This window comes from Pongo abelii, chromosome 3, assembly GCF_028885655.2.
Source record: "Pongo abelii isolate AG06213 chromosome 3, NHGRI_mPonAbe1-v2.0_pri, whole genome shotgun sequence".
NCBI lineage: Eukaryota > Metazoa > Chordata > Mammalia > Primates > Hominidae > Pongo > Pongo abelii.
Genome location: NC_071988.2, coordinates 21,993,974 through 22,066,062, shown reverse-complemented (window position 1 = coordinate 22,066,062; position 72,089 = coordinate 21,993,974). Strand labels below are relative to the sequence as shown.

Sequence of the window (72,089 nt, the reverse complement as noted above, 5' to 3'; positions counted from 1 at the left end):
AGGCTTGTCTTCTATCACCCTATACATGTTCCAGTTGCACAGAGTTATATAATAAACAACATATGAATTTACGCTATTATTTTACGCCTGTGTGGATTTAATAATGATGTACATGCCCTATGCAGAATGCCTTCCCCTTTTCTCTACATGGTAAGTTTCTACCTACTTCAAGAAAAAATTAAAATTTAATATCAAAAGAAGAAAGTCCCACGTTCTTGTGTTTTTCTAGCACTTTCATACTACAGTTAGGGTCCTCATCGTATCGTACTGTGAGTCACAGGTTTATATATCTGTCTCACCAACTTAAAGCTCATAGAAGGTTTTCAGTAAAGTTGAATGAATGAATGTATCAAACACGGAGGGCAAAAAACTGCATTTTTGTCATTTAGCGTCACCAGAAGCTGGCTGAGGAGTAAACAAATTACTACTCCTAGGCCAAATATGGCCTGTGGCCTGTTTTTTTCTTTTTCTTTTTTTTTTTTTTTTTCCACCAGAAAGCTCATAATGGTCTTTACATTTTTAAAGAGTTGTTAAAAAAAAAAAAAAACTAACAGGAATGTGACATAGACCATAAGTGGCCAGCAAGGCCTAAAATATTTACTATATCTGGCTCTTTACAGAAAATAGCTAAATCAATCAATTAAGATTACCTGATTGAATTCATAAATATATCATATATAAATGATTTTTCTTCTCAACCCTAATTCTCTTGTTTTTCAACCTATTCCTCTCTCTGGCCTCAACTGTACCATTTTTCCTATTGTTCCTCTCATCAGTGTTTCTTAACTTTAGTGTTGAAGTATAACACACAAAGAGACAAAAATCGTAACTCTAGAGCTCAGTGATTCATCACTCAGTGAGCAGAACCCTGTGGCTACCACCCAGATGAAGAAAGAGTAGATTCCAACACATCAGAAGCCCCCATATCCCTTCCCAACCATTAATCTCTTCCTCTTCCTTAAAAGTAACCATATCTATAATTTCTTACCTCATAGATCAGTTTTACATTTATATAGTTTTTTAATCTTTATGCAAATGGAATAATACAGTATCATGAGCCTAATATTGAGCAAAATTTGTGTCTCAATTTTTTGCTCAATATTAGGTTTGTGATACTTTTTTACATGGTTGTCGACAGCAGTAGCCTGTTAATTTTCATTGTTATAAAGCACTTCACTGTCATTCTTTAAATTAACTTTACTGCTGACAGGCATGGCATTTTTTAAAATCTGAGCTTATTTTGAATAATGCCCTGCTTAGAACATACTTACAAATGCATTTTGAAGACATCACTGGACACTTTCCACACTCAGTTGATCTGCCATATTATCACTACCTGACCACCTTCCCACCCTCCCATCAGCCCCATCGCTATACTTACAGATCCTATGGCCATCTCAGGGAGCAGCACAGTGAGAGGCTAAGAGCATAGACTCTGAAACTAGACCCCTTGGGTGTAAGTCCTGGATTCCCCCATTACTATCTAAGTCATCTTTAACAAATTACTTATCCTTTCTTTGTTGTTTCATAACTGTAAAATTAGGATAATAGAATTTGTTAATTTTTGTAAACCTCTTAGAGCAATATTTGACATAAGTGGCATATATGTTTTCTCAATAATTAACTATGTTGAAACAATTGTTCTGCATTTAGAAAGATACCTTCAGCTTGAACTGTTCACATGACATAGGTTGATTTTTTTTTCTTTTTTCTTTTTCTTTTTTTTTTCAGATGGAATCTCGCTCTGTCACCCAGGCTGGAGTGCAATGGCGTGATCTCGGCTCACCGCAACCTCCACCTCCTGGGTTCAAGTGATTCTCCTGCCTCAGCCTCCTGAGTAGCTGGGATTATAGGTGCCCACCACTGCGCCAGGCTAATTTTTGTATTGTTAGTAAAGACAGGGTTTCGCCAGGTTGGCCAGGCTAGTTTTGAACTCCTGACCTCAGATGACCCTCCCATCTCGGCCTCCCAAAGTACTGGGGTTACAGGCGTAAGCCACTGTTCCTGGCCAGTTGATTATTTTCTTCTATTTTGGGGATATTTTTAAAAATCCAACTTCTTAGAAATTTGAAATCAGAACTACACTTTGAAAAAATTACCATGGCCTCAAGTTTTTGATTAGAGATATATTTTTATTTACTCTATCCTCAATACAGAATTTTAAAACCAGATACCTTTTAGGTGGTCAATACAAATGTATTAAATAAATGAATAAATTAAATAAATATCATGTAAAAAAGAATCAAAAATTCTCATTATTATGGTATCAAAATTAAAATCAATTCATCTCTAAGGCAATACTTCTACATATGAAATGGTCAAAGAATGTATGATGAGAGCTACTCAGATACTAAAGCTGGGCTGTTTTTGTTCCCCAACAAAAACAGAATGCCTTTTTGGACCCTCTCTCTCAGAACTGGACAAGCTGAAACACTACCCTAGAACTTCATTTTAATTAGATACATGTTCTACATGGATAAAATTTAGTGTTTAAATCAAATAATACTATAGGTTGATTTGGGGGCATGTTTATAAAATAAAACTTTTCATTTTCTTTAGATGTTTTCCCTAAGAGAATGAAAAACTCCTATTACTCTTAAGTCTGATGCAAAGCCAGCCTACTTAATGAGATTCTACAGAAAATACCAGGTGAAAAGAAGGAAATAGAGTATAGGCAGTGGTATGCTGGTAATTGTTTAACAACTAGCTCTTTGAAGAAAAGGTTCTGATTTGTACCATTTGCCTACTTCCGTGGTGTTGATACATCCAGCATGGCCACTTTCAAGCCCCTAGGGAGGTGTTAGTGAAGACAGAGTTGGAAACAAATGTTCACCATCAGCTCTCATGAACCACCGCAGGCTGGTTCCAGTGCACCCTTGAGTGCAGAGTAGTAAAGCTTCAATCTTCCTTTGAGTAAATGTCCATCTTCCGTCACATGGTGGACCTAACAATGAAGTTCTCCCACTTTTGTCTGAAAAGGAGTAATCATAAGAAATGAAGACTGACCAAATAGATTCTTTCTCCCAAGAATCTGAATCTGGAGTAAGGCACAAATAAAAAACAAATGATTGGAGGAGAAAACCCCTAACAGTTCTTGCTATCCAGACTTAATACCCACCCCATCCCTGAGCTGCAGTCTACCTCCTTAATGAAACCTGCATCTTCCATTTTTTTCCCCATGGTTATATAAACTTCCTTAAATCCTTCCAGTGAATTATTTTTTCCTTTAACATTCCTAGAATTAGTCTCTGACTTAAGGAGTAAAGCAACAGATTTGCGATTATTTAGTTTTTGACTATGTGTATTTAAATAGTTGCTCCCCAATACTCTTTTCCCAAACTCATTTTGAGTCTTATGGAGCTAGAGAGACTGCAGTAGAAGCAGTCAAATATAATTTATTTACAAAGGCACAAGGTGACACACCTTCTTTCCCTACTTTTCTCATTATGCCAACTAATTATATTTAATATTAACAGAGAGTGTTTGGGGAGGTGGAAAAGTATCATATTCATCATATTAAGGTAAAAGCTAAGTTTCTGTAACAAAGGAACTTAGAGCAATATGGAGGCTTAAAAGAAAATGGACTTTTTCTGTCACATAACAGTTCCAGTGTGTGCCATGTGGGGCCCTGAGCTGCTCTGCTCTACTTGGCCATTCCAACACTCAGGCTTCTTCCATCTTATTGCTCCACCTTTCCTTAGACACAATGTCATCTGTATGGCTGAAGTTGAGTTCATACCGTATCCAGTTGCCAGCCAACAGGAAGCAGATGGAGAACAGATAAGAGGTGTGCTCACACTCCAAGGGAAAGAACTTTGCCACATGAAAAAATATAATTCTGTTATCCTAGCACTTTGGGAGTCCGGGTGGTGGGGGGCGGATCGCCTGAGGTCAGGAGTTCGAGACCAGCCTGGCCAACATGGTGAAACCGCATCTCTACTAAAAATACAAAAATTAGCCGGGTGTGGCGGTGGGTGCCTGTAGTCCCAGCTACTCAGGAGGCTGAGGCAGGAGAATCGCTTGAACCCAGGAGGTGGAGGTTGCAGTGAGCCAAGATGGCACCACTGCACTCCAGCCTGGGTGACAGAGCGAGACTCCATCTCAAAAAAAAAAAAAAAAGAAAAAAGAAAAAAAAAGAAAAAATATAATTTACTGATCATATCCATACCCAGCTAAAATGGTATTACAATGAAAAAGACAAAGAAAGTATTGTATAGAAAACTAGCCATCTCCCCAACAAAAGCCTTTTAGAACCATTTACTATTACCATTTTTTTAAAAAGAGCAGGAGCACAGATTATAAACATGAAACATATTCCAAAAAATTAAAATAGAAATAGTTCTGCATTCTATATGTTTTCTGTATAATGCGTTTACATAGGTCAGCAGTTCTAAACCAGAGCAGAATAAAGTGCTGAAACACCCTAAACATTTGTGAAACATATCATAAAAGAATTTGCTAGTAATAATCATCAAAGTAAAAGTTGAAAATAATTTTTTTTGAAAACTTAGGGTCAATTCAAGATTATTCCTACAACAGTATTTCCTAAACTTCCACCATTCAAGTAGTACTATAAGAATATTTTATCTGTATTATCATAGCATATTATTACAGCATATTCAAGATTATTCCTACAACAGTGTTTCCTAAACTTCCACCATCAAGTAGCACTGTCAGAATATTTTCCTATCTGTATAATTATTATAGCATATCTGCATTATTATGTACTATGGGACATATCTTTACTATTATTTCCTTATTATTTTTTTTTTTTGAGATGGAGTCTCACTCTGTTGCCCAGGCTGGAGTGCAGTGGCATGATCTCGGCTCACTGCAAGCCCTGCCTCCCAGATTCACGCCATTCTCCTGCCTCAGCCTCCCGAGTAGATGGGACTACAGGCGCCCACCACCACACCTGGCTAATTTTTTGTATTTTTGGTAGAGATGGGGTTTCACCATGTTAGACAGGATGGTCTCGATCTCCTGACCTCGTGATCCGCCTGCCTCAGCCTCCCAAAGTGCCGAGATTACAAGTGTGAGCCACCGTGCCCAGCCTATTATTTCCTTAAATATTTTTATTTAAATGAACTCAATTATTGACTTAAATAAATGCATTTATTAAGGAAACTTTATATCATTACTATAAATGGAAATCCAATATCACTTGCCAAAATCGAAGATAAATTTAAAAATACGTACATTACCAGACAATGTTGTTAAATTGTAGCTAGATACTGTTGCTAGCTGAGAATTCTGAGTCAGAGCTGGCCTTTGCTCTGTTGGAGAGGGAGAGAGAGAGTTGAGATGTTTTAAGGAAATACTAGCAGCAAACTGAGTCTTTCTTCTCCATGTAATCTAAAGAATTAAAAGAGAATTTAAATAGGACAAAGTGACTATGTGTGTCAATGTGATTTGATTCCTGTATATGAACTATCTAAAACCACTCTTTATAGAGCCCTAAAGAAAATGCCCTATGGAAAATGTCCTATGCCTTATGGCCCTATGAAAAATGCCAGCCTTAGCTCATTTGCACATGGATATGCTTTTTTGAGTGAGAGAGAAAGGGGTTAGGTTGTGGTTAACACTAAAGAAATTCTAATAATCCTGTCAATGCCATTGTCTTTGAACATCTTCACTCATGTGTTTCCAGGTGGTAGAGGGCAAGGAAATGCTGTCCTAAATCTAGCAATTGCCTCAGAGTCATGAACTGGAAAAAAAGCGTCCTAAAATATTAGTCATCCATACACATGGGCATTACGTCTGAATCATCTTTCCCTCTCTGGTGCTGTTTATTTGGATGGAGTTGGCTTCCTGGCTTCAGAGAGCTGTTTTTTGGTACCAGATCTCTTTGACATGCTCTCTGGAATGTTTGTATCAGATGCTGCCTCCAATGTTTTAATCAACCAGACACTCCTCCAATGAAAAGAAGATGATTTGAATATCTGGTCTACAAACCTAACCTATAATTATGCTGAGTATCTGACTGCCTTTGATATTCCTAAACTTATATTGCACTCCAAGAAAACATTTTCCTTTCAGAAGTATACAGTCATGATGCATTAAAATAGTTGTGCCAGCCAGTCAGACCCTTTAAGTGGCATCCAGCTATGGCGAAAGTCATCATGGCAACAGAGAAGAAAGACATCGATCTCCATAGAAGTATAGCAGTGGAACTCTATGGTCAAGGACTCCAAATGCAAAGACTAGACTTTTCTTAGTATTAGAGATCCAGGTTTAACCTAAATATCTGATTATCATAGTGAAACATAAATTTAAATATGCATTTAACAATAAGAAGCATTCAGAGATATCTATGGAAATAGAGTTAATGGCTGGGATAAAGGAATGATACCATTTACTGTGTACCTACTCTGTTCTAGTCATTGTGCTATGTACATTATAAAAGTTAGCTCATTTATTTCTCCTACCTCTGAAAACTTATAGAAGATGATGAATATGTCTTATTTGACTTTTATTCCCTACTTATAAGCCAATGGCACACTCAGGGTCACCATATTCTACAGGTTTCAGGGACCATCCTAATTTCAAGCCTCTATCATTTCCCACCATGCTCTGTAGGTTTGGGGGACCATCTCAATTTGAAACATCTATCATTTTCCCCGTAAATCATTCACTCTCAACTTGGAGGTGAGGGAGGTACAGTGAGGGAGGTCACATGGGGCTATACCACACTCTCAAGTTTCTGATGTCCCCTAGTGTTTCCCTTCCCCACTTTTGAGAATCATTGTCTTAGTAGATTGCTGTTATTTAGAGTCGTTTAAAATATCCCTCAGTAAGTTTTGCAGGTATGTTGAGAACTACTTCAATACGTGAATCCATGAACTGGCCCTGAAGCTTTAATACTTCAGAGCCCTGGCTACCTATCTAAGACTGCTCCTCCCATTCAGACATGGTAGAGAAAGCTTTCAGACCATTTTTTTGATATACTCTCCACCTTTCCCTCAATAGAGCCCAAGCCTCCAAATTTTATGTGTCTCTCTAGTCCATCTAAAGTAATTTCCTTGGTGTCCCAGGAGCATGTACTAGAGGACATCTCAACATGTCTTCCACTTTTAGAATTCTATGATCCCATAATATAATCAGGATAAGAAACTGTCATTAATATCTGCCAGGTAACAGAATCCACATATTTTAAAATTTAAAAGAATCCTATCATAGCTTTTCCAGTTCTTCTCAAATGAGAATAAATAACCTTATCTGGAGAACTATTTCAGCTTCAATTTGTAGCCAATATAAACTAGGCTCAAAAACCAGAGCAGTTGTATAAAGATCCTTAATTTACATTTAGAAAAATATATTTAAATCTCCTCACACATGTGTATGTTTTTATTGTGTATAACTAAATTGCCTGATAACAGAAGGCGTGAAGAATGCTAGCAGTGGGGAAGAGTTGTAAGTGGGAAAATGTTGCATTAGTCTGGTTCTTTAATTACAAGCTGTTGGCACTGTGGGTTGCGTATCGATGTATTTTTGTTTGTGTATATACAGGTTGATCCTAGATATTTTCAAATAAACATATGAATAGGAATAATAAAGACAGTTTCATTATTCCTCCTGGAGGGAGTCTTGTGATTTGATTCTTATTCTAAAATCACAGAGACATAAAATTTCAGAGTTAGAGAGAAGGTTATGTAGTCCAATTACTCACTCAATTATTGAATCTTGCCTACAATGTGTTTGACAAATAGTCACTCAACCCCCATCTGAGTGCCTTCAGTCAAAGGGGATTTCTGGAACAGTCTGTACATTTGCAGCAGATGACAAATAGCTCTGCATATTGCATTCCCTCTTCTTCTGAAGAAGGAGCTTTGCTTTTCTTTGGGGAATTGTTCTTTCCCATTATATGCTGTCTTAATGGGACCATCAGTCGAGGTGTCCCCTTCTCCGTTAGCCAAAAAGTGCTCACATGATCCAAGCTATGACAATCCAAATGTAACTCTCAGAGCTTTAAATTCTGAGTATAAGGAGGTAAAAAGGAAAAACGCTGGGACAAATGTATCCCAATGGCAGTACCTTGAAGATTCTGGTTTCCTGAAAGACCAGATTCTTCAACTTAAATTTCAGATCTGTGAGCACCTGACACTTTCATAAATTTGAGTGTTGCCTAAAATTAAGTTAAGTCAATTAATATTAACTGCAATCAAAAGTTCTAACACCCCACATATCTTGTATTTATGCCTCTGGGGAAATTTAGACAGGCATAATTCCTGCTTAATATTATAGTCCTTTGTATGTGTAAAAATGTAGAACATCCTTCTTCAAAATCATTCCTCATTTCCTGATATGACTTTTTAAGAGGCCAGCGCATCTTTCACAATTTCTGCTGTGTGTCAAATGTTTTCTTTTCTCCCCTTATTGCCTTTTTCCTCCCTCACAGTCAGCTATTCCTAAGAATACAGTCCCATACCACGTAACAATGCTTCAGTCAACTACAGATTGCATACTACAGTGGTCCCATAAAATTATAATACCATACTTGTACTGTTCCTTGTCTATGTTTAGATATGTTTAGAGACACAAATACTTCCCACTGTGTTACAATTGCCTACAGTATTCAGTACAGTAACATGCTGTACAGGTTTTTAGCCTAGAAGCAATAGGCTGTGCCATATAGCCTACATTTGCAATAGGCCATATCATCTGGGTTTATGTACGGTCTATGATATTTACACAATGACAAAACTGTCTAATAATGCTTTTTTCAGAATGTATCCCTGTTGTTAAGCAAAGCATGACTGTATCTGAAATATAGCATAGGAAACGCTTGTTCGATTTTTATTCTAGCACTTTTATACAACGGTTTGTAAAGGTTGTGCAGAAGGAACTGTAAGAATATATATACAAGAACCAATACATTGACATATGGTAAGTAGAAGCTGGAATTCCCCATGCCACAAAATTTAACTCTTCTGCACATCCTTTCACTCCTGGTGACTGAGATATCTCAAGTCTTCTTGACCTGGCTTACACCTTAACTTCTGTTGCTTACGATATGGTGTTTCTGGCGTCCATCATCCTTGGGACCTCAGTAATTGGCATCACTTTCTGAGATCCACAGAAAATGCTTCCATTTCTGGCATAAATCCAGTCATGTGTTTGGCTGCCTGAATTCCTTTGAAAATATGTGGACACATTTTGCTAAATAAAGGGTAAGAAGAAAGAAAATTCATAAGTCCTTTCTTGGCATGACACAGTCGTTTTCTCCCTTTGCATATAACTCTCTCGTTCTTGCTTCTGGGACATGGTAGAGTCACTTCTGCCTTCCTTTGGAGTGTCTCTTTTCAGTCACTCTGCAGACCTTTCCTGTGGTTCTTCCTATGGGAGGATGAGCCCCTCCCCATCAGCTGGGAAGACACCTGCTACTAGCCAACTCGCTAACTGAAGCATGACCTGATTCCAGATGGGTTTCAATATGATTTTAGGTTCTTCCACCTTTCTACTTGATCTCAAAACAAGCTCCAGCTAGCCTGTTCTACTTAATTCCATAAATATCTACCGAGCACCTACTAGGTGCCAAGCCCTATGGGTACAAAATCTGATTGGACATGGACCCTGCCCTCCAGGGCAGATGGTTATATAAGGAATATGGCAATGCAAAGTGATGAACATAGTAGTATAATTGAGCCCAGAAGAGATGGCAATGATTAAATCTACCTGATGAATATAGGGTCAGGAAAGGTGTTAAAAGGTGAGCTTGAGCTAGCTTTGGAAAAATGACTAGAGATACACCAAGAAGACAAGGGGGCATTCCAGGCACTTAAAAGTGAATATGTAACTCCCAGTGTGCAGAGAAAGGGTAATGATCATTTTGTTCTATTCTCAATAATTGGAACCTATGATCATATTAGTCTTTTTGGCAGTCACAACACACAGCTGTCTCACAGAGAGCTAAAACTACTATCTTTCTTGCACTGTTTTGCCACATTGACCCTCATTGTTCATGCCAGGAATAAATTATTCTTTATCAGGGAAACAAAAGCAAGCTCTCAACTCCTTCATCTCTCCCTCTTTGATCACTGCTCCTTGATTCAGTGCAAGGCAGCACTCAGCCTTATCACTTTCTACACCCAGTGTGGGAACCCATTCATTCCCCGCAACTTTCCCTTCTCTGTCCCTCACACATCTCCTTCTGAGATGGTGTGTTCCAAGCTTTGCCGGAGGCAGAAAACATTTTTGATAAGTTTCACAGAGGGTTAGATGCAGTTTCCACCCAGCTGTTGTCCAGTGTTCTCTGAAATCAATCAAAAGAAAAGAAACCAAAACATGTTTGCAAAAATCAAATTAAAGCCCAGCTCTGATGAAGTTGCAGCTATCTACACCCATACAGGCTGCCCGCCAAGAATGTTTTTAATATTATAATCACTCATCCATAGACCCATAATTGATATTTGCAATTTGATAATGCTTTTTCACAATTTTTTATTTGTTTCCAATCTCCCCACTTCCCTCCTTACCTTATCCACCCAACAACGCCCTGTGTCAGCACATTCAAGACTCTTAATGACCCTCTCAGCTGCTACTGATCAAAGTCAAATTTTAATTACAATTCTAATTTTAGAAGTTTGCTTCCTTTTAATCTGAACTTTCAGAAAGGAGTCAAGTGTGTGCTTACAACAGCTCACAGGAAACATGTGAAGCTCTAGGATTATTTAATTAGATGAGTTCAACTAGTTTTGAGCTTTATGCTTCCTACAAGCTTGTACCAGGTGATTACACCTATAGAGGGTAGAAGATAAAGTATAATATATCACCAAGAGCTGTAGTCTGGCCTGAAAGATGAACAGAGTAAAAGTGAGACACAATTGTGTGATAACAAAACTTTGCTCTCAACATTTTATGATGGCTAGTTTTTCTTTAATACTCTAGTCTCTCCAGTTTGATCTGAGCCCACTTCAAGTCTTTTCTAAAGTACCTTTGTGATAATTCCATTTTCCCTGCAAGAATATCTTCAGCCTTTGGTAACCCTACCCATTCTTACAAGACTATCTCAAAAATGTTATCTTCTCTACAACCTTTCCTTATCTTTTTAGATAAAAAATAAACCACCTCCAAAAAAATATTATACCACTTGTCATCATCATTAATATTAATCATCACTCGTCATCACAATAATAACTAGCATTCATTAAATATACACCATGTTGCTGGATAAGAAACATCTTACTTTATCCTCCCCCAAATCCTATTGCATACTCTTATTTTCCCTATTTTATAAATGAGGAAACTGAGTCTCAGAAAGGTTACAATATGCTCTGAGTCAATTAGCTATTTAGGAGTAGAGTGAGAATTTGAATAACCAGTCTATCACAGCAAACCACAAGATTTATATTCCTCCTACATATACAAACATAATGGCAATTAGAATGTAAGCCTGTTGAAGAAACTATCTTATACATCTTTGAATCTCCTAGTGTTTACAAAGTTGTCATTTAATAAATATTTTTGGATTGAATAAGTCCCTCTTAGAATGCATGTAAATATATTTAGAAACTTGCTCATGAGGAGAAATAAGTAACTTTATGAAAATTATTTCCCAGCCTTTCAACAACTTCTTTAGAAACTTGGCACTTCAAAAGCTCAAGTTTTGGTATCTCTGTAGCACCACAAACTTTTAATGGAAACCAAAAAATACAGACTTATACATCAACAGTATTAGCATTATTATACATCAAAAGTATTAATAATAATGGTTATTAACCAGCATTTATTAAGTTCCTTACATGCGGGAAGTACCATGCTTGGTGCTGCAGAGCACATGAGATGAAAATAATTGTCCTTGCTATCAAAATAGCTAACAGTCCAGTTTGGGGTACAATGAGAAACAAGTATTTGCACTCACTAATCCTGACTGTCTTCTGATAAGGTTAAATAATGGTAATAGCAGAGCTTTTGTTCTAGAGAGCATTGGGTGAATAAGTCTGTACACGTTTGCAGTAATAGCCAGAGGGAGAATTCAATTGTTTTGTGTAACCTAGGAAGAAGAACTTCAGATAGACTCTGGAATTAGAAGAGAAGAAGGCAAGAAAGATAAACTGTCAGTGACATTTTAGAAGGAAAAATAATAAAACATGTGCTATGAATTTTAAATTGTTTGCTGTGGAGTACAATGTACAAATCCCTCCTCTATAATATCTTCAGTAAAGTCTACATTGCTCACTGATAATTCTATGTAAATGGACATGTCTGGGAAACAAAATCATGCTTAACTTTACATCTGTGTCCATGCAATGCAGGCCAGGGACAGCAAGAAAATCTTGTAGAGGATCCAATATATTCATCACAGGATCTATACCTAATCCCTACCCACTCCTTAATGTGGAAATGTTTACACTTGCTCTCTTCTCCTTGGCTTTGGTTTCCTGTTTTTTTGTGGCAGGTCCAGTACCCTGAACCTGGACTCCAATTGCTTTAATGGAATTCTCTTCTAGCTTCTTGGACCCTGTACTGGGTTGAAGAGTATCTTCCAAAAATTCACATCTACCCAGAACATCAGAATATGAACTTTTTTTGAAATATGTTTTTGCAGATGTAATCAAATAAAAATGAGATAATACCAGATTAGGGTAGGCCCTTATCCAATGAATACTATCCTTACAAAAAGAGGGAAACTTGGACATGCACATTCCGGGAGAACCTCCATGTGATGGTGAACACTAAGACTGGAGTGATGTGTCTACAAGCCAAGAAATGCCAGGATTTCCAGCAGGCACCAGAAGCTAGTAGAAAGGCATGGAACAGATTGTCCCTCTGAACCTCCAGAAGGAACCAAGCCTGCAGATGCCTTAATTTCAGACTTCTGATGTTCAGAACTACAAAAGAATAAATTCCTGTTGCTTTTAGCCTCCCAGTTTGTGGCAGTCTATTGCAGCAGTTGTAGGAAGCTAATACAGACCCTTATTTTTCTAACTCAGGTTCTGACATCCCCTGATCTCAATGAGATAATCTTTCTCTGCTCCAGGCCTCAGAACCCAATTCTAGCCAGACCTACAACAGGAAGTAGGAGAATTTGGTAGAGATCTCTATAGAACACATTTAGTTTTTCCTAAGACCCTGAGAAGGAAAACAATAAGGCATCGTTTTCCCATCACAACCCTCTCTATTTCTCTATATAGTAGCACAGGACTTCAGAGGTTAGGGCTTCTGGGTGATAGAACCCTACAGAAACCCAATAACCCAGTCATGTTGATCCAGTATGTACAACATGACAAACTTTTTTTATACTTGAAAACACAGATGGTAGGATTGTCCCTATCCACAAACTCTCAGTTGTGTTTACTCTATATTCTGCAGACAGAGAATAAATACACACCTGCCTAAAGTTAGGATGTGCGCTGCGTCATGGACATTTCTTTAAAATGACCTCGTCCAAAAATGGTTACATGAGATGCTCAGAATGAGTACTATGCTGCTCTGATAAATGACCCTTCATTCATTCATTCAACGAATATTTATTGAGTTTCTGTAATGGGCTACTATATTTGGGACATTATTACTTTAAAAAAGACATGGGGCTCAAGATATGGTTAAAGAGAAAAAGACACACTCACTCACTGAAGATACAGAGAGATAAACACTATGGCATGGATCCCCAGGAAGTCAGACTTAACTGAAGTTTCACGTATTTAGAAATGAGCTGAATGCCTTTCTTACACAAATCTGCATTGCTCAGTTCAATTGCTAGCTAACTGCCCAACATCAGCATCTCAACATGGGTTTGTTGTTCTCTATTCATCTTGTGTACACAGTTACTCTAGTGAGTGATAAAACCTTTGTTTCTTTGAGAGAAACGATCCTCAAGTGAGATATAAAACTTTAGTGTGAGATGAAAAAGCCAGATAACTTGCCTTGTGCTTCTAAACACAAGAAAATACCAACAGGCATGGAATTTAAGAGAAAACAAGTCATCTTTTCAAATATTGACATTGTAGAAACTATGTATATTTTAGAAGATGCCATCATGGGTCACAGATAAATGGCAAAGGCCTACATTAGTAAAAAATAGATGAAGAGAAACAGAAAACACAGACAGAGAGAGCTCTTTCCACAAGAAAGTAATGAAGGACTAATTGTTCCTTTGTTGCGGAGTGAAAAGTTTGTAAAAGGATCGGAAGGACCTCCTTCTTCCCATTTTTGTATTTCCATGGAAATAATTGGCCTCTGCCCCCCATTTTTATAGTTCCTCCGGAAGAAGGAGAGGAAAAACAGGAGATTCTAAAACCTTTCTAAAGAAACTAAGCAAGTGTGACTTAGCCCTTTCAGTCCTCTGTTTTTCAGAACCATCTCTGTTCAGAATGCATCTCTCCTTCTCTATAAGAAACCTAATCCCCATAAGGGCAGAACAGAACAGAAGAGCAGGACAGAAACAGAGACAGCAACAGCTGCCTTTGCCTTCAACCTAGAGGAGATGTTTAATTCTGTAAAAGCAAATCTTATGGAATTCAGTTGAGGAACAGACACTCATGCTGCACTTTTTTTTTTTTTTTTTTTTTTTTGAGATGAAGTTTTGCTCTTGTCACCCAGGCTGGAGTGTAACGGCACCATCTTGGCTCACTGTAACCTCCTCCTCCTGGGTTCAAGCGATTCTCCTGCCTCAGCCTCCATGGTAGCTAGGATTAAAGGTGCCTGCCATCATGCCCAGCTAATTTTTCTATTTTTAGTAGACAGGGTTTCACCATGTTGGCCAGGCTGGTCTCGAACTCCTGACCTTAGGTGATCCACCCATGTCGGCCTCCCAAAATGTTGGGATTACAGGCGTAAGCCATTGCGCCCAGCCCCACGCTGCACTTTCAATCAGCTTTATTACTAACAAAGCTGATCCTTGTTCCCCATTTACCTAACTCCTGCATCTACTTCTCAGTTGGCTCCAAGCTTAGGAAGGTAAACATCAGGTGTTATTCATTAGCCACACAGTCCTTTTTTGCAGGTTCCTTTCTGCAGCATTTATCAAGATTGTTTCACATTGCTTTATATTTGCTTAACTCTGAAACTCTCCCTGCCAGTTTCCATTATGAAATTACTTTAGGCTGTTCTAAATGCTGGGAAATTGTGTCCAACCACATGGGCTTTCTTCCTTCACTGGGTGTCCATGACATCTCATAAATGTGACTCTGTATCAGACTTCATTTCTCCTTAAATTACAGTTACTTGAGTATTTGTTTGATTTGCCATGCTAAACTCCACCCTCACATCACTGAGCCACCTGCTCCAGCTTCTTCCCCTCTTCCACAAGACTGAACTTGCAGCTCTGCAGTAACAGGACTTAATCTTGTTTGCAGATCCTGCAATGTCTGGTGCAGTGTCAGGTACACAACCTAACAAAAGGAAGTCACAGCTTCTCCTGCTTTATTTCAAGGTACAAACACCACCATAATTCCAAACAACTACTGAAATATCTCTATGCTTACATTAGCAGTAAATCTGTTGTCTCCTCTACCACTTGGTTCAGTTTAGAAGGATGTATTTATCTAAATGGATCCAGTTCTCTTTGGGGACTTGGGGAAAAGGGTGGGAAGGTGGTGAGGGATAAAAGACTACAAATTAGGTACACTGTACACTTCTCGGGTGATGGGTGCACCAAAATCTCACAAATCACCACTAAAGAACTTACTCATGTAGCCAAACACCACCTGTTCCCTAAAAACCTATGGAAATAAAAAAAATACAAGACAATACAATAAATGGGTCCAGTTCTGCTTCCAAATGTCAGCAAAAGAGAGAAATGGAGGGTCTGGCCAGTGATCACACCATGACATCTAGGCCGCAATGATTTCTGTCACTCATGTATTCTCTTTCCTTACGGGAAAGCTACTCTCTTTAGGGACTTCTGGGTTTTTCCTACCAGTCAGTTGGGACCATCTCAGTCCATCAAAGAGATTCTAGTTGCATCCTATTCTTCTAGGTGACACTTTGCCCTCTATGCAAAATTTCCTGTCCCTACAGTTATCTGATCAACTATAAGCCAAGTGGCTTTGGAGGGAGAAGGTTTGATCAAGGTTCAAAACGTTCTGCTCCACACTTATGCACATACACTTAGTGTGCCATCAGGAAATTCAGTAACTCTTCCCTGAAAATTGAATGATGCTCTAAACTTACCAGCTGGGTCCACCTAACAAAGGAACTGACAGCCTCTACAGCTAAAATGTAAAATAAAATCAATTTCACCGCACTAGGCACCTCACTAAAATACCTTATGCCCAGAAAACACGTGTGTATGTGTCTGGTTGCCAAGACACAGTTTCAAATATTTTTTAAAATATAAATGCTTTTAGGAAGGACATAGACACTCCAATTCCCCATAGCATCTACCAAAACATGGAAACTTCACATATTCTCTCTCGGCCTGGCCTCTGTAGACATTTGAGTTTGAGCATTCGGCATTACAGGTCCACATGATTAACTGCACTCCTGGGGGTGTGGGGATAAAACATACACACAAGGCCACATGAGCTGAGAGAAAGCATAACCTTGACAATATCTGTGTGTTTCTGTTATTGATCCTGGGGCTCTTTTTAGCATCTTGTCCTCTGAATAACCACAGGTAGAGAGATGGAAATTGGAGGCTCGTCTACAGAAGGAAAGACAACACCACAATCACCCACAAGACTGAAACTTTTCCCAAGTCATGCATGTTAGTTTGATGGTCAGAATGTCTGTTGAATCATTAAAACATCTATTCCATGGGATGCACTGAAATAGGTGGGTCACTGTCCTGTGGGTGGCCACAAGGGCCATCTGCAAGAGATGGGGTGAGTTGAGGGGTGATGAAGAAGTGGAGCCAGATACTCCCTCAACTATGACAACTCTGCTTTAATCTGTTTTGCATATTGCTGGTTCCACTAGGAGAAAATAAAGCAGGTGAGAAAAACCACTGGGACAGATTACAATAATTTTTAAAAAGTACTCTCTTTATAGAACACCATACTTCATTTCTTTTGCTTAAGAGTATCTGAAAAGTAGTGGTCCTCAACCTTGGATTTGCATTAGAATCATCTGGGGGAGATTTTTTAAAATACTGATGCCAGAGCTCAACTCCCAGAGATTCTGATTTACAATGTGTCTGGGACTTGACCTAAGAAATGGAAGTTCTTTAAAGCTCTTGGCTGATTCTGATGTGCAACCAGGGTTGAGAACCACTGCTGGAGAGGGTAAAGGATAGATTTTAGAGTCAGGGAGATGGGGTAGACTCCTGACTCATCTCTAACTACCCATAATGTAAGCTAATTACATAAACTCTCAGAGCTTACATTTTATGCACTTATATGTGTGAGTGGATTTGTGTGTGTGCATGTGTATGAATGTTATTTTCCACTTATCACCTTTTTCTTTTCATAATAGTTTCAGGTACCTTGAAGAAATACATGTAGGGCCAGGCGTGGTGGCTCACACCTGTAATCCCAGCACTTTGGGAGGCTAAGGTGGGCGAATCACCTAGGGTTAGGAGCTCAAGACCAGCCTAACCAACATGGCAAAACCCGTCTCTACTAAAAAGTACAAAAATTAGCAGGGCATGGTGGTACACACCTGTAATACCAGCTACTCAGGAGGCTGAGGCATGAGAATGGCTTGAACCCATGAGGCAGGGTTGCGGTGAGCCAAGAATGCATGACTGCACTCCAGCCTGGGCAACAGAACAAGACTCTGTCTCAAAAAAAAACGCATGTAGGATAGCAGGGAAACTTTGGAAAAGGAAAAGTCATAGTAGAATATTCTCTAATGGTTGTCATACACAGACCTCCTCAATTTCTGGGACTTCTTAGCAGTGGGTCTAACTAAAGACAGACACAAAACTATTTGCACCATCTACAACTTCAACAAGCTGCTGACTACTCAAGAATCACTACCAAGAGGGTTTTGTTCTGCCGGTCCTCCAAAGAAGACACTGTGATGTGATAAATCCTCAAAAGCCACAGTAAAACCAATATGTAAAACCTCTATGGGGCTGAGCCTCAGTTTCCTACATCTATAAAATGAAGAAGATGACAGAGACTACTGGTACCTACTTGATAACCAGTTTCTTCCTCCTTAATGATAGAACCATGTTTTTGTTAGGAGTAACAACATGACCAGGCAAGAAAAAGGAGGAGGAAGAGGAGAAAAGGGAGGAGGAGGAAAAAGAGAAGCCCTCTATCTTTTCCATTTGCAAATGAGTGTAGCCAACTGGATATGAGTAAAAGTTCTTTAAAAACATGGTTTTCAAGGAAACCTTCTCAAAGAGGACGGCCCCAGGTGGGAAAAGTGCTCTTCTGTTCTTTTTTCTTTCTAATTTATAACAAGAATTTGCTAGCGGGAGCTGCAGCAACCACCTTAGGACCGTAATGAAAAACAAAGAATTTCAGAGACCTTGGTTCTGAACAATGAACCATTAAACTATAGCCAGTGAAACTTAGACTCCTCATTACATTAGGTTATAAAAATAAGCTTTTTTTGTTTACATTGTTATAGTTAGGTCTCAACTCACAGCCAACCTCAGTTCTTAACTAGCACAGAGACAACTATGTCTTATAGTATTGTGAGAGTTAAGTTAATAAACATAGGCAGAATTTCTGGCATTTCCTAGTGCTAATTTTTTAAATCACCCATTCCATTAGTATTTATGAAACGCCTAATGTGTGCCCATTCTCTATTCTAGAGAACACAGTCTTGCCCTCATGGAGATTACATTTTAATAAACACTACCACTCTTTGCTGAAAGGTTTTTTTTAAATTTTCATCTCTATATATGTCTTGCAAAGCACATTGGGTTATTCAAAAACTGGATTTACATATTACTACTTTATATGACACATTTGAAGCACTAAATCCATACATCTATCTATTGGTTAATAGCATTTGCTTGTTTGTATGTGTGTGTGTTTGCTTTGTAAGTATTAAATATATCTAAAACACAGTCTTTGCTCTCAAGAATCATAAATTTCTACTAGGAGAGATAAGACTAGAATGGATAAAAAAACAAGACCAGACAGTCAATAATGTTAGTGGCTAACATCTACCAACCCAGTGTATTATGTGTCTTGCATTTTCCAAGCATGTCACAGGAAGTATCTGATTTATTCCTCACATCAATCTCTTGAGAGACTGAATAATATTATCTTTATTTGTACCCAGAGTAAATTGCCTAAAATCATACAGAGCCTAAGTGGTAATGCCAACATCCAAACCCAGTTAGTCCAATACCAGAACCTGCGTACTCCATTAGTGCTCTAAACAAACTCCGGGTTATCCAAGTACACCAAGAAGAGACAATGGCAGCCAGCAATGGGAAGTTTGTTGAAAACCTCTTCGTGGAGCTCCTCCTTCTGTATGCCAGGCATTGTTTGGCATACAAACATCTATTTAAGGGAACAAACAAAGAAGCAAATATAGAAAGGTAGCAAGGAAAACTGCCCACCAGAACGGCCAGAAAGTATATTGTCATGGTAGAAGTCATTACTTCGGCTGAAGCAAAGGTTTTATGATGGGGACAAAGGGAGACAGATGTTTTTTAGTATTTTAAACATCTGCAGACAAGGAAATTACAACATGTTCCTCAGTAATCCATACCAGTCCCTGAGACAGCTCACTGTTAGTGACTCTATCCCCCTCTCTCTTCCAAATTGCTTGTGGACTAATTAAGCCTGTGTTCTCTTTTCTTCCCTCACCAAGGGATGACTGTTATTTTTAATCTAATATTTTCTTTTCCCTTTTTCCTTCCTCCTTTCCTCTAAAAAAAAGAGGAAAGAAAGAAAAATAAAGGTATCAAAGTGAGAGTCTGTAAGAGCCTGACCAAATTTGGTGAGATGTGAAAGGTGGTGACCAGCATTACAAATTGGAAATCATTATTTCAAGGGCAGCTCTGCTAGGAGGCAGTGGTCTGCAGGAAGTGTGGTCACTAGTGAGAGAGGGGCCACAAAGTCATCCCTGTTAGAAACCCATTGTCACAAGTTATGATTATGCTTTTAATCCTGTCCCAAGGGCTCTTTGCTTTCTCAGACCACAGTGAGCCAAAGTGAAGTGTGGTCCATTTCTCTGTAAGAGTAAACAGTCTTGGCCAGGCATGGTGGCTCCACACTTTGGGAAACCGAGTCAGGTGGATCACCTGAGGTCAGGAGTTTGAGACCAGCCTGGCCAACATGGTGAAACCCTGTCTCTACTAAAAATACAAAAATTAGCAGGGCATGGTGATGCGCATCTGTAGCCCCAGCTACTTGGGAGGCTGAGGCAGAAAAATTGCTTGAACCCGGGAGGTGGAGGTTGCAGTGAGCTGTGATCACATCATTGCCCTCCTGCCTGGGTGTCAGAGTGAGATTCCGTCTCAAAAAAACAAACAACAACAACAACAACAAAAAAAGGTAGACATAACCCAGATTTCCATCAGTGGATGAATGGATAAACAAAATGTGGTATATCCTTATAATGGGATATTATTCAGCAATAAAAAGGGACGAAGTACTGACATATGCTATTATGGATGAACTTCAAAAATATTATGCTAAGCTGAAGAAGCTAGATACAAAGCATTGTATAGTGTGTGATTACATGTACGTGAACTTTCAAAATATGTGAATCCATAAAGATAGAATATAGATTAGTGTTGTCACATTCTGTTTTTATGGATTCACATTTTGAGGTACAAGGTCTCCCTTGAGGGTGATGAAAATGTCTTGGAACTAGATAGAGGTGATGGTTGCACAACATTGTAAATATATGAAATTCCTCAAAGTATGCATTTTAAAATGATTAATGATTAAATTTGGTATATAAATTTTACCTCAATTTTAAAGATAATTTTAAATTATATATTTTAAATGGCTTAGAACCATGCTGACCATGAAGTGCACTGCTTTTATTTTCCTCTAAGAGGATCTGCTACAAGTAGTTGGCTGACAGCTTCCAGCTGCTAAGCTCTCAGGTTCCCCAAATTCTCGGGGATATTTATGCCTCAAACCCATGGTTTCCCTGGTTGCTCCCAGCCAGTGACTGAGCACAGCAGGGGCCCTACAGCCCACTCCTGCCCAATGCAGGATTCATCTGAAGGTCATCTTCACTTAGAGCTGCACCACAATCTGAGGTTCCTTCTACTCAATTCTACTTCCTTCCCTCTCTTCTTTCACAAATGTCAGGCTTGCATTTGCTCCCCTGCCTCCTCCTGCTCCTTACCACTTTATTAATCAAAGGCAATTCGCTCAAATAAATCTCTAGCATACATCTAATCTCATCTTGGGGAGCCTAAACTGATATGCAGTCAAAAACATAGCCAACAGGTGGCAAAGCCAAAACTCAGTATCTATATTACTAACCATCACCAACTGAACATGGATACAAAATTGCATTTATTTGATAATGAGACCTATCTAAATAGGGTTTTTATGTATTCCCTGGTGGAGTGGTTCTGACCCTCTCACTAAACAGAGTAAACCACTTACCTTTCTGTATCTCTGTTTTTAAAATACGAAAATAAGAGATGACCCTCTTGAAGCTTGCAAACTACTCTTCTTCCTGTGTCCATGTTGATCTCATGAATCCATTTCAGCCCTTTCTCACTCTAAGACACTGATATGGTTTGTCTGTGTCCCCACCCAAATCTCAACTTGAATTGTATCTCCCAGAATTTCCACATGTTGTGGGAGGGACCCAGGGGGAGGTAATTGAATCATGGAGGCTGGTCTTTCCCATGCTATTCTTGTGATAGTGAGTAAGTCTCACAAGATCTGATGGGTTTATCAGGGGGTTCTGCTTTTGCTTCTTCTTCATTTTCTCTTGCCTACCACCATGTAAGAAGTACTTTTACCTCCCACCATGATTCTGAGGCCTCCCCAGCTATGTGGAACTGTAAATCCAATTAAACCTCTTTTTCTTCCCAAAGGTATGTCTTTATCAGCAGCATGAAAACGGACTAATACAGACACCAAGCAGCTATTCTAACTGATTGAATTGAGTGTATGTATGATGAAACTTATTTGCTTCAGATGTGCAAGAGTCCAATCCAGTCCAGCCCTGACTCATGATTAAATTATCACATTCTTTTGACCATGGCACTTAGCAGCCTGTAAATTCTTCCAGCAAGACCTCCATTCCTTCCTGCCCAGCAATCTCACTGCCATAGTCAGCCTAAACCAGGATATCAAGACTAGCCTGATCTTATTCTGCTACCATATTTATGTCAGTAAATACCAGAAGCCCTATCTCCTAGGTCATCTTTTATCACCATAACATTCTTTACATCTTCTAATCTGACCCCATCTCCCACTCCTCCTCACAAGTCTTGTAGAACTCACAGTCCATCTTCAGCAACTTCCCTCACCCGTTATCTCCATTCTCCTCCATTTCCCTGACTTAGGCTAACTGAAACCTTACTCTATGCTGAAGACATTGTTTTTCTCATAGCTTTCTTAAGCAGTGGCCCCTTTCTCTCCCATTTCTCTTATACCAATGAACCAAGAAGCAGGGTGTCATCCTTGCACTTCCTAGCCACTTCTAGACCATTACTCTTTCCTCTCACTGAAACTCACAGTTTCAAATTTAATTCTATTAGTCTATACTACTACTACTACCTTCCATTATAATCTGATCTTTAGTCACTCTTTCTCGCTTTTTGACAATTTTAATACCATGATCCTTATTAGTCTTTGGTATTACTCCTGTCATGAGTTTTGTGACTTCCACGCTTACTACTTGAGACCGTCACTATGACAGTTATTGCTGTTACTACTTGAGACCATCATTACGACAGTTACTGCTGTTACTACTTGAGACCATTATGACAGCTATTACTGTTACTACTTGAGACCGTCATTATAGCAGTTACTACTGTTACTACTTGAGACTGTCATTAGGAGAGTTACTACTGTTACTACTTGAGATCATCATTACAGGACTGAACGAATGAGGACAAATGTAGAAATGAAAACTTAAGACAAAACAAACTGTTTTAAAGGAAGGGTCCCAGGGAAGAAGAAGAGAGCTTCCTGCTTCTAGTGAGCAAAGGCAGCCCTCGAACTTCCACAGCCCTTTGTATTTATTGGGTAGAATGAGCAGGAGAGGAGGAGGTAATGATTGGTCAGCTGCTTGATTGACCACAGGTTCACATTATTGCTAACAGGCTTCAGATTTGCCTAATTACAAGAAACATTGCACTTGGGGTGTGACTGCCCTCAGTATCCCTTCTGGGTGGCAGATGCAGTTTGTCGGTCTGCCAACATTCTGCATTTATGAGAAACAATTTGCTGCTTACTCATATAGCCTCCAGTGATATACTGAGTAGATCATGACCCTCTTTCGGCATCCAACAATTTTTGGTGGCTTTCAATATCCAAATAGTTCTTTTATTGCTTTTACTGCTCTAGCTTATAGGTCAGAGATTTCTTGACCTCTTTTTTTCATGATGTTGTCCACCCAACTTTAGGCACTCAATTCTCAAGATATTTCCTAGACTTTGTCATTGCTATAATCTTCATTTTAAGTATCCTCTCCTCATCCTCCATTCCTCTTTGTATAACTCACTCCCTCTCGTGTGAGTCAAGCAAATAATAAACCCCACAGGGGACAGTCAACCACTGATCCTAGCATTCACTCTTCTCTTGTCCTTATTCCCTTTTATATCCAACTTAGATTCCACAGTTCCTTGCAAACAGGTTGAAGTCCCTTCCCCTCTCTTCCTCCTTCATGATCCCCTGGGCAAACCCCAACTCTGAATAAATTTAATTCTCCACTTTCTGTGTACCTGCACCAAGATAATTCAACTGACCTACAGAAACACACACATGCTCATTCATGTCATTCTGTAATCATTACCACAGCTCTCAAGAGGGTCTCCAAAGCTGGGCTGGCAATCCTACTACAAGTCCCAATTCTGTTTTCTCTCCCATGATTCTAGGTGACAATTTTATACCTTCCCTTTAAAACTCCAACAGCCCCTGCCTCCTCCTTACCCACTTCCATGCTGTCACTTCCAAGTGCTCTGAGAAAATAGAAGCAATCAGAAGTTCCTTCTGCTCCCTCCACCACATTTACTCCCTTCTTTCTCCCTTCTTTTTATGCTTCTGTCTTTTACTGGCACTTAGTAATCCCACATCACACCTGTTATCTATGCAATCATTTCTTTATTAATTTGCCATCTATTTTCCCCTGTAGAATCAAATTCCCAAGAGAGCAGAGATTTGTCTTTGTCTTCTACTACACTCTCAGCATCAGAACAGTGTCTGGCATGTAGTAACGTTCAGTGAATATTTGCCAATTATGTAGCCACTATGATGGAAAGGAGTAAGAAACTCAGCTGAAATAAGCAAGTGTGATGCTTTCATCCTTCTATCCTTCTATCACTAGGGTTCTCACCTGCAGTTCCTTTGACAGGGTGAATGTGTCTCTATTCCAGCTGATTTTCTTACTCCCTTCCTCAGTTTCTAGGAATCCAGTAGTACCTCCAGCTTTTCTCTACTAGGATCTGCTCGCCTCTTTTGCACAAGACTTAAGATCCCTCCATGAAAATCTGTCTTCTGTGTAGCCACGTGGATTCATAGAACATATTCACCACTCCCTTGCCCAGACAAACTCATAAGTGCCTGTTTTCTAAAGCAGGAAACTTGGCTTAGTTCTACCAGTTGAGCATCCAGGCAGCCAGCCAGCCCACCCATGCTGCATGATGACAGCAAACCTGAATCTCCAAACAATCATATCATAGTAACAAGCAATTTGATATTTAATATGTGCCAGTGGCATTTGAAGTGCTTTACATATATTAATTTATTTAATCCTCAAACAGCCATTAGAGGTAGATACTATAATCATTTCCATCTTACAAATAGGGAACTGACTTGTCTCCTTTGTGATGGGTTGTAGCTCCACACTTTGGGACAGTTTCTATTATCACAAATTAGTAATTTTACAGTAGATGCTTTCTAAGTTTCTTTCCCATATTGTAATTCAAAAATTTTAAATAATATAATTGCCCCATCCATTCATGGTAAGGAAAAGGAAAGAGTCTGATTCGTGGTTGTGGTGGTGGTGGCAGTGGTGGCCAAGGAATGGAATTGAGTTTGCCTGGCCTAGATTCATAACCCCCCAAGTGATTCTAGCTACGACTTTGTAGTTGAGCAGAAGACTAGCACAACATGGATGGTATGTACACATGGAACTGTGGAGTTATAACTCTTCCCTGGTCCTATTAACAGATGTTTAATCGTCCATTCCAATTTGCACCAAACTGCATACAGCAAATGAGAGCATAGTGCCAGAAAGACTGGACATGAAGGCCTGCTTTTTTTCTCTTTAAGTATATACCTAAAAACTAAACACCTGGGAGGCTGAGGTGGGTGGATCATGAGGTCAGGAGTTCAAGACCAGCCTAGCCAAGATGGTGAAACCCCATCTCTACTAAAAATACAAAAATTAGCCAGGCGCAGTGGCAGGCACCTGTAATCCCAGATACTGGGGAGGCTGAGGCAGGAGAATCACTTGAACCCGGGGGACAGATGAGTTGCAGTGAGCCAAGATCTTGCCACTGCACTCCAGCCTGGGCAACAGAATGAGACTTCATCTCAAAACAAACAAACAAACAAAAACCACGCAACTGTTTATGCATCTGTTTATATATCTCTGTTCCCATACAATTCCCACATCCCTCTTATTGAAAAGATCTCAGAAGAGTAGGAGGCAAAATTAACTCCACAGTAACCTGTTGGAGGTTTTCTGTTACAGAAACAAGAGGCAATACACATGAATTTCGTAAGAACATTTTGATATTCCATGCTGGGGCATCTCCTGCCTGCAAGAGAAGGAGCTGAGGGAACTGTCTATGAATTCAGAAGGATATTTGAAGCAGCTTTCTGATCTATACTCTGTGATGACCACAAAGTTTGGTACCACTTGTTAATGTCTAGCAGAAGAACATCGCCATGATGCAGGAATAAGAACAGCCAGGGAATATGAAAAGTTGGAAGGCTCCTGGGCCTTGCATTCTGGATTTTGAAGGCTCTGCAGTGAGTGCACCTGCAGAGCAAGAGTTTCCCGTCTGCCAGTCTGCAGCTGTGACTGGCGAGGCATCTGTGAACCCAGAATTAAGAGCTGAGGAGAATCCATAACAGTGAGTACATAATAACAAGGTGTGTCCAAAGAAAATGAGACCAGATCCTTACCTCCCTCTCCCCACTGCCATTGTCCAAGTTCAGTAACCCCTTACTCCATGCCATTGTGGTTATCTCTTAACTCTTTTCTCTGCTTTCAGCCTTCTGTACTCCCATCCAAACTCAACTTCACAGCCAGAGTCATATTTCTAAAATGCAAATCTCATCATGTCACTTCTCTGCTCAAAAACTGTTGCTCCCCACTGCCTACAGGCTTGAGTCCAAGCTCATTAAAATGGAAGTCAATGCCCTTGAAAAGCTGGCAGTGACCCACCTTCTGGCCTTATTTCTCAATGAAATATTTCCAAACTCATCACTCTCCCTCCTATCTCTCTGCAAGCCTTTGTACATGGAGCCCTCCTATAGAACTCTATGCCATTTGAAGGGGTTCAGTTGCGAGTAACAAAAACTCAGCTCAAATGGACTTCCACAGTGAAGCATATGTATTGGCTCATGGATTGGAAAGTTGAGGTTCACAAGATTCATATCTGGTTGAACCAGTGGCTTCTTGGCATTATCAAGGGCCCACTTTTTTGCCATCATCTCTCTCCTTTGCCTTTTGTAATTTCAGTATCTGGGGGGGCTCATCTGGAGGTAACAAGATGAATGTCAGTAGCAACCAGGTCTACGTGAGATGGAGTATACACACCTGGAGGAAAAGGTGTTTCCCCAGAGAAAAATCTGGATCCTGATAGAAATCTTTCAGTCTAAATAATCCTTAGACATGTTTCAACTCAAGTGTTCCATTGACTGTGGGGAACATTCCCCACTCCTTAGGCAAAGTTAATAATTTCTTCCTTTATTCTCACCTGACACTTTATACATAGCTATTTCATTAACATTCCTATAACTCATATAAGTTTTCAGATTGGCCTACTATGTGCAGTCTATTTCATATATATTAAATATTTAAAACTTTAAATAGATATTGGTATCTGTGTTTTATTTATAAGAAAACTGTGGTTCGGAAAGATCAAATAACTCTTCCAAAGTGACACAATTAATAAAACCGTAACTTCTGAATTCATATCCCTTGCTCTACACTATGTAAGTGAAAGCACATCACAAAATATCTACCGTATAGAGGTCACCAGCAAGAGATGTTGAATAGATCATAGCACTTATCACACTGTCTTATATTTATGGGCCTCTCTTCTATGCCAACTGTAAAACCCTTATAAAAAGGAACTCCAGAAGAGAGCCCCACAATCTTATGAGTAAAATCATGGGCTCTAGAGACAAACTGGCTGAGTTAATGCCAGAGTTCTTTCATTTCTTGTGAGATATTTTAGCAAATTTCTTAACCTCTCTGTGCCTCAGTTTCCTCATCTGTAATATGGGGATAATAATAGTACTTACATCATGGAGTTGCTGAGAGAATTTAATAAGATCTACAAAATGCAAAGAACTATGCCTGTCACATTGAAAAATCTCAATAAATATTACCTAAAAGGTATTATTTATTATATTTTATCCTCTTAGGATAGTGCCTGATACAATGCAAAAAGTCAATAAATATGATCAGAGTCATGATTAAGATCCTCAGCCTGCAGATAACGTGACATTTCCTCAAATTTTTTCCATAACATTTTAACACTACAGAAATATTTTAGAAATATTTCCAAATTTTTTTTTAATCTGCAAATAAGCTAGAACCTGATTAGCACCAATGACCTCTGGGTGTCCTGGATCGGACATGATGGGGGAGGGGAAAAAAAATCATGTTATAGTAAAATGAAAATGAAACGTGGTCTAAGAATCAGGAGATTTGGTTCCTAGTGCTGCTACTTTTTAACTGTGTGAGGCATTGATGTAAAATCAATAGAATTTGATGACTGTCTGAATGCAGGGATTGAGAAAGAGAAATTAAGGATCATTCCCAGTTACGTGACCTTGGCCAAGCCTGTGCATGCAATGGTCCTTGCTTTTTCCATCTATAAAACAGAATTGCATTGTCAGCTTTCTCACTGGGTTGTTCTTAACATCATTTCGAGAATAGCACCTGCCGGGAAGGACACAACATCACCATTTAAATTGAAGAAGCAGCAACAGATGTTGCAGTGACCAAGAAGTCAGGGCCTTTTATTTCATTTTGAGGACCTGGGACTTTATCCTAATGTGATAGGAAAGTACTCCAGGGCCAAATATAAGACAGTGGCACTCTGTTTGCATATTAGAAATATTTCTTTGATTGTAGTGTGGATAAAGTTTGTGGAAAAGCAAAAGTATTAACAGTAAAATCAGTGAGTGGTTCATTGCAGAAATCTAGGCAAGAAATAACAAGAGATTGGACTGGGGTTTTAGCCTTGGAAAGAATACATGAATATGAAGCATACTTGGGAGGTAAAATCAATAGAACTTGGTGACTGACTTAATGTGGGGATTGATGAATAAAGAGGAATTGAGGATAATTATGTTATTCTGATTTATCCAACTGGGTGAAGGCAGTAGCATGTTTAAGGTGGAAAAACTAGAAGAAAATTGAAGTTAAAAATAATTGTTCTTTTCAGAAATTGAAACGACATAGAGGAGACTCTAAGATGTTTATATACTATCATGTGGATTCACAGATTTTATTATAAGGCAGACATATGACTTTATAGAAATCATTATGGGATCTAATCTAGAAAATTAATGTGTAAAACTATAATCAATGAAATAAACAGCAAAGGAAGAATTTATCAAGTCCTTGTGGTCATTCATGTAAGATGTACTATTGCAGGCCTCTGTGCTACAACGGTGAAGAAGAGAAAAAGGTCCTTGTCCTTAGGAAGCTAATATTCTCAGGGAAAAAATATAATAAATAAACATAAGACATAAATAAACAAACAAGAAAAATGAAGATAATGATGAGAACTCTTTGGAGCATTCTGATAAATTGATATGTCAGAAAGGAAAAGGATGAGTCCTTTAGGGGCAGTAGAAAGAGAAGGCCTCTCTGATAGAGATGTGAGCTGAGACCTAAATAACAACAGGAGCTGGTGACCTTTACTGAACAAGAAAGAGAACATTCTAGGTAGAGGAAACAGCCAGTTCAAAGGCCCTGTGGCAGGAACAAGCTTATCTTATTTAGCCAACCAAAGTGACTGAGAAAAAGAGTGGGGCAAGGAAAAGCAGGAGAGGTAGACAGGGCTAGTTCATACATGGCTTGTGAAATGGGACTTGGAGCTGAATTATCTTGTTAAGTGTGAAGGGAGGCTATAGAAGGGCTTACCCCTGTTTGCATGTTTAAAAGTACCCTGGTTGCTATGGATAATGGATTTTAAGGTGCCTCGAAGAAAACGTGCTTTTAAAACCAGCCCAATTTTCCAGCAATGTAGATGCCCATAAAACTGATGCTTGAGAAACTTACATGAGATGCACCTGCTGCATGTTGACCAATTCCTCCTCTTTACCAATTCCTAATTTCCATTTTCCTGCATGTGGTTACAATGAGACCCCCTTATTCAATCACCTGCGGTCTGTTGACCAACTCCTCTTCTTTGCCCCTCCTGTTTTTCCTCCCAGCTATGCAAACCCCTGGCCTTCATCTGGAGTGGGGGATGGATTTGAGGTTTGGCTCTTGTCTCTCTGGCTGATGTCACCTGTAAAATAATAAAGCCTTCTTCCCTGACAATGCTCGTTGTTTCAGTGATTGGCTTTCTCTTAGGTGAGCAATGGGACCTAAACTCAACTCCTGCTGTTCCGTAACAGTTCAAGCAAGAAATGTTTGGGGCTTCGTGATCAAAAATCTGCATTTTTTTTTTCTGCAAAGGGCTAGAAAATATAACGCTTGATATAGCAAAGAAAGAGTTTCTTCCAGAAGAAAGTTACAAGAAAAGAAAGAATACACAGTGCAGGGGTGGGAGAGATGAAGCTCCACAGCAAAAGGACATCCACAGGCATTGAAAGAGGGCCCCTGGGGGATAAATGGAGAGAGGGCCAGGTTCTCCACTAAGCAGAAGGCAGTAACAGAGAAACAGCGATCACAGGAGGAAAGAAAAAGAGAGTTAGAAACTCTACAGAAAGTACATTTTAAGGGAAGGATATATTTATATTTGGTGTCATTTTGAAATATTTTGATTTGTTAATAAGTCTTGTTAATAAGGCTTTTATTTTAAATTATATGCACCCAGGGCTAGGTATTGGAACACCAAGATCTTAACGTTGTCAACCAGTTCTTGGAAACTGTGGCTTTAAGCAACATGACATATAATGAAAACAATTTTGCTATAGGTTAACTGACAAAAATAAGAGGTTCCTATAGCATGTTTCTGGTCACAAAAACATCACCAAATTCTAAATAAAGATCAAAACACTTCTAATATTAAGCATTAAACAAATGTGACCTATACATACATTTAAGAAACATTAATAAAAACAGGTAAGGTAATTATTTACCCTGTTATTCCAGTTTAGGGTCTCAGATGGCTGAAGCCTGTCCAGACTGATTAGGGCACAAGGCAGGAACCAGCCCGGGACAGGACACTGTCCCACTACAGGACACACTCACACACACCCCCACACTCACCCTGACTGGGACAATGTGGACATGCGAAGTCATCCAATGTGCACATCTTTGGGATGTGGGAAGAAACTCATGCAAACACGGAGAGAAGGTGCAAGCTCCACACAGCATGGCCTCAGCAGGGAAGTGATTTTTTTTTATCTTTTCTCTCATCAACATTACAATGCAAGGACATTGAACAAAATGATGTTCTTTGAAGACCTGATGTACTGTAAAGTCTCTGAAGGTCTTAATTTATCTCTGAAGAGTGAATGTGGCAAGACTTCATGTGAGATGAAGAAAGAAAGAAAAAGATGCATTACAGGCTTTGTTGGGCAATGGAGCGCAGAGGGAGGATGCTTGGAAGAAAGAGGTGAGAGATGCACAAAGGAGGAATATGCTGGCTTTTTAACAATGAAGGAGACAGAAGACACAGGCTTTGGAAAGCCAATGTTATGCAAAATGCCCAGAAAAGGAAAAGAATATATTTTTTACTCTATTTTATTAAGTTTCAAGATACATGTGCAGGACGTGCAGGTTTGTAACATACGTAAATGTGTACCATGGTGGTTTTCTGCACCTATCAACCCATCGCCTAGGTATTAAACCCAGCATGCATTAGCTATTTATCCTGATACTCTCCCTCACCTCGCCCCCACCTCCACTCTGACAGGCCCTAGTGTGTGTTGTTCCCCTCCCTGTGTCCATGTGTTCTTATTGTTCAGCTCCTTCTTATAAGTGAGGACATGTGGTGTTTGGTTTTCTGTTCCTGCGTTAGTTTGCTGAGGATAATGGCTAAGGAAAGGAAGAATTAATTAGGAGGGTCATTCTGAGAAAGGGCTAATAATATTCAGTTTAAAAAAAAAAAAAAACCTAAATGCAAAAGAAAGGATACACTCAGAGAAAAATAGCCAAAGACTCGAGATCATGGGAAAAGAAAGAGTCTGAGGAACTGAAAGCAGAGAAGTGTCACTGGATCCTGGAGTGCAAAGGCAGCTATGAATGCAGATTCTGCTTCTTTTTCACTGTGTGAGGAAAAGCTCCTTTTCCTTTTTTAAGCTTCAATTTCTTTATCTGTAGTTTGGGATGATGGGAAGAGAAAATGACAATATGTATATGAGAAGATTTTACAAACTCTAAGAAATAACAAGTAGAGAACCAAATTATTCAAAAGCAGATTTGAGTAACTGAAAGGTTTGCACACACATATACATACATACATGTACACACACAGAGACACATTTTAAAGATCACTCCAACTGCTGGGTGGAAAATGGTTTGAACAAGAAATGAGTAGAACTAGGGAGACCAGTTAAAAGGCTGCTTAAACCAGTGGAGCAGATTAGACAGCCTAGACACAGATCCATTGCGTATATGAAAATCTGATAAATGACTGAGTAGATGTTGTATATCAGTGAGAAAAAGAGAAACTATTCAATAAATGGTGCTGGGACAATTAGTTATTTCTATGGAGAAAAAATAAGTGTGTACCTCAAACCATATACAAAAATTGACGTGAGAGGCAACATTTAAAACTTCAAAAGGTATATAGAAAAGAATTCTCATTTTTCAGAAAGGCTTTTTAAATGATTCACAATGTGAGAATCTCTGGAAAAAAGAAATGATGAATTGACTGTTCAAAATATAAATGTTAGTTCATCAAAAGAACCCTCAAAGAGAGAGAAAGACAAATCACAAACTTGGATAAGATACACGTACGCACTCTTGATCTACCAGCCCTCCAAAAATGACTATCTTGTAATCTGTTAATTACTCCCTTGCTTTTCCTTATAGTTGAATCACATATTTTTGTATCTTTATGTAACGTATTATAATTTTGCTTGATTTTAAATGTGAACAAATGGAGTCCTAATATGCTCTTTCAGGCTATTAAAATCATAGTATTATGGTTCAGCTGGATTCATGTTGATTTAGGTAGCTACTTCGTTTTCACCGTTGTATTGTATTTCATTGAATAAATATACTACAATGTAGTTATATTTCTCCTGTTGATCACCATTTGAGTGGTTTCAAGGTTTATGCTCTTAAAACCAATGTTATTGTGAACATTCTTGTACATGCCTCCAAGTGTTCATGAGCAAGATTTCTTTACAGCAGGGGTTGGCAAACATTTTTTTTGAAGAGACAGATTTGACTATTTTTGGCTTTGCAGGCAATGTGGTGTTTGTTACAATTATTCAACTCTGCTATTGTAGCATGAAGGCAGCTAGAGACAATATATTACAATAAAACTTTATTTACATAAACAGACAGTGGATTTGATTTGGCTCATGTGCTGTGGTTTGCCAACCCCTGTTATACATAGGAATTATAAAAAATATTAATACAATCATGCACTGCATAACAACATTTCGGTCAATGACAGACCACGTATAAAACAGTGGTTCCATAAGATTATAATGGAGCTGAAAAATTCCTGTCATCTAGTGATTTGTGTTCTAATTGCCTACAGTATTTGATACAGGCACACGTTTTACAGGTTTGTAGCCTAGTAGCAATAGGCTATACCACCTAGCCTAGGGGTGTAGTGAGCTATACCATCCAGATTTGTGTAAGTACTGTATACTCTATGATGTTCACGTGATGAAAAAATAGCCTAATGGCACATTTCTCAGAATGTATCCCCATTATTAAATGACATGTGACTGTACTGAGGAAAAGAGCAAGCTATGACATTATGCATTACATTAACATTAAACATAATTGTGATTGCATTTTGAAATGTTTACATTTCAAAACCATGCAAAACTATAAAATAGTATAATATGATGTAGAGATACAAACATGCATGGTAGAACTGCAGAGAAAGCAAGGGAATAATTAGCAAAATGCAGTATAGTGTGGGGATTTTTCAGGGGGTGTGGCAGGGGGTAGATGAAATCAAAGATTCTTCAAATATAATGGTAATGTTCTAAACCTTAAACTTGTTGATGGATAAAGGGATGTAATTTTATTATTCTTCTTCATACAATACATCTAAGTTCTCTAGCTAGATTCTTCTATTATATATAATAGATTATGTATATGAGTGTAATTTTTATTTTATTTCACAATAATTTTGTTTTTTGTTCATCACCTGGTCCAGGTGATGGTGGCTTGGTCTAAGCTAATGGAAACTAAGACATGGGGTCATATTTGTAATTTATTTTGAGGACAGAAGTGGCAGGTCTTAGTGATTATTTGCATGTGGGTTTTGTGTGGGGTTGGAGGAGGGGTCAAGGATGACTCCCATGTATTTGGTGTCAGTACTGGGTAGACACAGCATTCTTTTTTGTGATAGAAAGATTTGGGTAAGGTGAGGTGAGATGAGAGAGTTTAATCTTGAGTAAAGTTATGGTGCCCAGGAGATAACCTGAGAGGAGATGGCTTCAGGTAGCTGAGTGATGGATCTCATTCAGAACAAAGACTTAGGCTGGAGAATTCAGTAGGGAATTGTCAACACACAGATGGTATTCTACCCCATGGGAGTGAGATAAGCTGGCACTGTGCACAGGAGGAAGGCAGTACTGTATTAGTCCGTTCTCATGCTACTAATAAAAACAAACCCAAGACTGGGTAATTTATAAAGGAAAGAGTTTTAATGAACTCACAGTTCCACATGGCTGGGAAGGCCTCACAATCATGGCAGAAGATGAAGGAAGAGCAAAGGGACATCTTACATGGCGACAGACAAGAGAGAGCATGTGCAGGGGAACTTCTCTTCATTAAACCATCAGATCTCGTGAGACTTACTCATTATCACAAGAACAGCACGGGAAAGACCCACCTCCATGATTCAATTACCTCCCACTGGGTCCCTCCCATGACATGTGGGTTATTACGGGAGCTACAGTTCAAGATGAGATGTGGGTGGGGACACAGCAAAACCATATCAAGTAGGCTTAGGAGGAGAGTGCTTAGGCCTCAGAGTCAAATCCATACTCTGCCCTCTACCTGCCAAAATGACTTGGGAAAGTTACCAAATCCTCTCTCACTTAAGTCCTTCATTATATGAAGACAATCCAAGTAAGGTACATTGCATGATTTTAGCACATAGTGGGTGATTGATAAAAGGTAGCTTTTAGCCCACAGTATTATATCATCAAGGTCTCAGAAAATGGCCCAGTGAATGAGCTTGGAGACACAAGAAAGGTTTGCTATTTCACACCCTCATTCAATCCTGCCCTTTTCATTCATCCGGAGGAGAAATATCCACCCTTCTGCCCAAAACTGTGTCTTTTATTCCCAACCCCAGCCAAGGCGAGGGCAGTGGCAAGAGATCAAGGAGGGAGGAAGAAGGGAGGGAACGCTGGCTCACCAGATGATACTGCATTTTAACACAACATAAATCTCACTGAACTCATTTCCTGCCCATTAGCATCACATCCTGCTCTCTCTATAAGTAGTTTGCCTGAGTCCCTAAATGTATCTGGACCATGCATAAACTTCATTTTCCTTCCTCTTTTCTTTGCTTTTCATTGAGCTCATCCACCCACAGTATTTTCCCCCGATGAAAGCTACCATGCTCATCTAGAAAGACATTAAGCTCTCAGTTCTGTCTGTCACTGGGAAACATTTTCAGATATTTGGTATGAAGATTGCTGAAGAAAAACAAATTGTGTTCTCTCCTACCTGCCAGAGAGGCTGCTACTACACCAAATTTAATGAAAGATTGCCATCAGGTGTCTAAATGCTTAAGCTACCCAAAGGTCGAGGCTGCCTCATCCACTGTTATACAACCTAACGCACATCACAGACTCACAGAGCCAAAGAACATAGTATAAATAACACATACTGTCTCATGCAGATTTTTATGCATTTTTTAAAGTTGTATATGTTTAAATTATTTTGTATTAGAAAACGTGAAGTCAAAAACACACCTTTTTTGTAATTCACTGCTATGTGTTGTTATAGCCTCCAAAATTTAAATAGTTTTTCTAAAACTTATTGATAGAAATAATATCTTTAATTGCAAATATATTAACCAAAAATATTCCTTTAGTGTGAAAGTGAAATAATATAAAACATTAAAGCCATTTCGACTTTTAAAAAATTGCAAAAATATACTTGTTTCAAACATACTACTCCATTCATTTATTTAGCCACTATTTGATGAGCATCTATTACGTACTAGAGACTTTGCTAGACTCCAGAAAGAAGCAGTTGAAGGAGGTAGACACAGTCCCTCAATCTTGGAGTTTGCATTATAGATGGGGGTTCGGAGTTGAAGGAGAAAGGCTGACAGCAAACAAAAAAAATAAAATAAAATAACACAGTTACAGAGCGTGAGTCATGCTTTGAAGGAAAATTGACAGGGTAGAGATTGAAAGGACCTAGGTGGCAGAGTGTTGGGGAAATGCAGTGACCCCTCTGAAAAAGTGATATGGGCACTAATGCCAGAAGGATGGAAATAAGCCTTCAAGGGATGATCTGGAAGGAAGCATCTTCCAGGGAGTAGGGTTTACAAATGCAAAAGGGCTGGCTGGATCCCATTACTGGGTATACACCCAAAGGATTATAAATCATGCTGCTATAAAGACACATGCACACATATGTTTATAGCGGCACTATTCACAATAGCAAAGACTTGGAACCAACCTAAATGTCCAACAACGATAGACTGGATTAAGAAAATGTGGCACATATACACCATGGAATACTATGCAGCCATAAAAAATGATGAGTTCATGTCCTTTGTAGGGACATGAATGAAACTGGAAACCATCATTCAGCAAACTATTGCAAGGACAAAAAACCAAACACCGCAAGTTCTCACTCATAGGTGGGAATTGAACAATGAGAACACATGGACACAGGAAGGGGAACATCACACACTGGGGACTGTTGTGGGGTGGGGGGAGGGGGGAGGGATAGCATTAGGAGATATACCTAATGCTAAATGACGAGTTAATGGGTGCAGCACACCAACATGGCACATGTATACATATGTAACAAACCTGCATGTTGTGCACATGTACCCTAAAACTTAAAGTATAATAATAATAAAATTAAAAAGAAAAAAAAAAGGGCTGGCTGGTAAAAGCTTGCCATGTTTATAAATCACAAAGGAAGCCAGTCACTATCTCAAAGAGATACCTGCATCCCCATGTTCATTGCAGCATTACACACAATAGCCGAAATAGAGAAACATGCTCAGTGTCTGTCAACAGATTAATGGATAAAGAAAATGTGGCGCACACACACACAGTGGAATAGTGTTCAGCCTTTAAAAAGAAGGGAAATCCTGCCATTTGTGACAACATGGATGAATCGTAAGGTTATTATACTAAGTGAAGTAAGTTAGGCAGAGAAAGACAAATGCTGCGTGATCTCACAAACAGACATTTCCCAAAAGAAGACATACATGCAGGCAACAATCATATAAAAAAAGCTCAACAGCACTAATCATTAGAAAAACACAAATCAAAAGCACAGTGAGATACCATCTCACCCCAGTCAAAACTGCCATTATTAAAAAGTCAAGAAATAACAGATGTTGGCAAGGTTGGGGAGAAAAACGAATGCTTATACAGTGTTGGTGGGAGTGTAAATTAGTTCAACCATAGTGAAAGGCAGCGTGGTGATTCTTCAAAGACCTGAAGACAGAACTACCATTTGACCCAGCAATCTCATTACTGGGTATATACCCAAAGGAATATAAATCATTATATTATAAAGACACATGTGGCCAGTCGTGGTGGCTCACACCTGTAATCCTAGCAATTTGGGAGGCCAAAGTGGGTGAATCAACTAAGGTCATCAGTTCAAGACCAGCCTGGCCAACATGGCAAAATCCCATCTCTACTAAAATACAAAAATCAGCCAGACATGGTGATGCATGCCTGTAATCCCAGCTACTCGGGAGGCTGAGGCAGGAGAATAGCTTGAACCCAGGAGGCAGAGATTGCAGTGAGATGAGATCGCACCACTGCACTCCAGCCTCAGTGACAGAGAGAGACTCCGTCTCAAAAAAAGAAAAAGAAAAAAAAAAGACACGTGCATGCATATGTTCATGGCAGCACTATTCACAACAGCAAGGACATGGTATCAACTCAAATGCCCATCAATGATAGACTGGATAAAGAAAATGCAGTACCTATATATCATGGAATACTATATAGCCTTAAAACAACCTGAGATCATGTCCTTTGCAGGGACATGAGAGGAGCTGGAAGCCATTACCCTTAGCAAACTAACACAGGAACAGAAGAACAAACACCGCATGTTCTCACCTATAAGTGGGAGCTAAATGATGAGAACACACAGACACATAGAGGGGAACAACAAACACTGGGGCATAGTGGAGGGCGGAGAGTGGGGTGGGGGAGGATCAGGAAAAATAACTAATGGACACTAGGCTTAATAGCTGGGTGATGAAATAATCTGTATGACAAACTCCGTGACACGGTTTACCTATAAAACAAACCCATGCATGTACCCCTGAAATAAAAGTTAAAAAAAAAAATGAACTCACAGAGACAGAGCAAAATGGTGGTTGCCAGAGGCTGTGACTTGGGGGGAATGTGGAGATGTTGGTCAAAATATACAAACTTGTAATTATAAGATGAAGAAGTTCTGGAGACCTCATGTACAGCATGGTGACTATAGTTAATAATAATGCACTATATACTTAAGATTTGCTAACAGAGTAAATATTACTGATTCTCAACACACACACACACATACACACACACACCCCCCACAGGTATCTATGTGAGGTGATGGATATGTTAGTTCTACAACTGGAAAAAAATGGCCTGACCCACTTGTGTTTTTGTACAAATGTGATTACAACTAGACATGACTTGTGGTGCATTAATTAGTTGGGGGGCATGTTTATCTCCTCCATAAAAGGGTGGTGAGCTATCACATGCTCTGCATGTAACAGACAGTCATTAAATGCTTGCAGACCACACTGCATGGCATTGCTTTCTCTTCTAGTCAGTCGGTTTTCTTTTTAGAAATATTTTTGTTGGAAATCTTCAACAAAGACAAATGGCATTATCAAAATCATGATGAAGACAATGTGATGGATCATGTTGGTAAACTCTGCAGTTTCTTTTATATATGAAGTATTGACCAGCTGTGTGATTGTAGAAAAATAGAAGTATTATCCATTGGACAAGTGCATGGACTTGAAAACCTTTATGCTCTCTTCCACCCCTGACACAACATGACACAACTTTTGGTTGAATTTGTATAGTTGCTTAATTGCTAATCCTTTTCATCCCTCACCCTATAAACAATACTTTATTACACAATTCTTAAAAGTCCATTGCAATGAATAATGATCCAAAGAGTTAGCCCATGAATAAAGGTATCTAATGGTCAAACGAGTTTAACTAAAGCTAAATTCCAAATTTCTCCTTTGAAGATGACAATGATGTCAACGTATTAACAGCTCTGAAATATCTAGTAGCAAAGAAGCCTTTTTAAATGTGTTTCGACATTTCTCCCATTTTATTACAGAAACTTTCTATATATAAATATATATGCACACATAATTGAAGTATAAATTTATAAAATATATTTGCATATAAATGTACACACATATATTTACATATATCATCAAACACATGTTTTGTATTTAAATGCAGATAAATAGATAGATGAATATTGCAAACAGGCATTTCATCTCAAGAAACTAGTGTTCTGTGGAACCCACTTTAGGAAAGGCTGACTACTGCATTCAGTGAGTCTAATAAAAGGAATATGTTTTATTAGAAGTAACCGTTTATATTTCTTTTGTACCACTATATACTTGTATTTTTCCCCCTCCACACACACATGGATTAGAGGGAGTAATATAAAACTCATTTCTCCCCCTAATTCCTCCCTTAAGACATAACAGCAGCAAGAATATTGAATCTTTGAAGACATGGTAAAACTAGTAATTGTATTTTCGAGGTGAAATTGTTAGCAGTTTAGGTAACAGATTCTCACAATATTTGCTCACCAGATATTGTCTGTAATTTTGAGAGAGCTCTATATTCAATCTCTGATTCATGAGGATTTTGAAAATAATGATTGTGATGGGCAGTTTTTTGCATCAATTTGGCTAGGCTGTAGCCCCTAGTTATTGAATCAAACACTAATCTGGGTGTTGCTATGAAAGTATTTTGTAGATGGGATGAAACTTCATAAGTTGACTTTAAGTAAGAGAATTGATCCTAGATAATCTAGGTCAGCATGATTCAATCCACTGAAAGGTCTTCAGAATAGCTGAGGCTCCCCTGATGAAGAAGAAATTTCATCTGTGAACAGCAGCTTCCACTTGAGTCCACGAACTTCAGCCAGCCCTTCCTGACAACCTGCCCTATAGCTATGAGACTTGCCTCTATAGTCCTCACAATTGTGTAAGCTAATTCCTTAATAAATCTCTTTATATGTGTCTCCCAGTGGTTCTGCTTCTGTGGTTGAACCCTGACTGATGCAATGATTATATGTTTACTGTGACAATCACCCTGCACTTCCCCCCCAACCCCCTTTATCAGGAGCCTCTTGAGGGCAGGGAAGAAATCTCATTCATCTCGATGGCCCCAGTACCCACAGGGCTTGGCAGAGTTGAGCTCAGTAAATGTGAACTGAAAGAAGTAATTGATCAATACAGGCTGAACCTATGGCAATGACACATTTAAATTAGCTCTTTTGTGCTTCAGTGTAACAGAAGCACCCACTGAGGTCATACTTTTTGTGGTTTCATTGATAAAGGAGAAGAATTTTATTTTTTCTCTATCATTCTACAGAATAAAAGTATAAAAGTATTATAAACATAAGATTTGGCTAATTATTAGGGAAATTACGTGAAGCAAACACTGCAAACAAAATCATTTCAAGGGTAATAACACTATGGTGTTTTATATAATCATAGAATTTTATAACAAAAAGGTTTCTTCCCCGTCTTATGATACAGACTCATAAGTTTGCAAATGAGGAGACTGATGTTTTCTTAGGGTAATTTTATCACACTCTAAAATGCAGGTATATCATAAGGCAAAACTTAGAGTTCCAAGGGGGCTGTATTGGTTAGGAAAAAAAATAAGCATAATTTTCATTGAGTGTATATATGATAGATGTTGCACTGAATCGTTTGCATTCCCAACAAAACATGTTCCTCTCTCAAAATAGGTCAAGTGATTATGATGAAGTGAAATAAGCACGATGAATGTGCAGACAATGTGTATGCATGGGAGTGGAAGGGGGAGATAAATAAATGCCACGTGTTCAAGAGAAGAGAAATGAGGAAAATAACTCACAGTAGAGTTCTACTATATGCCAGGCTAGGTGATATAGAGAGATAATGAAGTAAGTTATATATATCTTATCTCATTTAATCTTTACAACCCTGTGAGATAGGTTTTGTGCTGGATATTTTACAGAGGAGGCTCAGGTAGGCTAAGTAATTGGGTCAATAACTAGTTAATCAAGAAACTAGGATTTGAATCCAGAGCCAGCTTCAGGCTTGATGCTGTTTCTCGCTATATAAATGGTTCCATTGCATTTTTATCATGCTTTACACTGGATAAGCTCTTTAACATATGTTTGGGTTTAGGATGGTGAACAATCACATCTGTCTTCTACACATATCTCTTGAGAAATGGGCAGAAACATTAGATAGAAGGCAAAGTATCCCCCTTATTACAGGTAAAAGTAAAAGAGAAAAGCCGGCTTCAAGGTGCAGGCATATTACAGCTTTCTAATACTACTCCCACAGGTACACCCTGGGAAGACCCATTTGAAGGAGATCAGACACCATTACTCAGAACCTTTGAGCCACATGTTATTTTTTTCTTTATTAGCATAAAAAACCCAAATTTCTGCCTATTTTTAGAAACCAAGGTTAGATACTGACCCACATGTGCTAACTATATGGAAGACCAAAGCAGAAAATCTATGCTGCAGGCAGCTAGATCCAAAGGAAAAACTGAAATGGATTTAGCCATGCATGTTCAGTATTCTCTTCTCAATCGCATCAATTAGAAAAGCACATTTTTCCAAAGGAAGAGAAGTGAGCAAGTGCTGGAAAATTATCAAAAGTATATCTTCCAAAATTTCTACCCTGGAAGGCATAGTGGAACCCCACCTCCTAGCACTCCCTCGTGAACCCAGCTAATTACAGAAATTTATAGAGTGAAAAGTGGGGCCTTTTCTAATATTTTTCAGCTAGGTCAACCAGAATGCAGATACCTTCCTGAATAGAGTTAGGGGAGGAGTGAAATATTAGCATTTTATTTGGGGCACTCTTACTCCCACTTGCATGTAGTGGTCCTCCCATCCCACTGCCTCTTTGGAAGAGCTGGAGGGCAGCTGAGCTTTTCCCTAAACAAGCCTCTGAAATGGATCAAGATAGAGCCAAAGCCATGTTCTATCCAAGGTTGAAAATTCATCTCCTAGTCTATTTCCTATCCAAAGTTGTCTCCACTAAAGTACCCTACATGGCTTACCAGAGAAGTACAAATATATGCATTTCCGAGGGATACCAAAACAAATTACCTCAAACTGCTGGCTTAACACAACAGAAATTTATTGTCTAGAGGATAGGAATCTGAAATTAAGGTGTTGGCAGGGCCATGCACCCTGTGAAACCTATAGAGAAGAATCCTTTCTCACTTCTAACTTCTGGCATTTGCTGGAAATCCTTGAGGTTTCTTGCTTATTGAGGCATCACTCCAATCTGCTCCATAGTCACATGGCTGTCTTTTCCCTTCATGTGCCTGTGTCTGTGTCTGCAGCTGCGTCTACATCTGTGTCTGTGTCTTCAAATGGTGACGTCTTGTCTATAGTCACTCTTTCTTATTTTCTTGTTCTTTTAAGGACACTAGTCATATTAGAGTAAGGGCCAACCCTACTACATAGTGACTTCCTTTTAGCTAATTACCTCTGCGATAACTATTTCCAAATGAGATCACATTCTCAGATAAGAACTGAGAGAAAATATATTCAACATACATTTGGGGGATTGGGGGGTACACAATTCAACCCATAACACAAAGTCTGTGTGTTTAACCTATAACACAACCCATAACTACACAAAGGTCCTAAAACAATACAACATTAGTACCTAAATGTATGCTCCAGATTTATAAACTTAAACAATTAAACCTTTACATTCCTAGATAAAAATTTAAGTCCAAAGATTAAATCCTCATTTCTTTTTAAGTTAGTGTTCAATGACATTACAGTCTAAACTAATTCTGAAATTAAGGTTCTAAATTTATTCTTTCCAGTGTTTCATTCTTCTGCATCTCAGCCAGATGCATTTATCTCTAATGCTTTCCTCCAGGAGCTGAACACTCTGGAATGGAGGTGATTCCTGCAGGAATTAGTTCAGTACAAATTCTCCTTTGTACCCCTTTTTCTCAGATGTCCAAAGAGTCAATAGGATATATAGATTATTATAGCAATACTTCCACAGCCACAAAATATAGAGAACAAGCCAGTCCCCTGTCCCAAGAGCAAAATTATACTCCCCTAACCCAGCACTGAGTGCAATCCAGACTCAGTGATATCCAAGGGAATGAGCAATGCTCGTGAGATGGTAAGCTGGTTACTTCTAGTTCTGATGTTTACCAGCAAGTCCACCCTAACATTGTAGGGCCTGGGACAACAGTATAAATGGAGCCCCTCATACCATTGTCCAAACATTTAAAGGATCACTTGAGGCCAGGTCTTCAAGACCAGGCTGGGCAACATAGCAAGACCCATCGCTACAAAAAAGTTAAAAAAAATTAGCTATGTGTGGTGGTATGCACCCATAGTCTTAGCTGCTCCAAAGGCTGAGGCCAGTGGATCTGCCGAGCCCAGGAATTTGGGGTTACAGTGAGCTATGATTGTGCTGCTGCACTCTAGCCTGAATGACAGAGTAAGACTCTGTCTCTTAAAAATGTATGTGTATGTGCTCTCAACACCATAATTTTAGAAAAAATAGTCAGGTTTGCTTTTAAAAAGCAAAAATTGACTATATTCTATCTATAATAAACTTGTTATAAATATATAGATACATGAGAAAGTAAGCTGATGGGTAAAGATATACCATATAAACAATATGCATAAGAAAGCTGGAATATTTATACTAATATCAGACAAAGAAGACTTTCGAAAAGGACTATCACAGGGAATGAACATGCACATTGCATAATGATTAAGGGTCAATTTGAAAACTTCCTCCCTCCCCTTGTTTTTGCTATTGTTTTCCTATATTTAATTCCGTATATGTTATAAACTTCACAATACATTTTTTTTCATGTATCTAGGTTTCCTTATATGTAAAATATGGCAGAGTAACCAAATAGTACATCAGGAGATGCATTTTTAACAAAGTATTTTAACTTAAGTAAAAAAAAAAAAGAATGAAATGTAAAAAAACAAAATAAAAAAGTTAACAGACTGAGAAATAAAATATGTTCTATTTTCCTACCTAGATAGGAATACAATCTGGAAGTTAAGTTAGAATTCAGAATTCTTGAATTCTTCTGTATTCTTTTTCTCATGACATTTTTAAGAGCAATTACACCTGTAGTACCCCTTTTTCTTCTACAGGCTGTGATCATAGAGCTCTTCTCAATTGTACTCTCTGCTTATTTTTACTTTTCTAAATTTTACCTCAGCTTTCTTCTGCTGTTCCTAGAACTAAACCCATTTCCTGAGTTCTGGTCTTACTTTCATCTGAAATATCTTGAATTTTGTTTGTCTGCTCTGCCAGGTCTATGCACTAATTCCGTGATCACTTGATTTCTGAGAGAAGGCATTCAGGTACAAGCTATACTTGGTAAATTTTTGGCCTGTGGGTTTGTGATAATATCATGCAACTTTTTCTCCTCCATTATTCAAAGAAGCTTTTCCAACATATCAAGAACACTATCAGTCTCTGTTTATTAATAAAACTCACAACTCTTTCATGATTAAAGCCAGTGTCCAGGCATTTGAAATATAAAACCATTGCCAGAAATGCTATAATCAAAAAATCAAAAAACAAAGTGAAGCAGGAGGATAAAGGAGGAGAATTTCAATTAATGACTCTAGGACTCTGAACAAGTCACATGGAACCAAGCAGTTGGCTCTTTCAGATTCCTGTTGTTAACCCTCTCTATATGTGGTTCCTCAAAAATGGAAAGGGAGGGGGAAGGAGAGAAAGGGGAGGGAGGAAGGAAAGGACAGACAGAAAGTGGAAGGGGAGGAATAATGATAGTAATAATAATAATTCAGGGGCAGCCAATCTATTGTTCTTTAAAACTAGAAGACAACTTAATGTTTCACATCTAAAATACTAGTTTTTCTATGTCCCAGTGGAACTTACTCGCCCTCTGCATTTTCAAGTTCTATTCTGAAGTCTTAGGTGAAAACACAATAAAAGCAAACAACAATAAAGATATTATTACACATATTGACAGGTTAGAAACTCCGCATCTTGCAGCTCTGCTTACTTTGAAACCAGGCTTAACTGGAAATAAAAATACTCCTTTTCTTATAATCTAGCTACTGTCTCAATTAAGCCCATGAGATCAAAGTCAGCTTTAGAAGTCCATTCATTCAATTCCACGTTCATGAGGCTCTGAACAGCCCATGTGAGTTTAAACAACAAAACAACAATTATAAAGCTACACAATGAAAAACCTTTGCTTATTGTTCTCTCTGGTTCCTACTGTCACTGAAAAGGGTGAAATCCTTTCAAAAGATTTAAGATAAGTTGAAGGAAGGGTTAACGTTGTCCACCTACAAGATAGCATTATTATCTTTATTTTACAAGTGAGAAAACCACAGGACTTCACCTCCTGTGCTGAACACACATGGATTATACCTAGCATGAGCAAAGCCCTACCATGGTACCTTGGGCTATAAAAAAGGGATTATTTCTACCCTCAAAGATTACATTATTATCTTTTGGGAGGGAGAACAGTTCTAAATAATGGTCCATTTGGTCCTTCCTTATTCCGTGCATCTATGAGTCTATAAGTTAGCAATTTCTATGAACCAAGAAAATCAAAAGTAGGTTACACAGGAAAGTTACACAGAGTAAGAGAAAACATTCAAGTACAGCAATGGAAAAGGTTTCAGGAGGGAAGTGACATTTGCATTATGGCAGGGATAGGTTGAAGTTTACACACTTTGACTCATGTAACTATTTTTGTATAAAAATAGTTGAGTTGAGCAGTTCAACTCAAATTGTTCATGAGCTTTAATTCCTACCTTTCAGGGGTCAACAGACTCAATTATGCCATTTCAAGATTCTTCCATCATTTTTTATTTAAACTCAATCTCATATAGTTTTTCTATTTTTTTGTCTGAACAAATTTCCAGTGTGTTTTGTTTTGTTGTTTGTTGTTTTCTTTGTTTTCAGCATCTCTGCCCACTCTTTTTTTTTCTTTCTCCCCTTAAACCTGATCTGAAGTCCCAAGGGGATCCTGCCTGCCTCCTGGTATTAGCAGGGGGAGCAGTGGTCAGCTCTGTTTTCCCCTCAGGCCTCCCTGGACTCCATTATGGTCTATTTCACCAGGTCATGGGATGTCTTGCACCAGAGTCCTCTTTGCTGTGGCTGGATATGCCTGGATCCACCGGGTATGGCACCAACATGCACCACTGTGGCCTGTGGCCCCTTCTGTGGCTGATACTCAGAATGCCCACTCTGTGGTGTCTTCATCCCCAGCCCAAGCCCTTCCTAATCAATAGGTCTTCTCAGCATTTCCCAACAACCTAAGGGGACCTGGGGATTGTATATTGCTGTCTCCAGACCTCACTGAAATTTGAGGGGCTGTGTGAGGCTGCCTTAATTCCTACTCCATATACCTTTTCCTAAGCCACAACCATGGTACTAGCCCTAAGCAGGGAGCCAAAACACACATTGTGAACTCATGTATGCATTCCTCTGTCTTTGTCTCCACCCCCCCAACCTTATTTCTTTCTCTCCCTTTTATCCTCTCTCCACTTCCTCCCCTCCTCTCTGCCCTTCCTCCTCTCCTCTCTCCCCTTCCTCCCCTTCCTCCCCTTCCTTCTCTCTCCTCCTCTCCCCACCATCTTTGTCTCTCCTGTCTTTCCCCAGCCCCTCTTCCTCTCTTGTTCTTCCTCTTTCTCTCTCTGGTCTGAACAACCTTGAAGCTTAGAGGGCTTTACTGTTCTTCCTGGTTAACAAAAACTTCCCCTGGGTCATCTGTTACAGCCTGCCTTCTGTACAATCTACAGCTTCCCTGACGTTTGACAGACGGGCTTGCCTCATTATATGGTAAAACCTATCTTTGGAAACAGAAGCGAAAGTCATTTTCTCTCTCAGTATAGCCAGGCTTCTGGAAATATTGACTCTCATTGGTGGCAAGAAGGACCAGGAGAACAAATAAAGTTTTTATAGTTGTATGGCTGTTTGGGGATGTGCAGAGTTTAGGGAGCCTGGAATTATGTGGGCTTCCATGGATGACTGAACTAACAGGCTCAGCTGAGATGAGGATTAGTTGTACGAAAAATGCATTTTCATTCCAGCTAAGGCTCATCTCAAAGTGGGCAGAGCTTCAGTATGTTGACTTTTTGAACACTGGTAAATGGACAGTCACCTTTATTGTGCTTCTTGGACATTACTTATGGTCAGGATTTTAAAATGTAAAGGATATAAATCCCATTCAACCCAGCAATCCCATTACTGGGTATATCCCCAAAGGAATATAAATCGTTCTATTGTAAAGACACATGCATGCATACATTCATTGCAGCACTATTCACAATAGTAAAGACATAGAATCAACCTAAATGCCCATCAATTATAGACTGGATAAAGAAAATGTAGTACATATACACCATGGAATACTATGCAGCCATAAAAAAGAATGAGATCATGTCCTTTGCAGGGACATGGGTGGAGCTTGAGGCTAATATCCTTAGCAAACTAACACAGGAACAGAAAACCAAATACTGCACTAGTGGAGCTAGGTGATGAGAACACATGGACACATAGAGGGAAACAATACACACTGGGATCTTTCAGAGGATGGAGGGTGGAAGGAGAGAGATGATTGGGAAGAACAACTGACGGGTACTAGGATTAATACCTGGATGATGAAATAATCGGTACAACAAATCCCCATGACACAAGTTTACCTGTGTGAAACATTTGCACTTGTATCCCGAACTTAAAATAAGTATTAAAACAAAAGTTCCACCAGGCTATAGACCACAGGCATTTGAGGTTTAAGTCTTTAACTGTTAGTTATAGGCATAAGAAATTGATGTTACGGCCAGGCGCGATGGCTTACACCTGTAATTCCAGCACTTTGGGAGGCCGAGGTGGGCAGATCACCTGAGGTCAGGAGTTCAAGACCAGCGTGACCAACATGATGAAACCTCATCTCTACAAAAAATGCAAAATTAGCCAGGCATGGTGGTGCATCCCTGTAATCTCAGCTACTCTGGATGCTGAGGCAGGAGAATCACTTGAACCTGGGAGGCGGAGGTTGCAGTGAGCCAAGATCATGCCATTGTACTCCAGCCTGGGCAACAAGAAAGAAATTCGGTCTCAACAACAACAACAAAAAAGAAATTGGTGTTGCATTTACTGCCTAAATCTTTAGAACTCTCCATCTCTTTTGAGCTACCTGTACATAGAGTCAATGAGATGACGATGAAGGGGCTACTTGCTCCTTCCATGCAGCTTCTATATAGGCTCCGAAAGTCACCAGTCCCCTCCCCTCCTGTTCCCAATCACCACTTGCTTCAAGTTGGCTCTGGACTGGTCTTTCAAAATGTCTTCAAGTCAGACCATACCATTAAAGGACTTACTCGAGGCAAAAAGAACAAGAGCAACATCATTAGGTACACAGTATTTGGGGTGGAAGAGAAAAGATAGCAAATTCTAGAGTTGGATTTAAGTTTAAGCTTAGACCATACTATGAAGAGCCTTGATTGTAGAGTCTTTTCAACGGACAAGGAGGAACCATTAAGGCATTTAAGTTTGTGAGTAAATGTCAGTGAACCAAGGCTAGGAAAAAAAAGCAACGACCTGAAAGTACCCTTTGTAGGAGTTCAGAAGATGTGACTTTGGGTGAAAAAAATCATAATTTGCAGATGCAATATGTAAACAAAGGGGCACTTCATCCTAGAAAAGTTCCCCTTTTGCAAAACCAGAAGCAGTAACTTTTATCCAAAGACCATAGAACTCTCTCCAGTAAAAATGGTTATTTATATCATTAGACTATAGACATAGTCTTGGAGAAGTACAAAACACAACAAACAAATTTTTAAAAGGCTATTAGAGACAGGTGACTCACAAATTCCCCCTAGCTGATTACATCAAAACATATTCAAGTTAGGCTCCAATGAGTTACAGCGTGCCAACCTGGTTTGACTTCTGAATGGTTGTAACTGAGATGTGCTTTAAAAATAGATTTTTACAACAGATGCTGGAGAGGACGTGGAGATATAGGAATGCTTTTACACTGTTGGTGGGAGTGTAAATTAGTTCAACCATTGTGGAAGACAGTGTGGTGATTCCTCAAGGATCTAGAACCAGAAACACCATTTTACCCAGAATTATAAATCATTCTACTATAAAGACACACGCACATATATGTTTATTGCAGCACTGTTCACAATAGCGAAGACTCAGAACCAACCCAAATGCCCATGAATGATAGACTGGATAAAGAAAATGTGGCACATATACACCACGGAATTCTATGCAGCCATAAAAAAGGATGAGTTCATGTCCTTTGCAGGGACATGGATGATGCTGGAAACCATCATTCTCAGCAAACTAACACAAGAACAGAAAACCAAACACCGCATGTTCTCACTCATAAGTGGGAGTTGAACAATGAGAACACATGGACATGGGGAGGGGAACATCACACACTGGGGCTCTCGGAGAGTAGGGGGCTAAGGGAGGGATAGCATTAGGAGAAATACCTAACGTAGGTGATGGGTTGATGGGTGCAGCAAACCACAATGACATGTGTATAGCTATGTAACAAACTTGCACGCTCTGCACATGTATGTGTATATATATATGTATATATGTATATATGTGTATATATGTATATTATATATGTATATATGTGTATATATGTATATTATATATGTATATATGTGTATATATGTATATTATATATGTATATATGTGTATATATGTATATTATATATGTATATATACACGTATATATATAGGATATATATTTCATATCCTAGAACTTAAAGTATAATAAATTTTTAAAAGATAGGTTTTTAAAAACTGGATGCCAAATCAAATAAAATCTCATTAGATATATAACTATAGTGCTGCTAATCTTAAAATGATGTATTTTTAAATAAACTAAAAAATTGTGGGTGCTTGCATAGTTCATGCTCTGTATGGCACAGATGGTATCACACTTTTCAGTCACCACCTGCCCAAATGTAGGTAGATGCTCCTGTTACCATTACTGAAGAAGGAACTGGAAGGCCACATCAGATGCAGGTGTGGATCCTAATAAAACAAACAGATCCCTGGTGATCCTCTTCCGAGAGAGCCGAACACCCTGTAGATATCCCAATGTGGTTTACAACACGAACACATTCTACATCTTTTCTACCAACTCATTAACCAGTAAGAACATACTAAGCAACTCCCAACACACACTTATTTTTAGTCATTATTCAAGGCCCAACTCAACTGCTAGTCTTTGGCCTCTTTCCCAAAGATGCAGTGACTAATTAGCTTTCCAGAACAATCATGCCATGGTCCTTTGACCTTTATTATCAAAACTGCTCTAGCTATAGACTCTGTCCTTGTTTTCAAAGTGTGGTACTCAAGCCAGCCATGTGGATATCACGAGGGAGGCTGCTAGAAATGTGGAATCTCAGGCCCCACCCAGACCTACTGAGTTAGAATCTGCAGTGTGACAAGAAGATTGAGTTGTTATGCATACATTCAAGTTTGAGATGCAGTGCATATTGTCCTGTTCTTAGGAGAGTACCTTGTGAAGATCAAATGCTCACATATTTGTAAATAAAGGTACTTTAAAAAAATTGTTTTGTTTTGGTTCAGTTGGATTGTTGTTGTTTTTGAGAAAGGGTCTCACTCTGTCTCCCTGGATGGATTGCAGTGATGTAATCGTAGCTCACCGTAGCCTCAAACTCCTGAGCTCAAGCAATCCTCCTGCGTCAGCTTCCCAAGTAGCTAGGACGGCAGGTGTGCCCCACCATCCCCAGCTAATATTTTATTTTTGTAGAAACAGCATCTTGTGATGTTGCCCAGGCTTGTCTAGAGTTCTTGGACTCAAGCAATGCCCTCATCTCAACTTCCAAAAGTGCTGGGATTACAGGTGTCAGCCACTGAGTCAGGCCTAAACAGACAGTTTTAAAACTTTGAAATATTAGCAATGTAATATAAAAATTTATGCAAATGTTTCTATATTGAGGAACACCCTTCGCCTCTGAGTGGTAAAGACAAATGAGATAATTATATACAAAGCATTTATCCTAAGCAATAATATTTAAGCATCTGGAGTGGCTATCATGTAGTCAGTTAATTAATGTTCGTTAATATTGTTATCTAGATCACTATGCCAACATGTTTCTTTACCTGTGTAGTTATGATCTCTGTGTTTTGGTCAATGTATTCCAGTTTAATTTGGTAGAATTTAGCTTTCACTGTAGGGCAGAGAAATGAAACAATATCATAGAGCCATTATTTTAAAAAACAGTTAGAACATGATGCAGAAAGTGAGCTTTTTCTCCTGCAGCAAAATGACTGTGAGCCTTATTGTGAGGAATACAATTATTACGGCCATTGTATAGAATATTTCTTAAGTAGCTACTGGGTATTTGGGAAAATTCAGAGCCCACTGAAAACATGTTCTATTCATCATAGTCCTATGAGAATAAAATTGTTTTGTTGTTTTGTTTTGTTTGAAGATCTTCCTTTAGCCAAAGCAAATTTCAATTTTCAGCCATTTCCTTGTAATCTTACTTTTAAAAATCTCTTTAAAAAAGATATTCCATAAAAGGAAAAAAAAATCCTTTGTGTTGTAAAAAGTATTCACTTCCAATTTTTGAACTGGTACTTGAAGTAAGGGCCTATGGAAAGATGGAGTACATAGTTTAATTGTCCTTTTATCAGATTGGGGGTGAGGGTGTATGATAAGATTCCCTTTAGCAGCCTGTTGACTCTTTCAACCTTGCCTCTTGAAACCTTTCTGAACATAGGAGCTGATACTGCAGGTTTTATATTTATAATGATTAATTAATTCTGCACTAAGCAATGTTCTTGACTGCAAGAACAAAATCCACTTTAGAAAGCCTCAATGACAGCTTGCCTAAAATAATTAACACCCATACTGATAGAATTGAAATGTTCTTATTTGACTTTACACAGGCAGATTTCAGCAATTTAATTACTACTATTTCTAATTGTTCTAGAATTATAATAAAAATAAGGAGAGTTTGATAAAGCAATAGTGTAGATGAAAAAAAGTCAAGCAAGGGATATAAAATAAGGAACTAACCTATACAAGTGTATACACCTAAGATTGTTACATACAATTCAGGCACAAACATGTATTTTGGTTGCTTGACCTATGAACATAAAAACGGAGCTGGTTATTGTTCAGGTTTTTTGGAAGGTGCTGTTAGGTAACCACTGCTGCTCTCTGGAACTATTAAACATTCCAGTAAAGTATTACATAACTGTGGCTTCTGAATGACAGATGTTTAGCATTTTCTTGAAACTCTTTAGTCCTTACTGTCAACTTTAACTATTATCTAGTTCATCATGGGACTTAAAAATCTCCAAATTTAAGAGTTCTGACATCTGGTTCCAGTGACCAGTAAATAAAAGAGGAAGAAGCATGTGATATAGTCTCTTGCCTTTTCTCATTAATTTCTGAGTCGAGTTCATAAAAATCACCTTACAAGTGGAAGCTCTCAACCAAAGCAAACTCAGCGTAGTGCCTGTCAGATTACGTCTCTATAAATAGTGACAGCTTTGCTGATAAAAGGTTTTGATGACATCCTCACAATTCTCATTCTCCCATCTCCCTATTTTGTATTCCCTAAATATCTGGTAAATGAATTCTAAATATTTACTTCTGTTCCATATGAAATCCTACATTTTTTTTTAAATGTAGTTACAAAAAAAAAAAAAAAAAAAAAGAACCAAAGTCCTGTCCTGAGTGAATAAAACACTTTTTTTTCTTTAAGGGCAAAATAAGTCAGCAAGTGCAGTTCAAAATTTCATTGACAGGATTAATTCGTGAAATCTTTGATCACATTTTTCCTTTTTGTTATACTATGACAATCTTGCTGTGGCTTCCAACTTCAATGCCTTCCATAGGCTGGAGAAGCATTGAAATTGACAAAGCAATTGTCTAAAGCTCCACAATCCAACATGGTGCCACTGTCCACGTGTGAATTGTGAGCACTTGAAATGTGGCTAGTCTAGACTGACACAAGCTGTAAGTGTAAAACACATACTGAATTTAAAGGACTAAGCACAAGAAAATAAGGAATGTAAAGTATCTCATGAGTCATTTTTATATTGAACGTGTATTTAAGTGAAAATACTTTGGCTGTATTGAGTTAAGTAAAATACATTATTAACAGTAATTTCACTAGTTTCTTTTTACTTTCTTAATATGGCTACTAGAAAATTTTAAATCACATACACAGCTCCTTTTGGGCTGACATTATATTTCCATTAAATAATACTGGTCTGCAGAGGGTTATATACTTCATAGTGTATGTAATACTCATGCCTATGTGGAGAGGAGGCATTGAAATATCAGAATTATGGATAGATCATTGATATGGTTTGGATCTGTATCCCTGCCCAAATCTCATGTGGCATTGTAATACCCAATGTAGGAGTTGGGGCCTGGTGGGAGGTGATTGGATCATGGGGGTGGGTTACCCCCCTGGTACGGTGAGAGCTGGTTGTTTAAAAGTGTGCAGCACCTCCCTCCACCGTATCTCTTTGCTCCTGCTCTGGCCATGTAAGACATGCCTGCTTTCCTTTCACCTTCCATCATGATTGTAAGTTTCCTAGGGCCTCCCCAGAAGCCAACTAGATGCCAGCATCTTCCTTTCTGTACAGTATGTGCAACCGTGAGCCCACGAAACCTCTTTTCTTTATAAATTACCCAGTCTCAGGTATTTCTTTATAGCAATGTGAGAACAGACTAATACAATCATCCTTCTGGGATTTTCTATAGAAGAAAAGCAGAATACTCACCTCACAAGGTTATTATAGACTATAAATAAATAAACTATTAAATATCGATGAGCCAAAAATGGTACCTGGCAATGTTGCAGGAAACAGAACATTCACATGTCTAGCTACGCAGAATAACATCTTTGAACACATACTTTCCCAGCAGTATGGCTGTGGGTCAGTTAACTTTTATGCCTCAGTTTTTTTCACCCATAAAGTGGATGTCATAATCCAACCTTGCCAGGTTGTAGTGCTTAATAAATACAGGTTATTATTAATATATTATCAATCAATGTTTTTTGCTACCACTTTCTGCTTACCAGGCGCCAGAAATTGCTTAAGAATTTCAGATTCATTTTACATTTAATCCTCACAACAACAACAACAGCAATACTAATAACAGCTAAAGCCTGTAGAGATGTGACCAGGCGCTTAGTGAAGTGCTTATCTGTGTCATCTTATAACATTGCAATGAGGTAAGAAAATAGACACAAGGTATTATTAGACACACTTTATGAATGAGAAAACTCAGGCTCAGAGAAAAAAGAAACTGCCCAAAGTCACACAATTAGGAATATATCAACAGAGCTGAGCATCAAATTCATGGATTCAAAAGCCACTCATTCTCTTAGTCACAACAACGTCCATCTGCACCCTCCTTCCCTTCATGACTTTGTTCCTTCCCATTTTCTTCTCACCCTATTATCTCTCCCTTTATGTTTCCTTTTCTTTTACTCTCTCTTCTCTCCAGCCACTTTTAAGATGCCAGTGTATATATGCTAATATGATTTTTTTCTCCCAGCAATGTCTACTTTGATGCGTTAACAGACTGTTTTTTAACTGTTGTTTGTTTTCCTAAGGATCTCAACCATAATTGTCTCTGCCTGTGATACTGTATTTGCACTTTCAGCTGTGAATTAAAGTCTACTGTGTTCCTTTTCTAGTACTGCTCCTCTGGTATATTAATCAGTGGATCAGTACCGCCGTGTAGATACTTCTTGTGAGTTACATTTGAGGAATGTCAGATGTCCAGGCAAAACAGTCATAATAGCACTTCTGGTGAATTCCTAACTGACAAATATATATATATATATATCCCACATTATAAATCATATAATTCAGTACTAAATAGCACCTTGGAGATGGTCTAGTCTAGCTCTCCACATTTTACAAAGAAGGATATTTTATCCCAGAGATATTTTGACTTGATTTTGTTTTTCACACTGGTATCTGTCCATTAAAGTCTAGATCCAATGAAATGTAATTTTTACCATACTATTCTCAACCCCAGACTTACTTATTTTTAATAAATTGCTCAAACTATGTTAAATACAAAGCCCCATTTTAAAAAAAAAGAAAATCAGGAAAAGCAAAGCAATATTAAAATTTGTATGGTAAAATTCTATTATTACTATTTTATAATCTGTTTATTTAAGTCTCTTGGCTGTGTATTAACTGTACTTATGTTCCCATAGTCAAGCTTAATTGGAACAGAACTTCAGTATAGAAAAAAGCAACTTGCCTTCTTCCTCATGCTTGAATGTTCAGCAGCCAATGCAAGAATAAATGCTTAGTATCAGAGTTGCCAACCCAGCCTGCCTAATGTTGTACAACTCAAAACAACAAAGATACTATCTTAGTCTGTTCAGGCTGCTATATAACAGAACACCATAGACTGGGTGACTTATAAACAACAAAAGTTTATTTATCATAGTTCTGGGGGTGGAAGTCCAAGATCAAGGTGCCAGCAGAGTCAGTGTCTGGTGAAGGCCTGCTGCCTGGTTCACAGACAGCTGTCTTCTCACTGGTCTTCACACAGCAGAAGGGAGGAGGAAGCTTTCTACAGTCCCTTTTATAAGAAGGACACTAATCCCATTTAATTCCTAAGGCCCTATCCCCTAACACCATTACCTTGTGGGTTAAGAGTTAACACGTGAATTTGAGGGGGACACAAACATTAGTCTACTGCAGATGCTGAGTTGTTTGGCTCACTTCTTAGATTCACTTGTCTACTTGCACAGATGTAAGCCCTCAGTACATGTTAGGTATTATTTATACTTAAGCTTTGAGTTTTATTGCTTTAAAAATTGTTATGGGAAATTTTTGCTCTGGGAAGGCTCAATGAAACTACCAGCATTTCTCATCCATCCTTACGAATAATTCTGCATATACCTGTATTAAAGCTTTTCAAACATGGGGGCATCATTTCCAGTTTATCTACCCTCAATAGCAGTGAGCCATTGTATCACACCAGGGACTGATGCATATTTGGAAGCAACTTCACAGGTAAAGTTTTCTCAATCTGATAGAATATTCACAAACCCTCGCTGTAGCAGCTAACTCCTACCATGTTTTATACAATCCTGCCGCATCTTTGTCACATTCCAGAACCAATTGTTGTTCTGGAAAGGGGACAAAAAGAAGGGGAGAGAAATTATTGTTTGCTGCCCTACATCTTTAGTATGCCAATGAAACAGTGACTATAAATATATTAATCTTGACCAGACCAGAATAAATTTGATAGAAATAACATTACTTTGTGGCAACCAAGTACATGTTGACATCCCTCTACCCTCTGAAGCTGGTTATGTGTCCTTCTGATCCATGTCTCTAGCAGAGGAATCTCAGTCTTTCCCATCTCATGGGGTCATTTGTTTTTGGGAGAGTTAGATATATTTTCCAAATGTACTCTCTAGTGAGTGATTGGAAAGAAATCACTGGCCTCGTTATCTTCAAAGAATATCAACAGAGCATCCATCTACAACCTGCAGGATTCTGGACATCATATAAAACCAGATAGGCAGATGCCGACCTGTCCTCACTCTAGGAGGTAACACAGATGCCCATACTGAGGATACATATAGGTTCCAAGCATATGCTTCTGTTTCTAAATGATGGACACACCAGTAAGTTAAATAACTAAAATATTGATTTTTAATAACATTGATTTTTGTTCTTTATTTATATAGTAAATTCCATAGAACAGCATCAGGAACACTCCTAAGAGAATATGTTTTCAAAACCTGTGTTGACTACTATTTTGTGTAAATATTGAGCCATAAATTCAACTTGAATTACAACTTGGTATCTGTCTATAGCTTCCACCTCTCAAATCAATCAAACTTTGGTGCAAGAAGACAAACTTTGGTGCATATGAGGGATATGAGGTGGACATCCCAGGGAATAAATACTATACAATATATCAGGCATATCCCTTTCATAAAATAGAGAGAATAGCTTAATTGGAAGGAAATAGATCCATATTTCTCCTATTACCCAAGGCCTAATAGCCTGTTTGAATGTGTTCCCTTTGAGGGCAGTCACTCTTGGATGCCTGTTGATCTCACCCACATGTTAACAGTCTCCTGGTTTCCCAATTCTAAATTCTCTATTTCTAGAGGTCCCCAGGGTGGGTGACATGTTCTCATAAAGGGTTTTCTTGTTTCCCTTCAGCATGCTGGTTGAAATCCTATTCCTTTAAACAGCTTCTGCACATTGTTGTCTCCAGAGTTCTCAGTGAGAACAAAGATATCCACCCAGGGGCTCAAGATGGAACCTAGTTCCATCCTCCCCAGACTGTTAGCTGAGGGGCTTGGGGGTGCCAAGACAGCACTGTGATCCTCTCAGGCCTCATGGAAGTGGAGCAACAATGGTATGTTTTACACAAAAATAGGAAGCCTCAGTTTCCTCAGGCTGGCCATACAAGTGGACTCTGAAATAGTACTGCTCATATCCCAAACATTCCAGAATCCTCTCACAAAGCATGACAAACCAGTCATGAAGCTGCACCTGCCAAGCATTGGGTGGTTTCTCCTCTGCCAGGCTTCACCCCCTCCCTACATCCTCTTACACAAAGTGAGATGATGAAAAATAGATGCCTGACTGTTGAACCACCAACTACAGCTAGGCAGCGATTACCCAGGAAATTGCAGAATAATGTCTAATGTGTGTTGAGTACCTAAGTTAAACCAGGCACTAAGTACCTGATGGGCTTGAATCCTGGCTCTGTCACATCTAGCTGTGTGACCTTAGCAAATTTCTAACTCCTCTATGCCCCCTTTTCTTCAGCTGTAAGATAGAGATAGTAATAATAACAATGACCCCTGTTTCATAGGGTTGATGTGAGGACTAAAGGATTCAGATAAAAAGTGCTTAAAATAATGTCTGATACATAATAAGCATGACGTTTTCAGCTGTTATTGCTTCTCTCAATAACTCTCTAAGGACTAATATTATTTTCAATTTAGAGATGAGAAAACTAAGGTATAGAGAAGTAACGTAACTTATCCAAGGTAACCCAACTAATTGATAATAGAGCTGGGAGTCAAATGCAAAGATTCCAGCACTAGAGTCCAAGCTCTTCACCACCAGCCTCTTGCCCTATTACGTTCTCCTGCCCTCCACCTCCACCAAGAATCAGTTCTATTAAAAGTCTTACATAATTCCCAGTTGAATTTTCTACATGATTCTCTTCAGTTTCCTCTAGTGGGGCAGAGAGGGAACAAGAAATAGTAAATAAGCTGGGCACAGTGGCTCACGTCTGTAATCCCAGCATTTTGGGAGGCCGAGGCGGGTGGATCACGAGGTCAGGAGATTGAGACCATCCTGGCCAACATGGTGAAACCCCGTCTCTACTAAAAATACAAAAATTAGCCGGGCGTGGTGGTGGGTGCCTCTAGTCCCAGCTACTGGGGAGGCTGAGGCAGGAGAATCGCTTGAACCCGGGAGGTGGAGATTGCAGTGAGGTTTGTGCCACTGCACTCCAGCCTGGCGACAGAGCAAGACTCCATCTCAAAAAAATAAAATAAAATAAAATAAACAAACAACAACAAAAAAGAAATAGTAAATAAAGAGTCCCCACTCACCAAAGCTTCTAGCAGTACCCTTTGCAAAGATGTCTTCTCTCAAGGGCATTTATTATCCATTTTTAAACAACTAATGCTATGTTTCTAACACCTGTAATCACCAGTGACCATTCCTTTAATTTTTTGTCCTGTGTTATTTTACTTATTTAATGCTCCAGCACTAACACTGCCTTCCCCTCCGGCTTCCCCACTGTGGCTGGACGTCTGTCCTTAACTTTCTTCTTTTGGACTTCATTCCATCAGGTAAGCTGTAAGCAAAGCTCTGAACCATAAAACTTGGGCAGCCCTCCCCCTAGTGGTGATGCAGAGAATATCATAAAATTCCGTAGTTGACAAAAGATTCACCATCAAAACCTACTTATTCCTTTGACAGTCATTACAGAAAGAAGCAGCAAACAAGTGGGGAATACCAAGTGACAAGGATGGAATAGGTTTTGATGCCCCCTAAAAGCTTAGGCACTTCAGTCACCTGGAGGATGAATAAAAAACAAGATTGAAGAGGGAGGGGGGGGAAAAAAGCTCAAGTTTACAAGGGAGGTGCTTGTCATACATACAAAGTTCTTAAGTCAAAAGGGAGCAAGTTGTGTTAGGAAGTCGGATGAGAAATAAAGAAAGGCCACTGAGACTGGAATGCAGAGAAGAGAGAATTAGGCCAAGCCAACACATGCAAGCTCTTCTTGGCAAAGTTTAGGATTGGAGTCTCATGCCTAAAAGCAGTGGGAAGCAAGTAAAGGTCTTTAATAAAGGAAGCTACACGGCCAGACTAGAATTTTTTGCAGATTCCTAAAATCATATCTAATCATGCCGAGGTAGAAGTAAGAGTCATTTCCAATCCAGTGATTTTGTTTTCCCCATTATCTTCATTTTATATTTCAGGGCACAGGCAAGACTAAACCAACAGCAGTAGAGACCTGCTGTCTTAGCAGACACAGAAAGAGAAATTCTTTTACTGGGAAGCAAGGGATATTTCTAACTCAGCATTCCCTACTGGGTAGCTGTCAGCTCCGTCTGGAAATGGTGAAAGTTACTGATCAGAATAACAAGTAATAATTTCTTGGTAATCTTCCCTTCTGTGAAGAGAAAAACAATAAATGCTTCTCTGTAGTTACAACACATTTGTTTATCCATTTACTTATCCAAATGGCTTGGGAGTCTCAGAGGAGCCTGACATTTGATGGTGCCAAAGCTCTATCCATCCTTAGCCCCTTCTCCATGAAACCTTCCCAGCTGTGATCTGCCTCTTTTTTCTCTGCTCTCCTACAGTAACTGATATCACTGCTTTGAGTCTAACAGTCAAATCTTATTTTAAATGACCAAAAGAAAAACTGTGAGCTCCCCTCCCCACTCAACCTGCTGACATAGGAAGAGCACCAGGTAGAGATGAAGGCAGAAATGGGGCGATGCATCTACAAGCCAAGGGGGGCATGGATTTCCAGCTACCACCAGAACCTAGGAAAGAGGCAGTGTCCTAGTCCACTTGTGCTTCTGTAACAGAATACGAGTCTCAGTAATTTATGAAGAACAGAAATCTATTTCTCACCATTCTGGAGGCTGGGAAGTCCAAGATTAAGGAACCAGCAGGTTCAATCATCTGGTGAGGGCAGCTCCTCCGGAGGGGAGGAGTGTTGTGTGCTCACGTGGCAGAAGTTGCATGAGACTGAATGCTGTGTGAAGCCTCTACCGTAAGGGACTTAATTGCATTCACAAGAGATGAGCCCTCAGGGCCTCATCAGCTCTTAAAAGCCTCACCTCTTAATACTGTCACATTGGCGGCCGGGCGCGGTGGCTCACACCTGTAATCCCAGCACTTTGGGAGGCTGAGGCGGGTGGATCACAAGGTCTGGAGATAGAGACCATCCTGGCTAACATGGTGAAACCCCGTCTCTACTAAAAATACAAAAAATTAGGCTGAGGCGAGAGAATGGCGTGAACTCGGGAGGCAGAGCTTGCAGTGAGCTGCTATTGCACCACTGCACTCCAGCCTGGGCGACAGAGCGAGACTCTGTCTCAAAAAAAAAAACAAGTAAATAAAATAAATAAATACTGTCACATTGGCAGCCCCTCAATTTTGGAAAGGATCCATTCAAACCATAGCAGGCATGAAGCAGATTCTCTCTCACAGCCCTCAGAGGGCATCAATCCTAGCAACAGACAGCTAGATCTCAGACTTCTAGCCTCCAGAATTATGAGAATAAATTCTGTTGTTTAAGCCACATCGTTTGTGCTACTTTGTTAATATAGCTCTAGAAAGCTAATACAGACTTTGGTCCCAGCCTCCCTCATCTAAGGAAATGTCACCACTCTGTCCAAAAAAACAAGGTCAGAAAGTTAACAGTCATCCTTGACTTGCCAGTTCCCTTACACACACACACACACACACACACACACACACACACACCTCCTCACATCCAAACCATTAATAAGTAGTTCATCAATGAGTAACATTGACCCTTTCCTTCAATTTCCATCCCTACCCCTTAGTTTAAGCCTCTACTACATTTTTCCTGAGCTACTACAAAAGATTGTGTTAGTTTCCTGACTTTCTGTTTAAAACCTTCCAGTGGTTTTCATCACATTTAAAATAAAATCTATACTCATCCTAATGGCCTGCTAGGACACACGTGACATTGTCCTGTTTATTTCTTTGGCTTTATCTCCTATTCTCCTAACTCCCCATCCTTCAGGACACTAACTCTTTTCTTTTTGGCTAAAGACCATTAAGCCTATTCTCACCTCAGGGCCTTTGCACTAACTGTTCATTTGAGTCTGGGGTGTTATTTATCCAGATATTTGCATGGTTGGCTTCTTCTAGTCCTTCAGACCTTGGTTCAAATGCCAGTCTCTTCAATGAGGCTCTCCCTGATTACCTAATCCGAAGTAATTCATCAGTCCCCCTGTGTCACATCATCATTTCTCTTTCTATTTGGTACTTTCTGTTACTTGCTATTTTATTCTTGGTCAATTGAAAGTATTGATTGGGCTCCTGCTCTGTACTGAAAGCTCTTCCAGGCACTTGGGCATATAATGCCAAAAAGACAAACATCATCTTTGTTCTCAAGTTTATATTCCAATAAGAGAAAACAGATAAATCACTTTTCCCTCTGTTTTTCTGGCTTATTCACTTTTTAATTGTCTACCTATTCCTCTCCCACTGGAATATAAACCAGAAGACATCAGGGTCTTTTTCTGCCTTGTTCATCTCTGTATCTCCAAGACCTTAATTAGGTCCTGGAACATGGTTATTCCTCAGTAAATATTTATTGAATAAATTAAAGGAAAAAAAAAAGAATGGATGATATGGTCTTGCAACATGGCATTACAAACTTAGATCTCAAGAGTACCATTGAGCAAACCAGTCTGCATACCAGAATCTCAGTTAACTTATATGCACATTTGGGAATAACAACTAACATTAAGGTTATTATGTGAATAAAAGAAGATTCTGTTTGTAATATTTTGCATGGTGTGCCGCACATGGGGAGAGGGGATAGGGCATAGTAAGTAATTAATGAATTACAATTTATGAAAGTAATAAGGAAGGCTTTTTTTGAAACCTAAAAATTATGATTGGCTTCTTAGGTAAATATTTAGTTTTAACTAGTGTCTTAATTTCCCAGACATCTTTCCTTTCTCTGCACTGCTACACAATCTCTTTCTTGCAGGACTTGTGATTTTTCTAGTTTAAATCATAGGTATTCCAAAACATGCCCCATCTGTAATAAGAAACCCCTTGAGGGTAAGATCCACTTTTTTAAAATAAAGAATTACATACAGCCTTATATTAACTATTTCTCTTGGTTATTGACTATCTCCTCAGCCCCATTGCAATCTCCTTGCAGAGAAAATAACTCTCAGCCATCTTTCAGCTGCCATACAGCCAACTCATCACTGCCACGCAAAAATCTCCTTATCAATTCTAGGTACACAGTTGGTCCTCAGTCATCAAATACTTGTCAACTGAGTGGGACTGACTTTGGTAGGCAGCTTCTCAGATAGCTCTCAATACTCCCCACTGCCTGATATTCCCGACTTTTGTTATCTTCTATTGAATGTGGGCTGAACGTAGTAACTTGATTTTAAAAAATGGAATGGGGAAGAAGTGATGTTATGTCACTTCCAATATTAGTTTACAACAAAACTCTGTGACTCCTATCTTCTGCATTCTCCCTGTCCACCCTTCCTCTAGGGAAGGCAAGCTGCTACATTGGGCAGCCCTCAGGAGAGGCCCATATGACATGGGACTGAGGTCTCCAATCAACATCCAGCTAGGCCTCAGGCCTTATGTCAAGAGAACATGATCCTCCCTGACTTGAACCTTGAGAAGAATGCAGCTCTGAAGGACACCTTGATGGCAGTCATGTGAGAGGCACTGAGCCATGTGTGCCTAGTGAATACATTCCTAGATTCTGAGATAATGAACTTCTCTTAAGCCCCTAAGTTTGGAGATAATTTCTTACATAGCAACAGAAAACTGATGTAGAGCACTGAGTAGTTGCTCAATAAATATTCTTAGCATGATCAAATAAATATCTTCTGGTTCCTTACAGATAATTAAGACGTATAAATTTAGAAACTTAGCAAAGTACCTTCTTTGATTTTATTTTGCAATCTAAAACTATAGAAACATAAGTATAGAAATCAGTGATATTTTAGTCAAGTAACTTTTTGTGATGACACTATGTGTCAGGAAATGAATGTGATAGTGTCCAACTCCAAAATGGAGCTTCCAATCTAGAGGACACACACTCAATTTTCTTATTTTCATGGTTGTCTCCATATGATTCATGTGGCCTGCATCAAGTTCAGGGTAAAAGAGAACTTAATATAAACCTGATAATTATTTTTAAAAGAGGATCAAGCCAGAAAAACCTGTATATAAGTCCTGGCTCTCTACTGACAAAGAGACCCAAGGGAGTGGGTAAATCTCTTCAAGTCCTTAATTTCTTCAACAGGAAAATAGGCATCATGATACTGACTTTGTTAAGGATTTCTACCCCAGCTTGCAAATTACTAATCCAAAGAAACTAAGTAATATTTATGGTCTCATTTACCATGCCTCCAAAAATGGAATCATCAAATAGGAAAATGCAGGTAAGGTCAACTATGAGGATCCCACAGAAAAGTAAGTAATTTAGGGTAGAAGAATGGAAGGCTACGGGCAAGAATTCCTGACTGACCATGACTGTAACCAAACCTATAAAATGAATTCCAATATGCATAGGTCACAGACTTTTTCTCCATATCCCCTAAACACATATGGAAACAAGAATCATTTATAGTTTGAGAAATGTAAACTTAAAACACTAATTAATTCATAAAACAGATAATAAATATAAGAAACTTGTAAACCTGAGAAATGGTATGGAATGAAATGAAAATATAGAAATATATAACTGAAGGGGGCTTTAAAAATCCAAAGCTTATCTGAAAACCTTTTTTAAAAAACTAGTAAAAGGCAAAATCAGTGTTACAAAGTTTATTCATCAAAACTTGTATGTTTCAGTCTTTTGGTGCCCATGTACCTTCAGTTTACACACAATTCTAACAAAGATGGGAATTTGATTTTCCCGTCCTCTCTTGCTTAGGCTCAAACAGCCGCATAGTCAGACAAGCTGAAAGTAAAGAGAAGCAATAGTCTAACAGAAGAAACATAATTGGCAAAAGCCTTAAAAAGTAGCAATCTGGGGGGTGGAGCCAAGATGGCCGAATAGGAACAGTTCCAGTCTACAGCTCCCAGCATGAGCGACGCAGAAGATGGGTGATTTCTGCATTTCCAACTGAGGTACCAGGTTCATCTCACTGGGGGAGTGCCAGACAGTGGTTGCAGGACAGTGGGTGCAGCTCACCGTGCATGAGCCGAAGCAGGGCGAGGTATCACCTCACCCAGGAAGTACAAGGGGTCAGGAAATTACCTTTCCTACTCAAAGAAAGGGGTGACAGACAGCACCTGGAAAATTGGGTCACTCCCACCCTAATACTGCACTTTTCCAACGGGCTTCACAAACGGCACACCAGGAGATTATATCCCACACCTGGCTCAGAGGGACCTATGCCCATGGAGCCTCGCTCATTGCTAGCACAGCAGTCTGAGATCAAACTGCAAGGTGGCAGTGAGGCTGGGGGAGGGGCGCCCGCCATTGCTCAGGCTTGAGTAGGTAAACAACGGCCGGGAAGCTGGAACTGGGTGGAGCCCACCACAGCTCAAGGAGGCCTGCCTGCCTCTGTAGGCTCCACCTCTGGGGGCAGGGCACAGACAAACAAAAGACAGCAATAACCTCTGCAGACTTAAATGTCCCCGTCTAACAGCTTTGAAGAGAGTAGTGGTTCTCCCAGCACGCAGCTTGAGATCTGAGAACTGGCAGACTGCCTCCTCAAGTGGGTCCCTGACCCCTGAGTAGCCAACTGGGAGGCACCCCCCCGTAGGGGCGGACTGACACCTCACACGGCCGGGTACTCCTCTGAGACAAAACTTCCAGAGGAACGATCAGGCAGCAACATTTGTGGTTCACCAATATCTGCTGTTCTGCAGCCACCACTGCTGATACCCAGGCAAACAGGGTCTGGAGTGGACCTCCAGTAAACTCCAACAGACCTGTAGCTGAGGGTCCTGACTGTTAGAAGGAAAACTAACAAACAGAAAGGACATCCACACCAAAAATCCATCTATACGTCACCATCATCAAAGACCAAAGGTAGATAAAACCACAAAGATGGGGAAAAAACAGAGCAGAAAAACTGGAAACTCTAAAAATCAGAGTGCCTCTCCTCCTCCAAAGGAACGCAGCTCCCCACCAGCAACGGAATAAAGCTGGACGGAGAATGACTTTGACGAGTTGAGAGAGGAAGGCTTCAGAAGATCAAACTACTCTGAGCTAAAGGAGGAAGTTGAAACCAATGGCAAAGAAGTTAAAAACTTTGAAAAAAAATTAGACGAATGGATAACTAGAATAACCAATTCAGAGAAGTCCTTAAAGGACCTGATGGAGCTGAAAACCACGGCACGAGAACCACGTGACAAATGCATAAGCCTCAGTAACCGATGAGATCAACTGGAAGAAAGGGTATCAGCGATGGAAGACGAAATGAATGAAATGAAGCGTGAAGAGAAGTTTAGAGAAAAAAGAATAAAAAGAAATGAACAAAGCCTCCAAGAAATATGGGACTACTGAAAAGACCAAATCTACGTCTAATTGTTGTACCTGAAAGTGATGGGGAGAATGGAACCAAGTTGGAAAACACTCTGCAGGATAATATCCAGAACTTCCCCAATCTAGCAAGGCAGGCCAACATTCAAATTCAGGAAATACAGAAAATGCCACCAAGATACTCCTCGAGAAGAGCAACTCCAAGACACATAATTGTCAGATTCACCAAAGTTGAAATGAAGGAAAAAATGTTAAGGGCAGCCAGAGAGAAAGGTCAGGTTACCTACAAAGGGAAGCCCATCAGACTAACAGCTGATCTCTCAGCAGAAACTCTACAAGCCAGAAAAGAGGGGGGCCAATATTCAACATTCTTAAAGAAAAGAATTTTCAACCCAGAATTTCATATCCAGCCAAACTAAGCTTCATAAGTGAAGAAGAAATAAAATACTTTACAGACAAGCAAATGCTGAGAGATTTTGTCACCACCAGGCCTGCCCTAAAAGAGCTCCTAAAGTAAGCACTAAACATGGAAAGGAACAACCGATACCAGCCACTGCAAAAACATACCAAATTGTAAAGACCATCAAGGCTAGGAAGAAACTGCACCAACTAATGAGCAAAATAACCAGCTAACATCATAATGACAAGATCAAATTCACACATAACAATATTAACCTTAAATGTAAATGGGCTAAATGCTCCAATTAAAAGACACAGACTGGCAAATTGGATAAAGAGTCAAGACCCATCAGTGTGCTGTATTCAGGAAACCCACCTCATGTGTAGAGACACACATAGGCTCAAAATAAAGGGATGGAGGAAGATCTACCAAGCAAATGGAAAGCAAAAAAAAGGCAGGGGTTGCAATCCTAGTCTCAGATAAAACAGACTTTAAACCAACAAAGATCAAAAGAGACAAAGAAGGCCATTACATAATGGTAAAGGGATCAATTCAACAAGAAGAACTAACTATCCTAAATACATATGCACCCAATACAAGAGCACTCAGATTCATAAAGAAAGTCCTTAGTGACCTACAAAGAGACTTAGACTCCCACACAATAATAATGGGAGACTTTAACACCCCACTGTCAACATTAGACAGATCAACGAGACAGAAAGTTAACAAGGATATCCAGGAATTGAACTCAGCTCTGCACCAAGCGGACCTAATAGACATCTACAGAACTCTCCACCCCAAATCAATAGAATATACATTCTTTTCAGCACCACACCACACCTATTCCAAAATTGACCACATAGTTGGAAGTAAAGCACTCCTCAGCAAATGTAAAAGAACAGAAATTATAACAAACTGTCTCTCAGACTACAGTGCAATCAAATGAGAACTCAAGATTAAGAAACTCACTCAAAACCGCTCAACTACATGGAAACTGAAGAACCTGCTCCTGAATGACTACTGGGTACATAACGAAATGAAGGCAGAAATAAAGATGTTCTTTGAAACCAGTGAGAACCAAGACACAACATACCAGAATCTCTGGGACACATTCAAAGCAGTGTGTAGAGGGAAATTTATAGCACTAAATGCCCACAAGAGAAAGCAGGAAAGATCCAAAATTGACACTCTAACATCACAACTAAAAGAACTAGAAAAGCAAGAGCAAACACATTCAAAAGCTAGCAGAAGGCAAGAAATAACTAAGATCAGAGCAGAACTGAAGGAAATAGAGACATAAAAAACTCTTCAAAAAATCAATGAATCCAGGAGCTGGTTTTTTGAAAAGATCAACAAAATTGATAGACCGCTAGCAAGACTAATAAAGAAGAAAAGAGAGAAGAATCAAACAGACACAAATAAAAAATGATGAAGGGGATATCACCAACGATCCCACAGAAATACAAACTACCATCAGAGAATACTATAAACACCTCTACGCAAATAAACTAGAAAATCTAGAAGAAATGGATAAATTCCTCGACACATACACTCTCCCAAGACTAAACCAGGAATAAGTTGAATCTCTGAACAGACCAATAACAGGCTCTGAAATTGAGGCAATAATTAATAGCTTACCAACCAAAAAAAGTCCAGGACCAGATGGATTCACAGCCAAATTCTACCAGAGGTACAAGGAGGAGTTGGTATCATTCCTTCTGAAATTATTCCAATCAATAGAAAAAGAGGGAATCCTCCCTAACTCATTTTATGAGGCCAGCATCATCCTGATGCCAAAGCCGGGCAGAGACATAATAAAAAAAGAGAATTTTAGACCAATATCCTTGATAAACATTGATGCAAAAATCCTCAGTAAAATACTGGCAAACCAAATCCAGCAGCACATCAAAAAGCTTATCCACCATGATCAAGTGGGCTTCATCCCTGGGATGCAAGGCTAGTTCAACATATGAAAATCAATAAATGTAATCCAGCATATAAACAGAACCAAAGACAAAAACCACATGGTTATCTCAATAGACTCAGAAAAGGCCTTTGACAAAATTCAACAACCCTTCATGCTAAAATCTCTCAATAAATTAGATATTGATGGGACGTATCTCAAAATAATAAGAGCTATCTATGACAAACCCACATCCAGTATCATACTGAATGGACAAAAACTAGAAGCATTCCCTTTGAAAACTGGCACAAGCAGGGATGCCCTCTCTCACCACTCCTATTCAACATAGTGTTAGAAGTTCTGGCCAGGACAATCAGGCGGGAGAAGCAAATAAAGGGCATTCAATTAGGAAAAGAGGAAGTGAAATTGTCCCTGTTTGCAGATGACATGATTGTATATCTAGAAAACCCCACTGTCTCAGCCCAAAATCTCATTCAGCTGATAAGCAACTTCAGCAACGTCTCAGGATACAAAATCAATGTGCAAACATCACAAGCATTCTTATACACCAATAACAGACAAACAGAGAGCCAAATCATGAGTGAACTCCCATTCACAATTGCTTCAAAGAGAATAAAATACCTAGGAATCCAACTTACAAGGGATGTGAAGGACCTCTTCAAGGAGAACTACAAACCACTGCTCAATGAAATAAAAGAGGATACAAACAAATGGAAGAACATTCCATGCTCATGGGTAGGAAGAATCAATATCGTGAAAATGGCCATACTGCCCAAGGTAATTTATAGATTCAGTGCCATCCCCATCAAGCTACCAATGACTTTCTTCACAGAATTGGAAAAAACTACTTTAAAGTGCATATGGAACCAAAAAAGAGCCCGCATTGCCAAGTCAATCCTAAGCCAAAAGAACAAAGCTGGAGGCATCATGCTACCTGACTTCAAACTATACTACAAGGCTACAGTAACCAAAACAGCATGGTACTGGTACCAAAACAGAGATGTAGACCAATGAAACAGAACAGAGCCCTCAGAAATAATGCCGCATATCTACAACTATCTGATCTTTGACAAACCTGAGAAAAACAAGCAATGGGGAAAGGATTCCCCATTTAATAAATGGTGCTGGGAAAACTAGCTAGCCATATGTAGAAAGCTGAAACTGGATCCCTTCCTTACACCTTATACAAAAATTAATTCAAGATGGATTAAAGACTTACATGTTAGACCTAAAACCATAAAAACCCTAGAAGAAAACCTAGGCATTACCATTCAGGACATAGGCATGAGCAAGGACTTCATGTCTAAAAAACCAAAAGCAATGGCAACAAAAGCCAAAATTGACAAATCGGATCTAATTAAACTAAAGAGCTTCTGCGCAGCAAAAGAAACCACCATCAGAGTGAACAGGCAACCTACAGAATGGGAGAATATTTTTGCAACCTACTCATCTGACAAAGGGCTAATATCCAGAATCTACAATGAACTCCAACAAATTTACAAGAAAAAAACAAACAACCCCATCAAAAAGTGGGTGAAGGATATGAACAGACACTTCTCAAAAGAAGACATTTATGCAGCCAAAAAACACATGAAAAAATGCTCATCATCACTGGCCATCAGAGAAATGCAAATCAAAACCACAATGAGATACCATCTCACACCAGTTAGAATGGTGATCATTAAAAAGTTAGGAAACAACAGGTGCTGGAGAGGATGTGGAGAAATAGGAACATTTTGACACTGTTGGTGGGACTGGAAACTAGTTCAACCATTGTGGAAGTCAGTGAGGCAATTCCTCAGGGATCTAGAACTAGAAATACCATTTGACCCAGCCATCCCATTACTGGGTATATACCCAAAGAATTATAAATCATGCTGCTATAAAGACACATGCACACATATGTCTATTGCGGCACTATTCACAATAGCAAAGACTTGGAACCAATCCAAATGTCCAACAACGATAGATTGGATTAAGAAAATGTGGCACATATATACCATGGAATACTATGCAGCCATAAAAAATGATGAGTTTATGTCCTTTGTAGGGACATGGATGAAGCTGGAAACCATCATTCTCAGCAAACTATCGCAAGGACAAACAACCAAACACGGCATGTTCTCACTCATAGGTGGGAATTGAACAATGAGAACACATGGACCCAGGAAGGGGAACATCACACACCGGGGACTGTTGTGGGGTGGGGGGAGAGGGGAGGGATAGCATTAGGAGATATACCTAATGCTAAATGAGGAGTTAATGGGTGCAGCACACCAACATGGCACATGTATACGTATGTAACAAACCTGCAAGTTCTGCACATGTACCCTAAAACTTAAAGTATAATAATAAAAAAAAGAAGAAAAAAAAGTAGCAATCTGAGGCCATTTGATAAAGAGAAAGGAAGACCTGTATTTCCCAATAGCATCAATGTATGCATCACTATTTTATAGAAGTGGGTAAGTATTCTTATTAAACTAAATGTTTCCAAAAATGCTAAAATTATGTTTCGAATTTTATTTCCCTAAACTTGGAAATGTTCCATAACTTTTAAAAAATGTCCTTATTTGGGCTTGAGAAATATATATTATGTCACATTTCAGTCATCTATTGAATTCAAATATCAATTCTTCTAACTTGGTGACAGCAGACAAATAAAATATTAAATAAATGCATATAAAGGGATTACAGACACCTAATGAGTCACTGTGGGACACAAGGCTGTGTAAAGTAGGCCCTAACCTTTGATACTGACATCCAGAAAGATGAGCATGGCTGTGCTCAGCAGGTCCCTTGGGACTCTCAGGCAGAAGGTTCTGCAGTTGGGCACATAACCACCTGAGAAAGTAGTTTCAAACTGCCAGCATCCAGATTTTTCTTTCTAGGTGTGTTGAGAGGAAAGAGAGGGATACATCATGCATTATTTTTCTGCAATATCACACTGCACTTTCCTAGTATAGACAGGGTCCTCAATCAATTTGACCTATGTTGTCAATTGTCCTATTTGCAAGTCTGTTAACCAGGAGGTACTTTCCTACCTAATCATTTTCTCCCAGTGGTTTGTTAAGGGACTCACACTGCATGGAAACAATCTGAAGGACATTCTCCACTGGCTCCTACAGATCTACTCTCTACTCTGCTCTGGGCTCTGAAAGGCTGATCTTAAAAGCCTGCCTCAAAACACATCTGGCTTCCAGGTGGGATAGCCATGAGAGATAGAAGCAAGAGAATAGAGAGCAGGAGGGAAGGACACTGGCAGCTTGTACCTCTGGTTTTTATTTTCTGAACTACTTGTTGGAGGTGGCTTCTTAATTGTTATTAACTAATTTATTTGCATGCAGTAAAATCCATTTTACTTGTACCGTTTGATGACTTTTGACAAATGTAACCACTGCCACAATCAAGAAAGAAAGCTTTCTATTACCATAAAATGTTTTCTACTTGTTTCTTGCCACAAGTCCCTATCTCCCCAGCCCCAGGCAACAACTGATCTGATTTCTGTCACTATGGATTAGTTTTACCTTCATTAGAATTTAATATAAATGGAATCATAGAGTATGAACTCTTTGGTTCAACATAATTATTTTGAGATGTATCTATGTTGTTGAGTCTATCAATAGTTCATTACATTTTATTGCTTTGCAGTATTCCATTTGGCCTATCACATCAAAGACTGTGACTACTGTCATGAGGTCTTCTCCTACTACTAGCATTTTCCCCAGTTCCACCATCCTTGTTGATTGCCCTTCAGTCTGACACCACCTTTGTAAATAGGACCTATACTGAACCCTTCTCTATGATATGTTCTGTCTGTCTTCTGCTGGGTCTTTAACTGACCCACAATCACTTAGGAAATACAATATTAGAAGAGTATATAAACTTTCTATTCTCTAAGGAAATAAAAGCTTTTATAGGCATTGTCTTAGTCTATTTGGTGCTGCTATAATGAAATACCACAGACTGGGGAATTTGTAGAGAGCAAAAATGT

At 39.1% G+C, this 72,089-nt stretch overlaps 1 non-coding gene across 1 annotated transcript; it reads right to left on the bottom strand.

Annotated features, from left to right (window-relative positions):
- Positions 1 to 52,829: 52,829 nt before the first annotated feature.
- Positions 52,830 to 52,917, bottom strand: LOC112133271 (small nucleolar RNA SNORA5). Its single transcript, XR_002914941.1, has one exon. It is a non-coding gene; the product is annotated as a small nucleolar RNA SNORA5 (small nucleolar RNA).
- Between the last annotated feature and the right edge of the window lie 19,172 nt (positions 52,918 to 72,089).